At 43.6% G+C, this 72089-nt stretch overlaps 3 protein-coding genes across 7 annotated transcripts in view; 1 reads left to right on the top strand and 2 right to left on the bottom strand.

The window, feature by feature from the left end:
- The window catches only part of LOC106573242 (RING finger protein 141), a 15011-nt gene extending 396 nt beyond the window's left edge, over positions 1–14615 (top strand). The window contains exons 2-6 of the mRNA XM_014148130.2: positions 5189–5386; positions 5830–5938; positions 6159–6337; positions 6482–6589; positions 13989–14615. Of these exons, the coding sequence (XP_014003605.1) occupies positions 5250–5386; positions 5830–5938; positions 6159–6337; positions 6482–6589; positions 13989–14139 (684 nt within the window). The 5' untranslated portion in view covers positions 5189–5249 and the 3' untranslated portion in view covers positions 14140–14615. The remainder of the gene's footprint in view (positions 1–5188; positions 5387–5829; positions 5939–6158; positions 6338–6481; positions 6590–13988) is intronic.
- A 9137-nt stretch (positions 14616–23752) lies between these two features.
- Positions 23753–47991, bottom strand: ampd3 (adenosine monophosphate deaminase 3). 5 transcript variants are annotated; one of them, XM_045696657.1, is made up of 15 exons: positions 47736–47991; positions 40011–40233; positions 39593–39785; positions 39229–39394; positions 38795–39014; positions 38564–38693; positions 38219–38413; positions 37758–37889; positions 37504–37667; positions 35259–35385; positions 30278–30441; positions 27940–28060; positions 25600–25773; positions 25220–25330; positions 23753–24949 (listed from the first exon to the last, which is right to left on the bottom strand). In XM_045696657.1, exons 2-15 carry the CDS (start codon positions 40229–40231, stop codon positions 24773–24775), a joined length of 2295 nt encoding a protein of 764 aa, XP_045552613.1. In that variant the 5' UTR covers positions 40232–40233; positions 47736–47991; the 3' UTR covers positions 23753–24772. The 5 variants fall into 5 exon arrangements, with proteins under 5 accessions (XP_045552613.1, XP_045552614.1, XP_045552611.1 ...); XM_045696658.1 differs by having other exon boundaries at positions 40011–40236; positions 47736–47987; XM_045696655.1 differs by lacking the exon at positions 47736–47991 and adding an exon at positions 46371–46825 and having other exon boundaries at positions 40011–40236.
- A 3839-nt stretch (positions 47992–51830) lies between these two features.
- Positions 51831–53915, bottom strand: LOC106573271 (uncharacterized). The gene is made up of 2 exons (XM_014148180.2): positions 53828–53915; positions 51831–53623 (listed from the first exon to the last, which is right to left on the bottom strand). Exon 2 carries the CDS (start codon positions 53619–53621, stop codon positions 51846–51848), a length of 1776 nt encoding a protein of 591 aa, XP_014003655.2. The 5' UTR covers positions 53622–53623; positions 53828–53915; the 3' UTR covers positions 51831–51845.
- Between the last annotated feature and the right edge of the window lie 18174 nt (positions 53916–72089).

Below are 72089 nucleotides of genomic sequence, written 5' to 3'. Positions count from 1 at the left end.
GACTAACAGTTTTTCATGTCAAGGCAAGCAATCTTAGCTGGTTAGCTCGCTGAGTTGATTACGTAACATTTCTGATATCACTAGTATCGTATTCGTAACAGCGTGTAACGTTGGTTAGCGTTCAAATTGTTGACGCGATTCATCTGGGAACTTCGACATTAGCGTAAGCTAACGTTTGATGGATAAACATATCAATGCCATGATGGGTAACAGTCCTGACTGTAACATAATGAACTAAAGTACTGTAACGACCCTGGGTTTATAACCGCGGATATCGACTCTGGCGCGTCAGCGTGCTTTTGCTGCACAGTCGATAGTCCAACGACCTTATGTATGTTTTAAAGGGCAATTGGCTCTAGGAAGCAAATAAACAGCCAAGTACGCCATCTAAACGTGAATTGATTCTCAATTGGCGGTACGATTCTAGAAACATAAATCCCTTGATTTTCATTTCACAAATGCAATATACACACGTTACTGTGCACTGTTTTAACACAATTGCAGCCGACAGTATTTTTCAATGACCAATATCCCGTTATTATTCGGGATACTCTTTTGTCACAACTTGTTGCCCCAGAAGACTAAATAAAGTAGAGATCACCAGAATGTCTTACATCTAGAATGAATGCATTAGTAATCTAGTTAGCACCTGTAAAGTTGTCTGTTTCGTTTTAGGGACGGGTAAAAAACGCACTACAGAAAGGTTGGTCCTGTGCAAAATGTTCAAATGTCATCAGTTCGAAAGGTTTTAAGGAAATTAAATGGGGGGGGGGAAAGAGAACGACAAACGTTTCTGATAAGACTAAAGTGTGTCTTGGGTGCATATTTTATGTGGTTGAAATACTGTCTGGTTGCGTAAGTGTAAAAGATAACACATTATACAGGCATTCACATTTTCTCAAGAGATGCTGAATTAATAAATAACTTCTCCAGTGTCCATATTTCAATTGCTATTCGATTTAACCCATATGAACTTAAATTAGGACTATTCTGTTTATTCATGGATACTAATGAGCGGGATATTAAAGGTGCATGTAAATAGATTATCCTGAAATAAGACCTTGAGTGGGATGTGAGCTACTAGCTGGAATACTGTGCACATGTAAGCGTTTGTGGTGTACACAGGTGTTCGGAGACGCATATAGCTAATTAGCACAGGTAGTCCACTCTGTAGGCGGCGCCAATCTCGCAGAAAATTTTGCGTTTACATCTCGCTTTGCTTGAGAAATTAGAATTTTCCTTACGGCAGCAAGTACAGGATGACCGAATTAAATGACATCTAAACTTTCGATCTTATGTATCAATGTAAATAGTCGGTTAGAAAATACATTCCACATGAGGAGCGAGCATGGAGAGGCCCGACATAGCCCAATTTATAAGTCTGGCTAAGGAAGAGAAGTTGGATTTTGGAGAAATGCCATCAGTGCATGCTCCTCAAGCAATACAGCCAGGTTCGGCTCCAGGATGACATGGGGGGGGGTCACAACTTGTCTTGCTTTAGAGCCTAAATAAATCCACATGAGGACTGGTGGCCCAAGAGCGCTTATTAAAACGGCACACGCCGTAACATCGATTCAGTACTATGGACAGAAGGCTACCGCGCGGTGACCTCGCACTCAACGTCAACATAGCAAAGGAGATGATCGTGGACTTCAGGAAACAGCAGAGGGAGCACTCCACATCGACGGGACAGTAGTGGAGAAAGTGGAAAGTTTTAAGTTCCTCGGCGTACACATCGACAAACTGAAATGGTCCACCCACACAGACAGTGTGGTGAAGAAGGCTCAACAACACAATCGAGAGCATCCTGTCGGGCCGTATCACCGCCTGGTACGGCAACTGCTCTGCCCACAACCGTAAGGCTCTCCAGAGTGTAGTGCGGTCTGCACAACGCATCACCGGGGGCAAACTACCTGCCTTCCGGGACACCTACACCACCCGATGTCACAGGAAGGCCAAAAAGATCATCAAGGACAACAACCACCCGAGCCACTGCCTGTTCACCCCGCTGTCAACCAGAAGGCGAGGAGGTCAGTACAGGTGCATCAAAGCTGGGGCCGAGAGACTGAAAAACAGCTTCTATCTCAAGGCCATCAGACTGTTAAACAGCCATCACTAACATTGAGTGGCTGCTGCCAACATACTGACTCAAATCTCTAGCCACTTTAATAATAACAAATTGGATGTAATAAATGTATCACTAGTCACTTTAAACAGTGCCACTTTATATAATGTTTACTCTACATTACTCATCTCATATGTGTATATACTGTACTCTATACCATCTACTGCATCTTGCCTATGCCGTTCGGCCATTGCTCATCCATATATTTATATGTACATATTCTTATTAATTCCTTTACACTTGTGTGTAAAAGGTAGTTTTTGTGAAATTGTTATATATTACTGCATTGGTCGGAACTAGAAGCACAAGCATTTCGCTACACTCGCGTTAACATCTGCTAACCATGTGTATGACCAATAAGATTTGATTTGAAAGGGTGCACTACCAATTTCAGCCTCACTGAAGTGGACAGCCAGGACAATCGGAGAACTGCGCCAGGGCTCACCTCAGAGCACAACCAGTAGGCTACATTGGTCATAGGGCGGCGCGCAATTGGCCCAGAGTCGTCCGGGTTAGGGGATGGTTTGGCCAGGGGGGCTTTACTTGGCTCATCGTGCTCTAGTGGCTCCTTGTGGTGGGTCGGGCGCCTGCAGGCTGACTTCAGTCGTGTTTCCTCCAACACATTGGTGCAGCTGGCTTCCAGGTTAAGCGAGCGGGTGTTAAGAAGCGTTTTGGTGGGTCATGTTCCGGGGGGACACATGAATCAACCTTCGCCTCTCCCGAGCCTGGGGGGAGTTGCCGCGATGAGGCAAGATCGTAATCACGAAATTGGGGGGGTAAAAATTATTTGATATCTAAATAATACCCTTTGGCTGGTAGAAGTCTGAAAACACTCAGATAGTAGGCTACAAAGCTGTGATAACAGGCCTTCACTGAGTTCCCTCTTAAGCAGCGTTTCACAAACTAGGGGTTGTGACCCCATGTGGGGTTGCTTGATTTGAAAATGGAGTTGCGAGAGAAACTACGCTGTGTGCACAATTATTAGGCAAGTGAGTATTCTGATCTTATTGTTTCTATTCACATTTTCGAACTCTAAACCATATAAACTTGAATGCTTATTGGATTTAATCATTTTCAGGTGATATGTATTTGTGTAATGAGGGAGGGTGTGGCGAAAGTGAATAACACCTTATATCAAGGTGTGCATAATTATTAGGCAGCCTCATTACCTCAGGTAAAATGGGCCAAAAAAGAAATTTAACTGACACTGAAAAGCCAAAAATGTAAAATGCCTTTCAGACTGATGCGACACTCTTTAAATAGCTAAACTATTGAGGTGTGACCACCGGACATTCAAACGTTTTGTTGCGAATAGTCAACTGGGGCGCAAAAAACGCATGGGGAAGAAAAGGCGCAAATTAACTGCAAAAGACTTGAGAAGAATTAAACGTCAAACTACCAGGAACCCATTATCCTCCAGTGCCACTGTATTCCAGAACTGCAACCTACCTGGAGTGTTCAGAAGTACAAGGTGTCAAGTGCTCAGAGACATGGCCATGGTCAAGAAGACTGAAACAAGACCACCACTGAATAAGATTCACAAGTTGAAGCGTCAAGATTGGGCAAAGAAATACCTGAAGACAGATTTTTCAAAGGTTTTATGGACAGATGAAATGAAAGTGACCTCTTGATGGACCAAAAGGATGGGCCCATGGCTGGATCAGTAATGGACACAGGGCACCACTGAGTCAGGTGCCAGCAAGGTGAAGGAGGGGTACTGGTATGGGCTGCTGTCATTGAGGATGAGGTAGTTGGACCTTTTCGGGTTGAAGATGGACTGAAACTCAACTCCCAAACCTACTGCCAGTTTCTTGAAGATTCTTTCGTCAAACAGTGGTACAGGAAGAAGTCCTCAGCATTCTAGAAGGCGATGATCTTTATGCAGGACAATGCTCCATCACATGCATCCAAGTACTCCACTGCTTGGCTAGCCAGCAAGGGCCTCAAAGATGCCTGAATAATGATGGTCCCCTTCCTCACCTGACTTAAATCCTTTTGAGAACTTGTGAGCCCTTCTCAAACATGAGATTTACAGTGATGGAAGACAATACACCTTTTTGAACAGCATTTGGGAGGCTGTGGTTGCTGCTTCAGCGAAAATTGATCGTGAACAGATCAAGAAACGGACAGACTCCGTGGATGGAAGGCTCATGGCAGTTATTGAAAATAAGGGTGGCTATATTGGTCACTGAATATTTTTGAAAGGCCAAAAATTATATAATTGTCATTTTGTGTTACTTATCTGTTACACTTACTCTAAAAATTGAGAATAAACAAGTGAGTTGAGAGAAATTATTTTTAATTTAGTTGCCTAATAATTCTGCACACTAATAGTTGCCTAATAATTGTGCACACTTTATATATTTCCCTGAGAAAGACAACTCACTTTGTTAAACATTCAGGTTTGAGGTTCAATAACATTTTGGATTGACTGAGAGCATTGTTTGTTCAACAAAATTAATCCAGAGGAATACAATTTGCCTAATAATTGTGCACGCAGTGTAGGTGTGGTTGTAATAAACAGTGGTTTCTGTTTTCTTCCTACAAATGTGGCTTGATCTTTTGAATGGTTTAAGATACAAAAGATTATGACCCCATCACTGAAAGATAAAGACTCTCTGAAACACGTAACTGTCTTCTGTTTCACTCTACAATGCCCACAAGCCTCATTAGAACAGACTGGACAAGACCAGGCACTAAATCAGACTGGGGGGGAATAACATAATCAATGGTGATCTTTTCTACATAGGAGATCATACAAAATGATTACCTGATGTTCTTCTGAATTTAACAATACCTTTCTGATGCATTTCTGTCTCGTCAAACCATACTTTCTTCAGATTGAAATACTATCAGACTGATTTTGTAATAGACTGTCACAGCCCCAATTAAAAAAAAAGTTACCATTGCTGGTTGATTACATCACTTTTTTTTTAAAAATATTTTTTTAACATGGTGGGGTCATGAACTTTTAATATCAAAATGGGGTCGTGGGCCAAAAGTTTGGGAACCCTTGCTCTAGGTAAATGACTTGGTGACTTTGCTTTTGTTTCCCTCGGTCAGGCCACCCTGCGCTGAATGAGGCACGGTCTTTCCATAGTGCTGTTCTTTGAGCGCGTTTGGGATGGGCCAGCAGATCTCAGGCCAAGCGGTGATGACCCGTCTACCTGAGAAGCTGGTGAAACATGCTGGGCTGGTACGCGACAGCGGATACCTCAACTACGAGGAGTTCCTGGCCAGGGTGGCAGAGCTCAATGACGTGTAAGGCCGGCCATGTTGTGACTGTCAGTGTAGTCCTTGTTTGCTCTGCGTTTTGTACTTAGTCATTAGACAAAGATGATGATGATAATAATATCCAGCTCTACAAAGAGAATAGCAGTATTTCCCTTTTCATTTACAGGTGGGGAGCTAATTCCCCAAAGTAACATCCAGCTCCTACGCTGGCACTTCTTGAACATTATCCACTTATAACACTAGTTATTAACGGACATAATCCAGGTTATGAACCTTAATCAAGAGCTAGAGCACGGTCTCCCTGCTGGGATTTAACCTAGTCCTTCCCCAATCGGTAGGCCATGCTGGTGTGAATGTGGCTTTCACAGGCAGTGAGTGATAACACTGTCACCTAACCATCCTCTGTTTCTAAGTTGTCATTGGATCATTTGTTGAGTAACAATGTTTCTCCATGACTGTCAACTGGACAGGACGGCTAAACTAGCAGCTGGACAGCAAAAACACCTGATCTTTGAAGTCCAGACTGGCTCGGACACCTCTGCTCTGTGGAAAGTGGCTGTGAGGATAGTTTGTACCAAGGTGAGAAAGGGACAAACTAAAGTTGATCTCTGGAGACATGTCATTGTGAATCAGTCTCATCTCTGACTATTTTTTTATTGAATTTTTTTTAAGGGGAAATGTGTATTTTTAAAACAGTGATGTGTGTTACTGTGTCTGTAAGCACATTGTGTGTGTTCATGGCATGTGTGTTTTTGAGACTGAAACATGTTTGTTATCGCGCTGTGCTGTGCTCTGGCAGATCAACAAAGAGAATGGGATGGTGGAGGCATCTCGCATCATGAACCTGTATCAGTTCATCCAGCTGTACCATGACATCACCAGTCAGGCAGTAGAGGTGCTGTCAGCAGAGGGCGCCAGCCTCCCGTCTGGAACTCTCTCGTCAGGGGACTCCTGCCAGGCCAGCATGTGGATGGGCAGGTTAGGAGTTCTGTGTGTGTGTTTATTTCATGTGTCTGTGGGAAGTCTTGCATTGCCATCCTTCCAAGTCTTGCTCCTTAATGTGAGGAAGTCTGGAAGTTGAGGCAAGTCTGACTGGCTGCCATTGTGTGTATTCCCATACAGGGTGAAGCAGTTAACTGATGAGGAGGAGTGCTGTATCTGCATGGATGGTAAATCTGACCTCATTCTGCCCTGTGCTCACAGCTTCTGTCAAAAGTGCATTGACAAGTGGTAAGAGACAGATGCTTTCCACAGTAGTCCCACTGATAAATCTGTTGTCACAACGTCTGTTGTCATTGAGCATGTTAGATTAAAATGCCTAGATTTATTTGAACGATTGCAAAGAATTAGGACATGTAAACACCTTAATCAGAGTTCCAGCTGTTTGCGCATGTGCTTGCAGGAGCAGCATGAGCCTTATGCGTGAGTGAAGTGAGCTTGTAAAACCTAAGTGTGAATATTATAAATGGTTTTCATATACCAACTTTGTCCGAACTTGGGTACCATGGCAGTCAGCTTTGATGCTACATCCTATGCATAAGATTTTGCGTTTAAGGAGCAAAACAAATGGGTAATTGTTTTTACTGTACATTTGTTATAAACCTCTTCCTCTTGACACTTTGTGATAAGATGCCTTCCAGGATAAATGTTTTAGTTGGGATCGTGTGCAGTCTAATATTCAACACTCCTCTCTGAATCCTGATCACCAACATCCATTGTAATTTTTACACAGGACCTACAGTGGGGGAAAAGTATTTGATCCCCTGCTGATTTTGTACGTTTGCCCACTTACAAAGAAATTATCAGTCTATCATTTTAATGGTAGGTTTATTTCAACACTGAGAGACAGAATAACAACAACAAAATCCAGAAAAACGCATGTCAAATGTTATAAAATGATTTGCATTTTAATGAGGGAAATAAGTATTTGACCCCTCTGTAAAACATGACTTAGTACTTGGTGGCAAAACCCTTGTTGGCAATCAGAGAGGTCAGACGTTTCTTGTAGTTGGCCACCAGGTTTGCACACATCTCAAGAGGGATTATAACCAGGCGGCGAATCGCATCTCTGCATGTCTGTCAGACATATCAGTGTGGATGACGGATCACCAGCTCAAGCTGAACCTCGGCAAGACGGAGCTGCTCTTCCTCCCGGGGAAGGACTGCCCGTTCCATGATCTCGCCATCACGGTTGACAACTCCCTTGTGTCCTCCTCCCAGAGTGCTAAGAACCTTGGCGTGATCCTGGACAACACCCTGTCGTTCTCCACTAACATCAAGGCGGTGACCCGATCCTGTAGGTTCATGCTCTACAACATTCGCAGAGTACGACCCTGCCTCACACAGGAAGCGGCGCAGGTCCTAATCCAGGCACTTGTCATCTCCCGTCTGGATTATTGCAACTCGCTGTTGGCTGGGCTCCCTGCCTGTGCCATTAAACCCCTACAACTCATCCAGAACGCCGCAGCCCGTCTGGTGTTCAACCTTCCCAAGTTCTCTCACGTCACCCCGCTCCTCCGCTCTCTCCACTGGCTTCCAGTTGAAGCTCGCATCCGCTACAAGACCATGGTGATTGCCTACGGAGCTGTGAAGGGAACGGCACCTCCATACCTTCAGGCTCTGATCAGGCCCTACACCCAAACAAGGGCACTGCGTTCATCCACCACTGGCCTGCTGGCCCCCCTACCTCTGAGGAAGCACAGTTCCCGCTCAGCCCAGTCAAAACTGTTCGCTGCTCTGGCACCCCAATGGTGGAACAAGCTCCCTCACGACGCCAGGACAGCGGAGTCAATCACCACCTTCCGGAGACACCTGAAACCCCACCTCTTTAAGGAATACCTAGGATAGGATAAAGTAATCCTTCTAACCCCCCCCTTAAAAGATTTAGATGCACTATTGTAAAGTGGTTGTTCCACTGGATATCATAAGGTGAATGCACCATTTTGTAAGTAGCTCTGGATAAGAGCGTCTGCTAAATGACTTAAATGTAAATGTAATGGATTTTGTCCCACTCCTCTTTGCAGATCTTCTCCAAGTCATTAAGGTTTTCGAGGCTGACGTTTGGCATCTCAAACCTTCAGCTCCCTCCACAGATTTTCTATGGGATTAAGGTCTGGAGACTGGCTAGGCCACTCCAGGACCTTAATGTGCTTCTTCTTGAGCCACTCCTTTGTTGCCTTGGCCGTGTGTTTTGGGTCATTGTCATGCTGGAATACCCATCCACTACCCATTTTCAATGCCCTGGCTGAGGGAAGGTTCTCACCCAAGATTTGACGGTACATGGCCCCGTCCATCGTCCCTTTGATGCAGTGAAGTTGTTCCGTCCCCTTAGCAGAAAAACACCCCCTTAGCATAATGTTTCCACCTCCATGTTTGACGGTGGGGATGGTATTCTTGGGGTCATAGGCAGCATTCCTCCTCCTCCAAACACGTTGAGTTGATGTCAAAGAGCTCCATTTTGGTCTCGTCTGACCACAACACTTTCACCAGTTGTCCTCTGAGTCATTCAGATGTTCATTGGCAGACTTCAGACGGGCCTGTATATTTATTCTTGAGCAGGGGGACCTTGCGGGCGCTGCAGGATTTCAGTCCTTCACGGCGTAGTGTGTTACCAATTGTTTCTTGGTGACTATGGTCCCAGCTGCCTTGAGATCATTGACAAGATCCTCCCATGTAGTTCTGGGCTGATTCCTCACCCTTCTCATGATCATTGCAACTCCACAAGGTGAGATCTTGCATGGAGCCCCAGGCCGAGGGAGATTGACAGTTCTTTTGTGTTTCTTCATTTGGTGCGATTATTCGCAAATGGTTGTCACCTTCTCACCAAGCTGCTTGGCGATGGTCATGTAGCCCATTCCAGCCTTGTGTAGGTCTACAATCTTGTCCCTGACATCCTTGGAGAGCTCTTTGGTCTTGGCCATGGTGGAGAGTTTGGAATCTGATTTGATTGCTTCTGTGGACAGGTGTCTTTTTTACAGGTAACAAGCTGCAGTTAGGAGCACTCCCTTTAAAAGTGTGCTCCTAATCTCAGCTCGTTACCTGTATCAAAGACACCTGGGAGCCAGAAATCTTTCTGATTAGGGGGGTCAAATACTTATTTCCCTCATTAAAATGCAAATCAATTTATAACATTTTTAACATGCGTCGTTCTGGATATTTTTGTTATTCTGTCTCTCACTGTTCAAATAAACCTACTATTAAAATTATAGACTGATCATTTCTTTGTCAGTGGGCAAACGTACAAAATCAGCAGGGGATCAAATACTTTTTTCCCCCACTGTATGTAACTCCTCATAAGCTGTTTCATAAGAACATTTTGAATTATGCTTCCTGTACATTGTTCCCTCTTAAGGAACCTGGTAGCTTTTATACACTTGGTTTGGGAATGCCCTCTATCTATTTTCTGGGATGACGTAGCATCGAACCTGTCAACTCTGGCCTAACAGCCGCTAAGAAATGATTGCAGTACGATGGAAGCTTCCACACTCACACTATCAATGGCTCCTCACTTTTCTGAATATCATTTATATGGAGCTGTCTACCACTCGCTTTCATGGCACTAAAGAAGACATTTTGAACCAGGGTTTGGAACCTGTTCAGGGAACAGATCTGAGTAACGGATAAAAGATGCCCAGGGCTTGACGCAAACCCTCCTCTCCACCGTTTCTCACTATTCCCCACCTGCAAAATGTCAGTCGCATCTTGCACCCGACACTTGTCTGTCCAATGCATGTAAATAACTTGCTCGCGCCATAGCAAGCTACTCTATCTGCGCTGACTGGTGAAGTAATTTAACGTTGCGCTAAATGTAAACAAATTTGAATGATTTCAGAGGTTTAAAAAGGAACAATATAAACCATTACTTTTTGGGGGGTTCGAACCGTTTCAGAACTTTATTTTGCTGGTCTGAACAGTGGAATGGAACGAGAAATGATGCTTCTGCTCAGATTGAAACGATTGGAAAATAATTTGTTCCAACTCCTTCTTTGAACCAATGCCGCCTTGCCGCTGAAACACTTGTGTTGCTTTAGTTTGTCATTTTTTTTCATGCATGTTTATTTAATTTTATCCCTTAGGTCCTGGGGGGGGTTGTAATTTAATTTTTTTATTCAGATATGATACCAAAATATCACAAAAGCTGCCATTATACCGAAACTGTATCTAAATACAAACTGGTTTTCCAGTAGGCTACTAAGAGAAGCACATCAAATATTTAAAATGGGTCTCTTTGCTCTTACCCTCCTTCTTAAATGAAGCGGTACCAAGTTGGCTACAATTCCAATTTTATCCTCAGAGAGATCTATCTCTGCAAATAATATGGATAAACCAATTTTCTTGGAGAGAATGTATAAGGAAGGTATCATGTTCATGAATGACATTTGTAAACAACGACGGTAAAATTGTCACACAAGCAATTAATCAAGGTGTATGGAGATGAATGCACAATAAGGGATAATCAACAAGGGGCTATGTGTTCTTTGGAAAATAATGAACAATGTGGAAGGTGTGTTCCACGACGTATTAGGGGAGTTGAACTGACCTTCCATGGAGTTGCATTATTTGCCAGAGAAAGCATAGAGCACCAAGTTGGTTATCCCTTCTATACAATGGCTATAATTTAAAACATTTACCGCTAGAAATGTGTTAATTTGCCAGTAGAAATGTGTTCAACATCCACTGAAGTAGCTAGCAAGTATACCAGATAGTGACAGTTGCCTTGGTAACCGAACAGATGTGCTAGTTTAGCTAACCAAACCGTCAGTCCTAGCTTGCTATTATAAAATCTAATTCAACAATGCCAATAATGTTCTCAATTCCTGCTTTTGCTTTCAAAAGCAGCTCAAACCTAGAACATGTAAGAATGAACTATAGGCATTGAATTCTTTTTTGAATTCTTTTATTTTTCACTTTGCTTTTTGAATAAAAAACTTTTTATACATACGAATGATAACTTATAGACACATACAATGACTACATCTCATCGGCCCAGACCCGCCTGCTCACACTCCCATCCCTAGTGCCTGCATTATTGTTTGCCACTTGGTCTTTTAAAAAAAAAAAAACAGTAGCCCATGCTATTTAAATAATGAATGATTAGATTGTGTTAATTATGGCTAATTAATTGACTTCCAAGGTTTTAGTATTCGTTTTTTCAAAAGAAAAGAATTGTCCAGCCCATTGGGTATCACACTACATCACCATATGTCATGTCTTGAAATATGCAGACGGGTGGATTAAAAGTACGTTTTTATATTTTAATACTTCTGACAGACAACTTTCTAGCTCCGCCCACATCTTCTAAACGTTATAGCATTCCTAGAAAGCATAGCTTATTGAGTCATTATTAGTTTTACACTTGAGATATGACTCTGACGTTGTGCTGTGGAATTTATGAATGTTGTCTCTTGTATAATCAATTCTATACATTTTTACTGGATTAAGCAAAATGTTAACTGTAATTTCGTTAGTTTTTGGTGGGGTAATTGGTATTACCAAAAATATATACAAAATTTTGCCAGCTATGCCATTCTAAAGAGGTTTATTATACCTGTGAGATTTATGGGAAGATTATTCCATTTAATTACATCTGCTTTCATATTAATGACTGATGGAATAAAGTTATTTTTATATATTTGTTTGTCACTTATTAAGCATCCTAAATCTTACTTTTTCGTGGTCCACTTAAAGGATTGCTGTGAATTGGGAGTTTTTCTTTGTCCTATTGCCATTATTTCATATTTTTCCACTTATTTTATAACTTGAGATTTGAGTCTTCTGAAAATATTTTAAGCAAAGGTGGTATTGAGTTTTCAATATTGGTCTGGTATAGCAGGAGATCATCGGCAAATATGTTTATTTTAAATGAATGTTTACCAATGCTGATACCTGGTTACATTTGAGCCCTGTCTAGTTCTTTCTGCAACCTGTTCAATTGCCAGTGCAAACAGGAGGGGGGGAGAGAGGGGACATCCCTGTCTTGTGCCCCTTTCTAAAGCAATTTAATTGGATAATGTATTATTTATGTATATTATTGCTTTAGGATATTTATACAATAATTTATTAAATGTATTGTTTCAGCTGGAAATTTGAAAGCTTCCAAAGTTTTGAATAGGAACGGCCATTCAAGACAATCAACAGCCATTATTATAGCCATTGAATTCTACTGTGCAAATATACTGTGTTATAGGGAAATAATACCCGCTCTAAAATGCCCTTCAAGCCAATCAGAAACGAGTATTCAACAATGCCATGGTATAAAAAATTATAAACTGGGTGGTTCAAGCACTGAATGCTGATTTGGCTGGCAGCTGTGGTATATCAGACCTTATACCATGGGTATGACAACCATATTTTTACTGCTCTAATTACAGTGGCAACCAGTTTATAATAGCAGTATGGCACCTCGGGATTTTTAGGGTGTATATGGCCAATAAACCACTGCTAAGGGCTGTATACGTTGCGTCTTGCATAGGAACAGCCCTTAGCCGTGGTATTTTGGCCATATAGCACACCCCCTCGAGCCGTATTGCTTAAATAACCAACTCATCACAGCTCTGCCACATGGAAGAAGCAATTACGTGAAAGAGAAAGGAATTAGTTTGTCTGCCACCAATTAAAAAGTACAATAGCATAAAATGACCAATATAAATCGTAAAATCTATCAGTTTCACTTACGATCAAGAGGTTTGACAACTACGCTTCATAAATTCAAGATAGTTGCAAACAAATTTTCAAAGTCCCAATACCATGACATCGGTTTTATGAACTGATATACAGAACTTAGATTTAAGCTATTATATCAAATTCTCACTACAAAAGAATGCTCAGTATATGGGGCATTGAACAGTCAGACCGGTGCAGGCTGACACAAGGAAAGAATCAATAGAGCATCTCTTTTGGTACTGTTCATCTGTGGTGTATTTTTGGAGCATTTTCGGTAGAAATGTTGCAGATGGGGAGGTTCAAGTCCTTTGTAAGACACCATGGTAGAATGGAGGTATGTATTGCAAAAGGAAGTGGTACAATAATGATTTACTGGGAGAGATGGGTGGATCTGTGGCTGTTTTGAAGGTTGGAATGAATGAGTGTTGGAATACATACATACACACTTGCACATTTATTAAAGTTTGAGATCCTCTAATCAGGGGTGAGTGTGGGGATGTGATTGTATGTTTTGTTATGCATGTTTTTTTTTGTTTTTTTGGTTTCACGCTGTGTGTCTGGTGGTTATGGGTACGCTCGCTTCCATGCCCGCCTGGGCATCGGGTGGGGCTTGGTGCTTCCCACCCTTGGAAAATCCCTTTGGGCCAGGGGCTTTGCACTGCTGGCATCTCGGGGCGGGTGGGGGTAAGCGCATCCACTGCCCAGAGAACCCACTGATAGGAGTGGCCATTTTGTATTGTCTTTGTATTATATTGTTTTAATAAAATTATAGATTTGATAGCACATTTATTTTGATTTTCTGCATTCACTAAAGTCCCTTCAGGTAGCCTAATTTAAGCCTGATGTCCATTTTTAAACAGGATTATTAGGGAAATGGTTATTCTTGCAAAGCATACAGAGGTTTTAATCAAACTACATTAATCAGTGTCCATGTAAATGTACCCAATTATTTGGTTTGTTTTCATAGGAGTGGGCAGAGCAGGAATTGTCCGATATGCCGCTTGCAAGTGACCGCTGCCAATGAGTCGTGGGTGATGCCTGATGCCCCTACAGAGGACGACGTAGCTGGCTATATCCTCAACCTGGCTGACGAGGCAGGCCATCCGCACAGACCTTAAGCTACTCAACACTAAGACACTTTGATTAACCACTGACAACCAAACTGACAAGAATAGTTTGGGGAAGGGTCTGGAGTTTTTCGCCAGGAAAAACACCTTGCCCTGGTTTTGGGGGTATGTAGAGAAGATGGGTTGCTTTATAGGAATTTGCCTGTTGTGATTATTTCTTATGTTCTTTTTTACTTTTCCATATTTCAAGATTACTTTTACATGATTGCTCTTAAACTTGTGTGTGTCTACAGTGCCTTTGAAAGGTATTCAGCCCCCTTAACTTTTCCCACATTTTTTGTTACGTTACAGCCTTATTCTAAAATTGATTATTTATATATATTTTTAAGTCCTCAGCAATCTGCACACAATACTCCATAAGGAAAACAGGTTTTTAGAAATTTGAGGTGCCTATTTTCTTTATTTTACTGAAATATCACATTTACGTAAGTATTCAGAACCTTTGCAATGAGACTTGAAATTGAGCTCAGGTGCATCTTGTTTCCATTGATCATCCTTAATGTTTCTACAACTTGATTGGAGTCCACCTGGTGATACATTCGATTGATTGGACATGATTTGGAAAGGCACATATCGGTCTCTATGCATGTCAGAGCAAAAAACCAAGCCATGAGGTCAAAGGAATTGTCTGTAGAGCTCCGAGACAGGATGGTGTTGAGGCACAGATCTGGGGAAGGGTACCAAAAAATGTATGCAGCATTGAAGGTCCCCAAGAACACAGTGGCCTCCATCATTCTTAAAGGGAAGAAGTTTTGAACCACCAAAACTCCTCCTAAAGCTGGCCACCCGGCCAAACTGAACAGTCGGGTGAGAATGGCCTTGGTCAGGGAGGTGACCAAGAACTCGATGGTCACTGACAGTGTCCTAGAGTTCCTCTTTGGAGATGGGAGAACCTTCCAGAAGGACAACCATCTCTGCAGCGCTCCACCAATCAGGCCTTTATGATAGTGGCCAGATGAAGCCACTACGCAGTAAAAGTCACATGACAGCCCACTTGGAGTTTGCCAAATGACACCTAAATGACTCCAGACCATGAAAAACAAAATTCTCCGGTCTGATGAAACCAAGATTGAACTATTCGGCCTGAATGCCAATCGTTACGTCTGGAGGAAAGCTGGCACCATCCTTATGGTGGTGGCAGCATCATGCTGTGGGGATGTTTTTCAGCGGCAGGGACTGGGAAACTAGACCGGATCGAGGGAAAGATGAACGGAGCAAAATGTAAAGATCCATATGCAAACCTGCTCCAGAGTGCTCAGGACCTCAGACTGGAGAGAAGGTTCACCTTCCAACAGGACAATGACCCTAAACGCACAGCAAGACAATGCCGGAGTGGCTTCGGGACAAGTCCCAATGTCCTTGAGTGGGCCAGCCAGAGCCTGGACTTGAACCTGATTGGACATCTCTGGCGAGAGCTGAAAATAGCTGTGCAGCATTGCTCCCCATCCAACCTGATAGCTTGAGAGGGTCTGTAGAGAATGGGAGAAACTCCCCAAATACAGGTGTGCTTAGCTTGTAGCTTCATTCCCAATACGACTCAGGGCTGTAATTGCTGCCAACAAAGTACTGAGTAAAGGGTCTGACAACCTATGTAAATGTGACATTTCATTATTTTTTAGGAATTAACAAAAATGTCAGCTGTTTTTTTTCTTTGTCGTTATGGGGTATGATTTGGAAAGGCACACGGGGAGGGGACAATTTAATCAGTTTTAGAACAAAGCTGTAACCTAACAAAATGTGAAATGTCTGAGTACTTCTGAAGGCACTGTATATACAGTACCACTCAAGTTTGGACACACCTAGTCATTCAAGGGTTTTCCTTTATTCTACAATGTAAAAACAATGGCGAAGACATCAACTATATGACAAAACACATATGGAATCATGTAGTAACCAAAAAGTGGCAAACAAATCAAAATGGACTTTAGATTCTTTAAAGTAGCCACCCTTTGCCTTGGACAGCTTGCACACTCTTGGTGTTCTCTCAACCAGCTTCATCTGGAATTCTTTTCTAACAGTCTTGAAGGAGTTTCCACATATGCTGAACACTTGTTGGCTGCTTTTCCTTCACTCTGCAGTCCAACTCATCCCAAACCATCTCAATTGGGTTGAGGCCAGGTCATTGATGAGGCATTCCATCCTGGAGCCTGGAGGTGTGTTGGGTCATTGTCCTGTTGAAAAACAAATGATAGTCCCACTAAGCGCAAACCAGATGGGATGGCGTAATGCTGTGGTAGCATGCCAGTTAAGTGTGCCTTGAATTCTAAATAAATCGGTGTCACCAGAAAAGCACCATCACAATACCTCCTCCATGCTTCACGGTGGGAACCACACATGTGGAGATCATCCGTTTACAGATTTCCACTGGTCTCATGTCCATTGCTCGTGTTTCTTGGTCCAAGCAAGTCTCTTCTTCATATTGGTGTCTTTAGGAGTGGTTTCTTTGCAGCAATTTGACCATGAAGGCCTGAGTCGCGCAGTCTCCTCTGAACAGTTGATGTTGAGATGTGTCTGTTACTGGAACTCTGAAGCATTTATTTGGGCTGCAATTTCTTAGGTACAGTTAACGCTAATGAATTTATCCTCTGCAGCAGAGGTAACTGCGTCTTCCTTTCCTGTGGCGGTCCTCATGAGAGACAGTTTCATCATAGCGCGTGATGGTGTTTGCGGCTGCACTTGAAGAAATGTTCCAAGTTCTTAAACTTTTCCGGATTGACTGACCTTCATGGCTTAAAGTAATGATGGCCTGTTTCTCTCTTTTTATTTGAGCTGTTCTTGCCATAATATGGACTTGGTCTTTTACCAAATAGTGTGATCTTCTGTATACCAACCGCAACTTGTCACAACACAACTGATTGGCTCAAACGCATTAAGAAGGAAAGAAATTCCACAAATGAACTTTTAACAAGGCACACCTGTTAATTGAAATGCATTCCAGGTGACTACCTCATGAAGCTGGTTGAGAGAATGCAAAGCTGTCAAAGGCAAATGGTGGCTACTTTTGAAGAATCTGAAATATAAAATATATTTTGATTTAACACTGTTGGTTACTACATGATTCCATATGTGTTATTTAATGTCTTCACTATTATTCTGCGATGTAGAAAATAGTACAAATAAAGAAAAACCCTGGAATGAGTCGGTGTGTCAACTATTGACTGGGGGGGTGCGCACATCTCTCCACAATAATATATAAACCAACCACATTGTTTCCGTTTGGTTATACCTACTCTTATAATTGCACTTTGAAAAGTAGATGTTTTTATAGGCACCTAACTGCTGTGGAAATGTCCATAAATCACTAATCACACAACTTCTATACTTTTTTGAAATCCTATAACGCCCTCAATGTGAATGGTTTGCTATTTGATGAAATGTGAAATAAAGTACAATAATCTCATGGATGCTTCAGCCACGATAATCTTTCTATTTTCTCCTCAGTGTTAGTTAGATGAGGTGATTTATCTCCCCAAAAATGTAGCTTTTAGTTTAAATATGAATCAGTAAAACAAAATGTGATTGTTTATCAAAATAATTTCTATATCATGGGTACTTAAGCAAGGCCAGTGCACTGGCTGTTTTAAATATTTAACTTGTGTGAGGCTGAGTGAATGTTAAAATAGTACTACAAATAATATATTTGGAATGTGTTATTCCCATTAGGGAACTGAAGATTTGAGCTGTATGTACTTTACTCATGACTGGCTGGTACTATACTGAACAAAAATGTAAACGCAACATGTAAAGTGTTGGTTTCATGAGCTGAAATAAAAGATCCCCAGAAATTGTCCATATGCAAAAAACGCTTAATTGTCTTATTTTGTGCACACATTTGTTTACATCCCTTTAGTGAGCATTTCTCTACCAAGATAATCCATCCACCTGACAGGTGAGGCATATCAATAAGCTGATTAAAGCATGATCCTTACACAGGTGCACCTTGTGCTGGGGACAAAAGGCTGCTCTAAAACGTGCAGTTTTGTCTCCGGTTTTGAGGGTGCATGCAATTTGCATGCTGACTGCAGGAATGTCCACCAGAGAGTTTAATGTGCAATTCTCTAACATAAACTGCCTCAGTCATTTTTGATAATTTGGCAGTACTTCCACAACCACAGATCACCTGTAACCACGCCCAGGACCTCCACATCCAGCTACTTCACCTGCAGGATTGTCTGAGACCAGCCACCAGGACAGCTGATGAAACTGTTGGCGAAAGTGCCGGCATAAACTACAGACAACGAACACAACTGCATTTTATTGATGGCAATTTGAATGCATAGATACCGAGATGAGATCCCAAGGCCAATTGTCGTGCCATTCATCTGCCGCCATCACCCAATGTTTCAGCATGATAATGCACAGCAAGGATATGTGCACAATTCCTGGAAGCTGAAAATGTCCCAGTTCCTCCATGGCCAGCATATTCACCAGACATGTCACCAAATGTTCCGCTGCCGCGCCTTTCCCTCAGGACTGCCATGCGGAAGAAATGTCATGCTGCACAGAGACGCAAACGATTGAACTTCATTAAGTTCGCCCCATTCATTTGCACTATATAGATCAACGTTTTCTCTGTGATCGAATCAACATAACGACTTTTCAATGCAACAAACCAAAACAAATCTAACTTTGCAAGTTTGAGTCTTTGATTTAGTTGTAGGCAGAGCCAGAGTGCAACGGAGTAGAATTCTATTGGCCTGGGTAGACCTCTTGCGGTCTTTCAATCACTCGCGAGGGAATGCACTTGTCAGATCAAAGCGCAAGCCGCGCGTGTGCACATTTGTTGCTATTCTTTGCTAGTTATCGAGTTGTTATCCCAGTTATAGATACGTGTATAGGTCAGCTATGGGGAGTTACTGCTTCATACAAGAGCACAAAACGTGTAGGCTACATTTCAAGCTGTATTTGAGAATCCGGTCAGCCAAAAAGCTTATGTCTTAATTAAAGGAGCAGTGTTGTATTTTGAGACAGGCTTGAATATGCAATTAAGGTAATAGTCAGAGGAGTAGCCTACATTGTCAAATTTCTGTATGGTGATAATACATTTTATTTTGTAAAGCCACTTCTTGCATTGTACAATGAATGCAATTTACAGTCAGCTATTTGGCCCATGGTGTTACAGACCAATTAAAACACCTAATGTAAAAGCGTTTTAAAAAGTCTCATGCAGTATAGGCCTGCACTGAACATGACATATAGGCTACTAATAGGCTATATCCTATCAATCAAAAGCTTATTCCGTGTGAAAATGTTATGGGATTCGTTCCATTGGTTTTGTTGGTAGGCCTACATTATGCTCAAAACCACAATGGCCTATTGGCTACTGTCTTCTCACAATGTTCAAGTTTCTGCTCGCAAGAGCAAAAATGTGCTCAGTGCCCCTAGAAATTCGAGGGAATGTTTTGTCATCATTGAGCATGTTTGGGATGCTCTGGATCGACGTGTACGACAGTGTCTTCCAGTTCCCACCAACATGCAGCCATTGAAAAGGATTGGAACAACATTCCACAGGCAACAGCCTGATCAAGTTTATGTGAAGGAGATGTGTCGCGCTGCATGAGTCAAACGGTGGTCACACCAGATACTGACTGGTTTTCTGATCCACACCCCTACTTTTTTTTAAGGTATCTGTGACCAACAGATGCATATCTGTATTCCCAGTCATGTGAAACCCATAGATTAGGGCCCAATGAATTTATTTAAATTGACTGATTTCCCTATATGAATTGTAACACTGTACTTAAACATGTTTTTATTTTTTTTTAATCCACAGAAAATACGTAATTCAAATCTGACCAAATTATTTAGTGTTTGTAATGTTGACCAATTGCACTTTTGAATATTTTTGTAGTTTATTGTGAATATTTTGTAGTTTACTGTGAATATCTTTGTAGTTTACTGTGAATATCTTTGTAGTTTACTGTGATTATTAGTGCATCTTTGAGTAAAGGGTTGTTCCATATGATTGATCAATTTCTGACTGCACCCCTTTTGATTTAAACAATACCTTCCATACATGTTTGCCGATGGTGAAAGGGACCTTTTGGACCTGAATGCCAATCAAAGTCTATGTTGAGCCCGAAGGGTGCAAGGGTCTTTAAGTTAAAGATCCAGGCAGCCTCTCGTTTTAACAATAAATTATCAAGGTCACCCCCTCTCCTAGGGAGGGTGACATGTTCGATGCCAATATAACGCAGAGACGAAATCGAGTGGTTTGCTTCCAAAAAGTGGGCCGCAACTGGGTAAGTCAAGTTTTTGCACCTAATGGTGCTACGATGCTCTGAGATACTGGCACGAAAATGTTCATCCCAATGTTATTAACTCAAAACTCACTATATGCTTTGACCAATTCCCCGGGAGTTGTAAGGCCCCGGTTAATAGAAGAATTCAACCAAGTCCCAGAAGTCTGGAAAAGGTTAGTTCTTTCTTCAGAGAGCTCTGAATATCATACAATGTAAACAGCCTTTTATACCTAACATTTGGTCATACCATATGTCATACTCCTTACAAATGCCCCTCCTCTTCTTTAAAAGAGGTTAACACTGTCAATGCTTATTTACAAGTCTTCTCCATCACATACATTGCTTATCATATCCTGCCCCATGTTACATAATCTACTGCAAGCCCAATGGTTTCTCCTCTCCCTGGGTGGGGAGACCTCTTTCCTGTTATTAGTTTCACAGTGGTCATAAGTTGTCTGCTGTCTGTTAACAGTTCCCCTTTTCTTTGAATGTCTTACTTACATTGCTAAATCATTAAGCTTAAACTTTTCCTACACACACACACATTAGTACATTCATCTTATAATCACTCAGTTATACATTTTCAAGGTGAAATCTTTTAGTCAAACCTTTAATCATATAATTTCCATTACAGATACGTACTTTTAATTCACGCTTTGTTTTACCCACATAATTTTTACCACAAGGACAAGTTATAAGATAAATAACTGCCTTAGTGGAGCACGTAATAACACCTTTGATTGGGATCGATTTCCCTGTTTGTGGGTGTTTGAAGGATCTACATTTGTAAGTGCCATTGCATTGAGCACAGCCATTACACTTGTAATTTCCATCCAGTAGGGGCGCAAATAGATGTTGTTCAGGAATATCTTGGGGTGGTAAATCAGAGTGTACCAATTGGTGTCTGAGATTTCTGCCCCGCGAGAATACGGCCAAGGGAAGGTCCGAAAACACATTACCGAGACTGTCATCGTATTTTAGAATGTGCCAATGTTTGTGAACGATTCCCTTAATTTGTTCAGAGCGCTTTGAATAGCGGGTAGTTAGAACGCAAGAACGCGTCTTTTTGCGAGACTGACCTTGGAAAAAGGTCATGTCTCGTTTTGTTTTGAATTTTATCAATGGCAATATTAATCTGATCATTTTTGTACCCCCTCTCCTTGAACTTTCTTTGCGTCTCAGCCATATTTCTGTCAATCTGACTGTTTTTTGCAAATTCTTTTGATTCGACAGAATTGGCTGTAGGGCAAACTATTTTTCAAGGGAAGTGGGTGACAACTGTCAGCCCTCAACAAACTGTTACGATCAGTAGGTTTCCTGTAAAGATCAGTGTATAGAACATTAATTTTCACACAAGATCAGAAGATCAAGAAAACTGATTTGACGTGTATCAGATTGCATAGTAAATCTCAAATGTTCAGAACAGTTAAGAAAAGCATAAAACGCCTGGAGCTGTTTTGCATCACCCCTCCATAGAACAAAAATATCATCAATATACCGTTTCCATATACAGTACCTCTCAAAAGTTTGGACACCTACTCATTTCAGGGTTTTTCTTTATTTTTTCTATTTTCTACATTGTAGAATAATAGTGAAGGCATCTCAACTATGAAATTACATATTCTCTTAACCAGCTTAATCTGGAATGCTTTTCTAGCAGTCTTGAAGGAGTTCCCACGTATGCTGAGCACCTGTTGACTGCTTTTCCTTTTTATATTCATTTGTCCCAGCACCTGTGTAATGAGCATGCTGTTTAATCAGCTTCTTGATATGCCACACCTGTCAGATGGATGGATTATCTTGGTGAAGGAGAAATGGCATATTACATCATTATGCAGCAGCATACAGTACATTTTTGGACTCACCTTGTTGTGCTTACTTGAACAGGTGGGTGGCGTGGCGGTCCTTTTGTGGGCAAATTTTGTCATAAAAGTCTGGCATTCTCTGGATTTATGGTGCTATCAAGACAACTGGGAACTCTGGGGGAGGTTAAATCATGATGACATCAGTGATCTTCAGGTTGTAGCTCTAGAAAGAGGCCTGAGTTCCCGACTTACAATTCCCAGATGGATGAGCATTTAAAACGTATTTTCCCAGTCAGAGCTAGTTTTTTTCCCCGAGTTCCCAGTTGTCAGACTTCCCAGTTCCGAGTTAAGTTGTTTTGAGCGTGGGCCAAATCATGCTTCTTTGACAGCATGGCCAATGTTGAATGTTTATCATTTTAAGCTTGGAAAAGAGACCCTTAAACCCAGACTTGGGACCACACAGCCAGTCCACTGAACAGCAGGCTAGTGATTGCTTTGCAATGCTTGCAGTTAGCCAGTGATTCCTTCCAAATCACTGAATTTGCGAGTTCCAACTTGTTGTGTAATGTTTTTATGTCCAATGGCCGATGAGCACCGATACGTTTTATCTATAATTTATCTTCATTATTTCTCTTCATATGACAAGGATTAAAAAGGATTTGCCAGTAGATTGTCGACTTGATTCATGATGTTGACTGCTAGCTAAGATTTTGAAAGTATGATGTTGACATGATCAGTCCAATCAAAGCTACTGTAGATATGTGATTTGACATCAAATTATCTGTGGCCAATAACCTTGAGACTTCTTGGATGGGCACTTCTAATATAACTATATGGCAGCACCCAAGGGGCTTGAATTTTCTAGCTCTACCCTTAGACTTGGCTATGACGCAGTGTCCCCACTGAGCCAATCATGGCGCAAAGCTCCGTATTTTCTGCTGTCTTGCCCCATCAGCACAGAAAGCACTGAGCTAGGCTGAAACACCTGCATTTTGGAGCTGCCTTACTCAATAAATCAAAAAAGAGACCATGTTTGTATTCCTTATATTAAGCAAGCCAGACTGCACAATATGTACGTATTGCCAGGGGCACACTCCAACACTCAGACATAATTTACAAACAAAGCATTTGTGTTTAGTGAGTCCGCCAGATCAGAGGCAGTAGGGATGACCAGGGATGTTCTCTTAATAAGTGTGTGAATTGAACCAAAATGTAACTTTTGGATGTCAGGGAGAATGTATGGAGTGAAAAGAAAATGATTTTCTTTAGGAATGTAGTGGAGTAAAAATAGTCAAAAATATCTATAGTAAAGTACAGTATACCCCAAAAACCGACGTAAGTAGTACTTTAAAGTATTTTTACTTAAGTACTTTACAACACTGATTAAATAAACCAATACCATTGGCTAATAAAAAAGTTCACATTTTGCACATATATGTATTTTGTGTATTTTGTCTTCTATTATATTAAAAGACAACTTATTGTGATTGCCAGTCTCATATTTGACCAACTGTGTTTCAGGTGCATGTGTTACAGTTTGCTTCTGTTTGTGTGAAATATTGTAAGTAACTCTTTATTGTCATATAAAAACATACATTTCCTCTATCGCATCATGCACAGTACAGTTGAGTGACATTTATGCTGCATTGAGACAAGGGTGAAAGTTTCCCAATTTTGTAATATTCGGCACATGATATTAGTTTACCTTTTGAAGTGCTTTTTGTGGACCATCTCTACAGCAGTGATATAATGACCACATCAGAGGAGCATTCAAAATGGTGGAAGGGGCTCCGTAGCAAACCTCTCTTCACAAACTTGTATAATAAAAAACACCACACCCTCAGAGACAGTTACAACAGAGATACAGACCTCGAAAACAATGCATCAAAATGTATGGCTATCCTTTACATGCGAGTCCCTTTACCTGACATAATAATATCCCTCCTACCACTAGGTACTGTATTTCAAATAGAAAGGCCAGAATAACACAACGACCGGTGTGCTCTCGGATTGGCTTTCAATCTGGTGTGAGAGCTCCTGTATTGGCACAGTTGGTAGTACTTATTGAACAGGACATGGGAACTATGGCAGTGTATAAGCAGTGTCCCTCTGGATCTCATGTTCAACTACAAACAGGGTTTTCGTGGTAGGGATGAAGTTCTACTTTATCAAACACCATATGGAAAAAGGCATGCAGACAAAAGAAAACAAGAATCAATAGGGTAATGTTGATTTGCCTAGTGTGGTGCTGTTAGCGTGGCTTGATTTGGTGTGGCTTACACGGTACAGTCTCATTCATTTAGCATGGTGTCTTATTCTCTCAGTATTACCGTAGCGCAGTAACAGTACAGTATTTGGCTGTGGTCTAGAGCTGAAGTGGAGAGAGACCAGAGGTCACTCTAACCCTTTTCAACACTACTGTCCCAACTCAAACCATACTGTGCTGCCACAGATACTTTTAACATTGACCTTTCCAACACTGTCCCAGCAGCTACTGTGTGGTAAATGTGTAACCAGGCAAGCGCAGTACAGCTCCGCCTGGCTCGGTAGTGTGAAAAGGGTCTCTTTGTGCGGTGGTCACTCGACCTGTGTGCTGCTGGCCTCTGTCTTCACAGCCTCCACCAGGAAGCTGAGCTCATTGCACAGGGTCTCGTGGCGGTAGGCCATGCGGATCTGAGCCACATTGGTCCGTCTAATGTCATTCCCGTCAGGCCCGTCCTGCAGGTAGTTGGCCCCCAGGAAGTGCTTCTTTTCCTGGCAGGATTAAAGGGGGATACAGGATACGTGTCACTAAATACGTGTCACTTCGGTGACACAGCACTGGGACACGCTCAGGAGCTACATGAGGAGGTGGTCGGGGATGGCTACAGAAATCACTTGTGAGGTGACGTCCTGGTGAGTTCTCCTAAGCTGTCGGCATGAGCTTATAGAGGCTGAAAGCATCTGTCACTGTCAGCAGGCACTACTAGTGTAACGCTACAATTTACCAAGCAGTTCTATTTACCAAGTATTGATTTACTGTACCTGATGAGACAGACCACTCTGCAGCACACTGTTCCTGGCGATTTCACATGTGTCACAGGTGCTTAGCTTCCACAGCTGGGCCGCAATGGCATACTCCTCCATCAAGGCCTCCTGCAGCATGGACAAACAGACAGGGGAGAGGGGAGTTTCCCCAAAGCTTCTTTGCTAACATGCTACTTTATTTCACGCACAGAAGATTAACCATCAAACATTGATTTTGCAATTGTTACTCTCTGGTAGGTGTGCGGCTGGGTTGTGTAGATATAATTATTATGGGGATAGTTTCATCTTGCCTTCTGGTAGGCTAGTTGTCATTTCTGCCACGTTGCTTACACCAATCCAATCCTTACAGATCTACAGAAGTTCCCAGTGGCTCTGACCTTGGTGTAGTGGAACTGCATGGGGTCGTCGGTAGACAGGGACACACACAGGCCCTTCTGGAGGAACTCCTTGAGAGGGTTCTTGGAGTACTCCAGGAACAGGCTGTTGTTGCTTAGAGGAGACATGGCGATGGGGACCTGGGCCAGGTAGTACAGGTACTGCAACACAGGACTCTGAGAAGGGAGAGATGGAAAGATGTCAACACTCCTTTTGGCCTGGCCGTGAGCCATGGGTAGTGGGGAGGGTGGGGTTGTTGGGGCGAGTGTGACAGCTAGGAGGGGACTCAGGTGGGATCTGGGGAAAGGATGGATGGGATGGGATGGGAGGGTCAGCTGTATGGGGACCTGGGATCATGGGAGGAGGGAGAGAAAGAGGTTCTTATGGTCTTCCACAACTTTTTACATTTATCACAGATTGCCATGTTTAAATTGTACCATTTGCAACTTTAGAAAATGTACCAAACTGTGTCATTGTATATTCTACTGCTGTTTCTCATGATTGGTATACAAAAAAAATGTAACACCAAGTTCCAGGGAAGCTTTCCCAATCTTCAGTCATTGATTGTGCAATTCTAGGTCTTCTTTGTCTGATCCACCCTTAACATAACAGTATGATAAAGACTTCAATAGATGTAACATGTCCAAGTTGCAAATATTCAATGTAGTCTATTCAAAGTTAGCAAAAACACGAAGATCTGTTTACAAAGGTAGACAGGTGGTTTTTACTGTATTCGTTCCCACTTAGCTAAAAATAAGCTGCTGATTTGTCATGTATGTCATCCCAGTGCCTTTGAAGTGAACATGGTGGAGCTGTGTTGGCAAATGAAAAGTGTCCATTTGACACAAAGAAGCTGATGAAATGTGGAATGATTCAGTTCTCAGTAAGTGGGTGCTCTTGACTTTTCTGGTAAAAAAAAAAAGTTTCTGTGGAAAACAACCAATGAGAGGAAATTTGGCAGTTTTGGAGATTTCAAATACACTATATATACAAAAGTATGTGGACACCCCTTCAAATTTGTGGATTCGGCTATTTCAGCCACACCCGTTGTTGACAGGTGTATAAAATCGAGCACACAACCATGCAATCTCCATAGACAAACATTGGCAGTAGAATGGCCTTACGGAAGAGCTCCGTGACATTCAAAGTGGCACCGTCATAGGATGCCACCTTTCCAACAAGTCAATTCCTCAAATTTCTGCCCTGCTAGAGCTGCCCCGGTCAACTGTAAGTGCTGTTATTTTGAAGTGGAAATGTCTAGGAGCGACAACGGCTCAGCCACGAAGTGGTATGCCACACAAGCTCTCAGAATGGGACAGCTGAAGTGTGTACTCGTAAAAATCATCTGTCTTCGGTTGCAACACTCACTACCGAGTTCCAAACTGCCTCTGGAAGCAACGTCAGCACAAGAACTGTTTGTCGGGAGCTTCATGAAATGGGTTTCCATGGCCGAGCAGCCGAACACAAGCCTAAGATTACCATGCGCAATGCCAAGCGTCGACTGGAGTGGTGTAAAGCTCGCTGCCATTGGACTCTGGAGCAGTGGAAATTAGTTCTCTGGAGTGATGAATCACGCTTCACCATCTGGCAGTCCCAGAGACAAATCTGGGTTTGCCAGGAGAACACTACCTACCCCAATGCATAGTGCCAACTGTAAAGTTTGGTGGAGGAGGAATAATGGTCTGGGGCTGTTTATCATGGTTCAGGCTCCTTAGTTCCAGTGAAGGGAAATCTTAACGCTATAGCATATAGTGACATTAAGACGATTCTTTGCTTCCAACTTTGTGGCAACAGTTTGGGGAAGGCCCTTTCCTGTTTCAGCATGACAATGACACCGTGTACAAAGCGAGGTCCATACAGAAATGGTTTGTCAAGATCGGCGTGGAAGAATTTGACTGGCCTGCACAGCGCCTTGACCTCAACCCCATTGGACACCTTTGGAACACCGACTGCGAGCCAGGCTTAATCACCCAAAATCAGTGCTCGACCTCACTAACGCTCTTGTGGATGAATGGAAGCAAGTCCCTGCAGCAAAGTTCCAACATCTAGTGGAAAGCCTTCCCAGAAGAGTGGAGGCCGTTATAGCAGCGAAGGGGGGACCAACTCCATATTAATGCCCATGATTTTGGAATGAGATATTCGACGAGCAGGTGTCCACATACTTTCGGTCGTGTAGATTAGACAGTAGGGAAAAACTTCCATTCCCACTGAAAGGTGATTTACGAGCTGTGTGGCTCAGTACAGCTTTCAAAGATTATAATTCCTGTTACATGTAATCCGTTACTACCCAACCCAGGGCATGTCATAGGTAATGATTAGGTGTCAGAGTTGAGGTTTTGGACCTTCTTCAGGTTGAGACCGTGGGAGATGTTGTCGGCCGTGAGGAAGGCAGAGACCAGGTGGGTGATAGAGCCAGCCTCGCCACAGTGGGGCCGGAACTGGAAGGTGTTGAGGCCTCGTTCCCTGAGGGAAAACAAAGAATGACGCATTACATAAATACACATTTCTGTAGCAGTTGGACAAATAAAGTACAGTGGCAAGAAAAAGTATGTGAACCCTTTGGAATTACCTAGATTTCTGCACAAATTGGTCAAAACATTTGATCTGATCTTCATCTAAGTCACAACAATAGACAAACACAGTCTTCTTAATCTAATAACTCAAACAATTATACGTTTTCATGTCTTTATTGAACACACTGTGTAAACATTCACAATGGAAGGTGGGAAAAGTGTGATCTCTTGGATTTAATAACTGGTTGACCCTGCCTTTGGCAACAATAACTTCAACCAAACATTTTCTGTAGTTGCGGATCAGACCTGCACTTTCCTCTTTCCAAAACTGTTTCAGTACAGCAATATTCTTGGGATGTCTGGTGTGAAGCGCTCTCTTGAGGTCATACCACAGCATCTCAATCAGGTTGAGGTCAGGACTCGGACTCCAGAAGGTGTATTTTCTTCTGTTGAAGCCATTCTGTTGTTGATTTACTTCTGTGTTTTGGGTCGTTGTCCTATTGCATCACCCAACTTCTGCTGTGCTTCAATTGGCGGACAGATAGCCTAACATTCTCCTGCAAAATGTCTTGATAAACTTGGGGATTAATATTTCCATCAGTGATAGCAAGCTGTCCATGCCCTGAGGCAGGAAAGCAGCCCCAAACCATGATGCTCCCTTCACCATACTTTATAGTTGGGATGAGGTTTTGATGTTGATGTACTGCACCTTTTTTTTTCTCCACACATAGTGTTGTGTTCCTTCCAAACAACTCAACTTTAGTTTAATTTGTCTACAGAATATTTTGCCAGTAGCGCTATGGAACATCCAGGTGCTCTTTTGCGAACTTCAGACGTGCAGCAATGTTTTTTTTGGACAGAAGTGTCCTTTTGTGGTGTCATCCCATGAACACAATTATTGTTTAGTGTTTTACGATATCGTAGACTCGTCAACAGAGATGTTAGCATGTTCCAGAGATTTCTGAAAGTCCTTAGCTGACACTAGGATCCTTCTTAACTGTCACGCCCTGATCTGTTTCACCTGTCCTTGTGCTTGTCTCCACCCCCTCCAGGTGTCGCTGTTCTTCCCAATTATCCCCATACCTGTGTTCTCTGTCTGTTTGTTGTCAGTTCGTCTTATTATTTCAAGCTATCCAGCGTTTTTCCTGTCAGCTCCTATTGTTTCCCAGCCTCTCTTTCCTCATCCTCCTGGTTGTTGACCTTTGCATGTCCTGAGCCTGTACCCACCCGCCTGACCTCTCTGCCTGACCCTGCGCCTGTCTGCCGTCCTGTACCGTTGCGCCACCTCTGGATTACTGAACTCTGCCTGTCCCTGACCCTGAGTCCACCTGCCGTCCTGTACCTTTGCCTTACCCTGGATCTTCAACCCCTACCTGCCTTGACCTGTCTTTGCCTGCCCCTGTTGCTACAATAAACATTGTTACTTCGACAGTCTGCATCTGGGTCTTACCTTGATTCCTGATATTAACCTCATTGAGCATTCTGCGCTGTGTTCTTGCAGTCATCTTTGCAGGACGGCCACTCCTAAGGAGAGTAGCAACAGTGCTGAACTTTCTCAATTTATTGACAATTTGTCTTACCGTGGACTGATGAACATCAAGGCTTTTAGAGATACTTTTGTAACCCTTTCAGCTTTATGCAAGTCAACAATTCTTAATCTTAGGTCTTCTGAGATCTCTTTTGTTCGAGGCATGGTTCGCATCAGGTAAAGCTTCTTGTGAATAGCAAACCCAAATTTTGTGAGAGTTTTATATAGGGCAAGGCAGCTCTAACCAACATCTCCAATCTTGTCTCATTGATTGGACTCCAGGTTAGCTGATTCCTGACTCCAATTAGCTTTTGGAGAAGTCATAAGCCTAGGAGTTCAAATACTTTTTCCAACCTACACTGTGAATGTTTACATTATCTATTCAATATAGACAAGAAAAATACAATAATTTGTGTATTATTAGTTTAAGCACACTGTGTTTGTCTATTGTTGTGACTTAGATGAAGATCAGATCAAGTTGTATGACCAATTTATGCAGAAATCCAGGTCATACTTTTTCTTGCCACTGTATGTATTGTATATTGCGAGTCTACCTTTAATCATAGCAGTAGGCTACACATAGGAATAACATGAGTACAGTACATGTTCCTGACAACCTGGTCAAGAGCAGTGACTTACTTCCTCAGGTTGTTGAGGACCATGATGTTGGCGTACATGTGGAAGAGGTAGTAACTGTAGGGGGGGTTTTCGCATGAGGTCCACTCCTCAGGTTTGGGGCTCTTGTAAGAGAACATGTGGTCACTGTGCTTGGACTCATCATCCACGCTGTCGAACCCGGTCACCTACAGGACAGGAGGTGTGGATCTGAGCAGGTGCCATAGCTGATGCACTGTAACCATTTTGGCACTAAATTGCTGCAATACATGATGCTTAACCCAGGAGTGTGCTACACGTTGGTGGTGGTAGAAGTCGTGAGTTACTCTCATACAATGTAAAATGCTTTGAGACCCAGAGGGAAGTACTACTGTATGAATGCAATACAATACCAACATTTTATTATTAGGAGGAATATATATATATACATGTATATGTGTGAATGTATACATATACAGTGAGGGAAAAAAGTATTTGATCCCCTGCTGATTTAGTACGTTTGCCCACTGACAAAGAAATGATCAGTCTATAATTTTAATGGTAGGTTTATTTGAACAGTGAGAGACAGAATAATAACAAAAAATCCAGAAATACCCATGTCAAAAATGTTATAAAATGATTTGCATTTTAATGAGGGAAATAAGTATTTGACCCCTCTGCAAAACATGACTTAGTACTTGGTGGCAAAACCCTTGTTGGCAATCACAGAGGTCAGACGTTTCTTGTAGTTGGCCACCAGGTTTGCACACATCTCAGGAGGGATTTTGTCCCACTCCTCTTTGCAGATCTTCTCCAAGTCATTAAGGTTTCGAGGCTGACGTTTGGCAACTCGAACCTTCAGCTCCCTCCACAGATTTTCTATGGGATTAAGGTCTGGAGACTGGCTAGGTCACTCCAGGACCTTAATGTGCTTCTTCTCGAGCCACTCCTTTGTTGCCTTGGCCGTGTGTTTTGGGTCATTGTCATGCTGGAATACCCATCCACGACCCATTTTCAATGCCCTGGCTGAGGGAAGGATGTTCTCACCCAAGATTTGACGGTACATGGCCACGTCCATCATCCCTTTGATGCGGTGAAGTTGTCCTGTCCCCTTAGCAGAAAAACATCCCCAAAGCATAATGTTTCCACCTCCATGTTTGACGGTGGGGATGGTGTTCTTGGGGTCATAGGCAGCATTCCTCCTCCTCCAAACACGGCGAGTTGAGTTGATGCCAAAGAGCTCCATTTTGGTCTCATCTGACCACAACACTTTCACCCAGTTGTCCTCTGAATCATTCAGATGTTCATTGGCAAACTTCAGACGGGCATGTATATGTGCTTTCTTGAGCAGGGGGACCTTGCAGGCGCTGCAGGATTTCAGTCCTTCACGGCGTAGTGTGTTACCAATTGTTTTCTTGGTGACTATGGTCCCAGCTGCCTTGAGATCATTGACAAGATCCTCCCGTGTAGTTCTGGGCTGATTCCTCACCATTCTCATGATCATTGCAACTCCATGAAGTGAGATCTTGCATGGAGCCCCAGGCCGAGGGAGATTGACAGTTCTTTTGTGTTTCTTCCATTTGCGAATAATCGCACCAACTGTTGTCACCTTCTCACCAAGCTGCTTGGCGATGGTCTTGTAGCCCATTCCAGCCTTGTGTAGGTCTACAATCTTGTCCCTGACATCCTTGGAGAGCTCTTTGGTCTTGGCCATGGTGGAGAGTTTGGAATCTGATTGATTGCTTCTGTGGACAGGTGTCTTTTATACAGGTAACAAACTGAGATTAGGAGCACTCCCTTTAAGAGTGTGCTCCTAATCTCAGCTCGTTACCTGTATAAAAGACACCTGGGAGCCAGAAATCTTTCTGATTTGAGAGGGGGTCAAATACTTATTTCCTCATTAAAATGCAAATCAATTTATAACATTTTTGACATGTGTTTTTCTGGATTTTTTGGTTGTTATTCTGTCTCTCACTGTTCAAATAAACCTACCATTAAAATTATAGACTGATCATTTCGTTGTCAGTGGGCAAACGTACAAAATCAGCAGGGGATCAAATACTTTTTTTCCCTCACTGTATGTCGCTAATGAGCTAAACTGTAGCATTAGCAATGTCTTTCAAAAGGAGACAACTCAGAAATGCAGAAATTCTGGAGATTTAAAAAAATATATGATGCGCTGTGTGTGTGTATATATATATATAAATAGACACACAGTGAAGTCGGAATTTTACATACACTTAGGTTGGAGTTGCTAAAACTAGTTTTTCAACGACTCCACAAATTTCTTATTAACAAACTATAGTTTTGGCAAGTCAGTTAGGACATCTACTTTGTGCATGACACAAGCCATTTTTCCAACAATTGTTTACAGACAGATTATTTCACTTATAATTCACTGTATCACAATTCCAGTGGGTCAGAAGCTTACATACACTAACTTGACTGTGCCTTTAAACAGCTTGGAAAATTCCAGAAAATGATGTCATGGCTTTAGAAGCTTCTTATAGGCTAATTGACATCATTTGCCCATCTAGGCCCTCTCCTATTCTCGCTATACACCAAGTCACTTGGCTCTGTCATATCCTCACATGGTCTCTCCTATCATTGCTATGCAGACGACACACAATTAATCTTCTCCTTTCCCCCTCCTGATAACCAGGCGGCGAATCGCATCTCTGCATGTCTGTCAGACATATCATTGTGGATGACGGATCACCAGCTCAAGCTGAACCTCGGCAAGACGGAGCTGCTCTTCCTCCTGGGGAAGGACTGCCCGTTCCATGATCTCGCCATCACGGTTGACAACTCCCTTGTGTCCTCCTCCCAGAGTGCTAAGAACCTTGGCGTGATCCTGGACAACACCCTGTCGTTCTCCACTAACATCAAGGGGCGGTGACCCGATCCTGTAGGTTCATGCTCTACAACATTCGCAGAGTACGACCCTGCCTCACACAGGAAGCGGCGCAGGTCCTAATCCAGGCACTTGTCATCTCCCGCCTGGATTACTGCAACTCGCTGTTGGCTGGGCTCCCTGCCTGTGCCATTAAACCCCTACAACTCATCCAGAACGCCGCAGCCCGTCTGGTGTTCAACCTTCCCAAGTTCTCTCACGTCACCCCGCTCCTCCGCTCTCTCCACTGGCTTCCAGTTGAAGCTCGCATCCGCTACAAGACCATGGTGATTGCCTACGGAGCTGTGAAGGGAACGGCACCTCCATACCTTCAGGCTCTGATCAGGCCCTACACCCAAACAAGGGCACTGCGTTCATCCACCACTGGCCTGCTGGCCCCCCTACCTCTGAGGAAGCACAGTTCCCGCTCAGCCCAGTCAAAACTGTTCGCTGCTCTGGCACCCCAATGGTGGAACAAGCTCCCTCACGACGCCAGGACAGCGGAGTCAATCACCACCTTCCGGAGACACCTGAAACCCCACCTCTTTAAGGAATACCTAGGATAGGATAAAGTAATCCTTCTAACCCCCCCCCTTAAAAGATTTAGATGCACTATTGTAAAGTGGTTGTTCCACTGGATATCATAAGGTGAATGCACCATTTTGTAAGTCGCTCTGGATAAGAGCGTCTGCTAAATGACTTAAATGTAAATGTAAATGTAAATTTGAGTCAATTGGAGGTGTACCTGTGGATGTATATCAAGGCCTACCTTCCAACTCAGTGTCTCTTTGCTTGACATCATGGGAAAATCAAAAGAAATCAGCCAAGACCTCAGAAAAAAATTGTAGACATCCACAAGTCTGGTTGATCCACGGGAGCAATTTCCAAATGCCTGAAGGTACCACGTTCATTTGTACAAATAATTGTACGCAAGTATAAACACCATGGGACCACGCAGCCGTCATGCCGCTCAGGAAGGAGACACGTTCTGTCTCCTAGAGATGAACGTACTTTTGTGCAAAAAGTGCAAATCAATCCCAGAACAACAGCAAAGGACCTTGTGAAGATGCTGGAGGAAACAGGTACAACATTATCTATATCCACAGTAAAACGAGTCCTATATCGACATAACCTGAAATGCCGCTCAGCAAGGAAGAAGCCACTGCTCCAAAGCTGCAATAAAAAAGCCAGACCGGTTTGCAATGGCACATGGGGACAAAGATCGCACTTTTTGGAGAAATGTCCTTTGGTCTGATGAAACAAAAATAGAACTGTTTAGCCATAATGGCCATCGTTATGTTTGGAGGAAAAAGAGGGATGCTTGCAAGCTGAAGAACACCATCCCAACCGTGAAGCACGGGGGTGGCAGCATCATGTTGTGGAGGTGCTTTGCTGCAGGAGGGACTGGTGTACTTCACATAATAGATGGCATCATGAGGAGGAAAATTATGTGGATATATTGAAGCAACATCTCAAGACATCAGTCAAGAAGTTAAAGCTTGGTTGCAAATGGGTCTTTCAAATGGACAATGACCCCAAGCATACTTCCAAAGTTGTGGCAATGGCTTAAGGGCAACAATGTCAAGGTATTGGAGTGGCCATCACAAAGCCCTGATCTCAATCCTATAGAAACTTTGTGGGCAGAACTGAAAAAGTGTGTGAGCAAGGAGGCCTATAAACCTGACTAAGTTACACCAGCTCTGTCAGGAGGAATGGGCCAAAATTCACCCAACTTATTGTGGGAAGCTTGTGGAAGGCTACCCAAAACATTTGACCCAAGTTAAACTATTTAAAGGCAATGCTACCAAATACTAATTGAGTGTATGGAAACTTCTGACCCACTGGGAATATGAGGAAAGAAATAAAAGCTGAAATAAATCATTCTCTCTACTATTATTCTGACATTTCACATTCTTAAAATAAAGTGGTGATCCTAACTGACCTAAGACAGTGAATTTTTACTAGGATTAAATGTCAGGAATTGTGAAACTGAGTTTAAATGTATTTGGCTAAGGTGTATGTAAACTTCCGACTTCAACTGTATGTATGTGTGTGTAGTTATTTCACAATTTCTGACTTGGAAAATCAGTCTGATAAAGTTGAGCTATTCCACTGTGTGTTGTAAATACTCACGTATTTCAAGAAAACGTGTATCTCCTTGTTCTTTTGTGGATTGACTGTAGCCTCGAACAGTGGGAGGAAAATATTCTCCAGCAGCTTGGCGAAGTTCTGTACTATCTTCTTCGACCTGAAAATGTCACTGCAAGACAAAATGTTACATTTGTGAAACATATCTTTAGATGGACTGATGTGATTTGCTTGATCACTATAAGACTGATGGTGGATTCAGTTCAATTATTTGTTGATTAATAATAATGCTGACAACAGCCTTTCTTTGTTAAAGTTGCAGCACCATTCCTACTACCCTTTGTGTGACTTATACACTCATAGAAAAAATGGTTATTCGGCTGTCCCCATAGGAGCACCCTTTTTGGATCCAGGTAGAACCCTTTTTGGATCCAGGTAGAACCCTTTTGGGTTCAATATAGAACCCTCTGTGGAAAGGGTTCTTCATAGAACTCAAAACGTTTCTACCTGGAACCAAACGGGTTCTACCTGGAACCAAAAATGGTTCTTCAAAGGGTTCTACTATGGGTACAGCCCAAGAACCCTTTTAGGTTCTGGGAATCAATTGCTTCTAAATTAAATAACAACCAGTAAAAGGGACCATAACCTTGGTTGACAATGTAACGTCCTAAACTCAACAAAAAATGAAACGTCCATTTTTCAGGACCCTGTCTTTCAAAGATAATTCGTAAAAATCCAAATAACTTCACAGATCTTCATTGTAAAGGGTTTAAACACTGTTTCCCGTGCTTGTTCAATGAACCATAAACAATTAATGAACATGCACCTGTGGAACGGTCGTTAAGACACTAACAACTTACAGACGGTAGGCAATTAAGGTCACAGTTAGGATAACTTAGTACACTAAAGAGGCCTTTCTATTGACTCTGAAAAACACCAAAAGAAAGATCCCCAGGGTCCCTGCTCATCTGTGTGAACGTGCCTGAGGCATGAGGACTGCAGATGTGGCCAGGGCAATAAATTGCAATGTCCGTACTGTGAGATGCCTAAGACAGTGCTATAGGAAGACAGGAAGGACAGCTGATTGTCCTCACAGTGGCAGACCACGTGTAACAACACCTGCACAGGATCGGTACATCTGAACATCACACCTGCGGGACAGGTACAGGATGGCAACAACAACTGCCCGAGTTACACCAGGAACACACAATCCCTCCATCAGTGTTCAGACTGTCCGCAATAGGCTGAGAGAGGCTGGACTGAGGGCTTGTAGGCCTGTTGTAAGGCAGGTCCTCACCAGACATCACCGGCAATGACGTCGCCTATGGCCAAAAACCCACCGTCGCTGGACCAGACAGGACTGGCAAAAAATGCTCCTCACTGACAAGTAGCGGTTTTGTTTCACCAGGGGTGATGGTAGGATTCTCGTTTATCGTCAAAGGAATGAGCGTTACACTGAGGCCTGTACTCTGGAGCGGGATTGATTTGGAGGTAGAGGATCCGTCATGGTCTGAGCTTGTTGTCTTAGCAGGCAATCTCAAAGCTGTGCGTTACAGGGAAGACATCCTCCTCCCTCATGTGGTACCCTTTCTGCAGGCTCATCCTGACATGACCCTCCAGCATGAACACTGACATTCCTGTCTTGCAGGAAATCACGCACAGCCATACCACTCGTTCTGTGCGTGATTTTCTGCAAGACAGGAATGTCAGTGTTCTGCCATGGCCAGCAAAGAGCCCGGATCTCAATCCCATTGAGCACGTATGGGACCTGTTGGATCGGAGGGTGAGGGCTAGGGCCATTCCCCCCCAGAAATGTCCGGGAACTTGCAAGTGACTTGGTGGAAGAGTGGGGTAACATTTCACAGCAAGAACTGGCAAATCTGGTGCAGTCCACGAGGGGGAGATGTATTGCAGTACTTAATGCAGCTGGTGGCCTCACCAGATACTGACTGTTACTTTTGATTTTGACCCCCCGTTTGTTCAGGGACACATTATTCCATTTCTGTTAGTCACATGTCTGTGGTACTTGTTAAGTTTGTGTCTCAGTTGTTGAATCTTGTTATGTTCATACACATATCTACACATGTTAAGTTTGCTGAAAATAAACACAGTTGACAGTGAGAGGACGTTTCTTTATTTGCTGAGTTTATTTCCATTGCCATGGAACACTTACAACTAGTGTAGTTTTACAAAGACCGTTATGGTTGAAGCATTTTTGTACCACTAGCCTAGAGATCAGCATTGAGAGCAGCATTCCCTTATCTTCCCCTCTTCTACCTGTGGCACTTACTAGATCCTGGGCACCTGGATGATCCAGCGCATGTTGGGGGAGTGAACCTTGTGCTGGATGAACCATGAGGCCAGGCTCTCCCACTCATCAGGGGAGCGGCCGTAGATGGACATACGGGGCTCTGCATGCTGGTATTTACTCTCCTCCAGCTCATGAGCCACTTCCTGTTATAGAGGAAGAGGAAAGGAATTACAGTATGTTAGAGATTCCCATGATAGTGGAGTTGTGATATTGAGCTTAAGTTGATGCTATACCTTGATGATGCGTGCAAAGTATTCCCCTTTTATGTAGTTGTCTGTTTTTAGGTAAATCTCTCGGAGTTCGCTTGCTCCCACAGGGTTGTACTTGGAGTTGAACTTATCAAAGCGGTGGAATGTTTGCCTTCCCTAAGAGAGTACACATTTATAATTTATTACATGTTTTTGTCAATAACAGCAGTTTAGCACCACTATCATTGTGATCCTCAAACACACTATTGGCAAGTTACATGGAACCTACAGCAGAACTGCAATTGTTTAAAGACATACTTCTGAATATTCATGATGCATTATAATGGTGTTATGAACTGCTTATGAACAGTTTAATCGTCATGCAGAATAGGTTATTAAATGTATTAAAAATCTTGATGTAACCTATAAACTGTAATAACCTAAATACTATCCAACAATATTATTTCAAGCATTGGAGCATCTAAGAGTTTCTGGAACATTCTTACAGCGTGTACATCCAGCGAGTCCACAGTGAGGTCATAGGGGTCCATGGCCAGGGTGTCAAACACCTGTTTCAAGGTGATCATCTGGCCCCCCTTCTCCAGCACCACGCGATCTGCCTCGGTCTTGTAGGTGGTCTGGATGAACTTCAGCAGGTGCTTCTGGTTCATGCAAGCGGCTGCGTGGATGTGAGTGTCTACCTGTATTCGTGAGGAGGCATAAGCCGACATATTTTGTCAGCTTGTTCTAAAGCACAGCTTGAGTCAGTGAGATGTCATTTATGACCATGTAATCATGGGAGTTTCAACCCTTGTATTTGCAATCCATCTTATACTTTATGCGTCACCAACCTTCCTGACGTTATAGAAGTCTCTGTGAGGTACACCTTTCAGCTCCTTCAGCTCAGCCATCTCATTCAGCATCTCGTGCAGATAGAACTTGGAGGCCACGAAGTTCAGTCGTCTGTGGCAGTAGGTTTTCCTGGAATGACAATTAGATGATATTAGAAACACCATAATAGAGGGGGTCATTGGGAATTGGGCAACAGTGTGAGGTGGTGATGTCGGTGGTGGGGTGCTCACGTGGGCCCGTCTACGATCATGGCGAGGACATGGCTCAGGTCTATGGCGAAGGTCTCCAAGTCGGGGTAGGGCAGGCTGTGGGGCTGCTGCTGCTTCAGGGCCTCTGCATCGTCATACACGTACACGATGCCGTCCTTCATCTGCAGCGAGTAGTTCAGGTCGTCAGGGATGCCCTCCGTAGTGTACGGGTCCTCCCCCTCGCGAGGGCAGGGGCACATATCTGCAGAGGACAGGATTAAATAAGTGACCAGAGGGAAGAGAGGAGAGAGGTGAAAGGAAACGACCAAAGAAGAGGCTGAGAACGAGTGTCTCAAAGTGGAGTTACTTTTATAAAGCTTGAGCTCAGAAATAATCAAAGAAAAGCTGTTTCTAAGACTCTTAGCCCCAAAGCTGGTATGTGGTTGATGCTGAATGTGTATAGTGTGATTCTCTACCTGGCAAGATCTCGTCCTCCACGTTCCACTTCTGGTTCTCAGCACTGCGAAGGAACTGGGCGGTGGTTCTGGGGAAGCGGTGGTAGGCCAGCCTGGAGTACTTCTCCCTGATGAACAGGGCCTTCATCAATGTCTTGGCTGCCTGCTCATAGTCCTCCACTGTGATCTGGGAAAAATGCATGTTGACAGGCCATTATAGGCAGTACACTGTCATTAGAAATGGCAACTCCTAGAAGTATTGTTTCCAAACTAGCTCTTGCCTTGGTATAATTTTTTGGGGGGGTCATTGTATGAAGGATATGACATGATTTGTGATGTGATTCAATGAGATTATATAAATATATTATTTTATGATGACGCTTACCCCTGCACAATAATCTCCGCTGATGGTGACCCTCTGGAACTCTGGGGAGTTCTCTGGGATACTGGGGCAAACAGGGGCGCCAGGGAAGAGCAGAGGGGTGACTACAGACATAGCCCACTCTGGATTGATGTTGAGGGAACTGGGGAACTGCTGAGATACCAACTGGGAACGCTTCATCTTAAAATTCTTCTTCCTGGAGAGACCAACATCATACAAGTGGATAAGTAGACATTCCGGACCCTAGTCTCCTTTTTAAATCAATGTCATTTAAGTCACTTTGGGAAAATAATCCTCCCTGAAAATGTCTACATTTGAAGTTCAGTTCATTTCAGTGACTTGACATGAACTGAAATACTTTGAAATTGACTCCCAAAGTCCCTGACCTATTAGACCCATTAGTTTATATGTGCCCTCTGACCTCTTGGTGCTTTCCTCAGAGTACTGCTCGGCGATCTCCTTGAGCATTTCCATCTCCCGGTCCTGGTGCAGGCCAATGGGGCAGTCCTCAGGCACGGTGTACATGGACAGGGCATCCTTGGTGTCCTCCTCCTTCAGCACCGAGGCGTACACCTTCTCTGCCAGCAGACGCACCGACTCATCCACCTCGCTCAGCGAGATCTTGGGGAACTGACGCGGCATCTCTACTGAAACAGAGGAACACAGGTTTAAAGCACATAGTGAAATTGTCCTTAGAATTGAGTTATAAAATGACTTATAGAGTACCAGTCAAAAGTTTGGACACACCTACTCATTCCAGAGTTTTTTTCTTTATTTTTACTATTTTCTACATTGTAGAATAATAGTGAAGACATCAAAACTATGAAATAACACATATGGAATCATGTAGTAACCAAAAAAGTGTTAAACATATTCTTCAAAGTAGAAACCCTTTGCCTTGATGACAACTTTGCACACTCTTGGCTTTCTCTCAACCAGCTTCATGAGGTAGTCACCTGGAATGCAATTCAATGAACAGGTGTGCCTTGTTAATTTGTGGAATATATTTCCTTCTTAATGCATTTGAGTCAATCAGTTGTGTTGTGACAAGGTAGGGGTGGTATACAAAAGATAACCTTATTTGGTAAAAGACCAATCCATATATGCAAAGAGAAATGACAGTCCATCATTACTTTAAGACATTAAGGTCAGTCATTCCTGAAGATGTCAAGAACTTTGAAAGTTTCTTCAAGTGCAGCCGCAAAAACCATCAAGCGCTATGATGATGAGGACCACCACAGGAAGGAATACCCAGAGGTATAAGTTCATTAGAGTTAACGGCACCTCAGAAATTGCATCCCGAACAAATGCTTCACAGAGTTCAAGTACCAGACACATCTCAACATCAACTGTTCAGAGGAGACTGCGTGAATCAGGCCTTCATCGTCAAATTACTGCAAAGAAACCATTACAAAAGGACACCAATAGGAAGAGACTTGCTTGGGCCAAGAAATGGACATTAGACTGGTGGAAATCTGTCCTTTGGTCTGATGAGTCCAAATTTGAGATTTTTTGTTCCAACTGCTGTGTTTTTGTGAGACGCAGAGTATGTGAACGGATGATCTCCACATGTGTGGGTCCCCCCTTGAAGGATGGAGGAGGTGTGATGATGTGGGGGAGCTTTGCTGGTGACACTGTCGGTGATTTATTTAGAATTCAAGGCACACTTAACCAGCATGGCTACCACAGCATTCTGCAGCAATACAACATCCCATCTGGTTTGCGCTTAGTAGGACTATCATTGGTTTTCAACAGGACAATGACCCAACATACCTCCAGGCTGTGTAAGGGCTATTTGACCAAGAAGGAGAGTGATGGACAGCTGCATCAGATGACCTGGCTTCCACAATCACCCGACCTCAACCCAATTGAGATGGTTTGGGATGAGTTGGACCGTAGAGTGAAGGAAAAGCAGCCAACAAGTGCTCAGCATATGTGGGAACTCCTTCAAGACTGTTGGAAAAGCATTCCAGGTGAAGCTGGTTGAGAGAATGCCAAGAGTGTGCAAAGCTGTCATCAAGGCAAAGGGTGGCTACTTTGAAGAATCTAAAATCTATTTTGATTTGTTTAACCCTTTTTTGGTTACTACATGATTCCATATGTGTTATGTCATACAGTTTTGATGTCTTCACCATTATTCTACAATGTAGAAAATAGTAAAAAAATAAAGAAAGAAAAACCCTTGAATAAGTAGGTGTGTCCAAACTTTTGACTGGTTCTGTAAATGACTTATAAATGAAGGCTGTTGGTATGATTAGTATATTGTCTATGATGAAATACTACTGCTGTTAGGGAAAATAAAATATTATCTTGACAGAGGCAGTAAATACAAGCACAACAGGTTGAATCTGAGAGCATGGTGTAATGGGAACACGTGTTTGCAACACCTCAGCTTAAATCACTGCAGTAAACATGTCCTTGAGTGTCCTTGTCTCCTGTTTCTACGTGCCTTCATTTGCTGTCAAAGTCATAATCATGTTACAGTAAACAGAACTGTTCACCAAAAAGGGCACGTTACAGAGACTGCATCACTTTTGACCTCCTGGATCAGAGGTCAGTCACTGAGCATGAAAAGGAAAATCGTTCACCCACCCAGCCTCTCTGTCTCTAATTATCTGTCTCAGTGACTCTGTACATTTTGTTTGTAAAGCATTTTCGACTGTGATCCAGACAAAATGGCCTTGATAATGTGTTGAGTATGCATATCAAATCAAATACAAGTGTAAAGAGACGTGTAATACATACTGTAGTAGGATATGTCACAGTTCATGGGATAGCATGAGCTCATGGCTGATCATGTAAATATTGTTACTGCACAGGATGCAAAAAAAAAAAGTTTTTTAAAATTTGTGACCATATCAGGCGACTGCCTCCCCCCTCCTCCCCCCCCAAAAGTTTATAAATTATTCCTTTCTTCTACAGAATTGCCCATAGGCTTGGTTCAGGGTAGATCTGGTTACTGTGGTGTTTGTTTCTGCCTGGCAGTTTCACAAAACCACTGTTATGCAACAAACACGGTTTCGTTCACGTCTTTCAGTTCCATTGTCTGTTTCTGTGTTGTAGCACAAAACCAACTCTATTCACATTAAATGAGACAGAATATTTCCAGTCAGACCAAGCGGACAGAGATAATGAGGGGTTAACAATCTTGAGGTCCATTTCTACTGTAAAAGGCAAAGACAACCCAGAGTGTTTGTTGTTTTAGTATTCAGTTATTTGCAGACTATATTACTCTTGGTTCCCAGGACCTTTTTTGTAATGTTTATTTGTGTAGCCCTCAAGCCTTACAATAATAACTGATTCTGCTGATTCACGTAGCTCAGCCATTTTGGAGTGACACAGACCTTTGGTTGCTATCCACCTCCCAGTCTATGATGTTTGCTGTGTTCTTATTGTATTGACCATGTCTCCACGTGTGACTATTAATACTAGTGCCACTATTAGGGTAGCATCTGTGGCTGAGTGGGTCAGTTGGCCAGTTCACCAGTCAGACATCACGGATACTGTGTAGAACAACAAGCCACCCTATCAAATGAGTGCTTCGCTGTTGACTCTCTTTCACCAAATGTTGACGTGGAACTCAAGCCATCTAAGATCTTTCAACAACCCCAGTGCCTTAAAATAGGCCTACAATGCGTTGGAACATTTCCAGCCTGTTCCTCGTCCAGCGTCTCACGGAAGGCCGCATTTCCGACGAGTCTTCCCAACACATGCGTACTGTTCCAACAGCTGGGCCGTCTCATCAACAGCTGGGCCGTCTCATCAAATGAAATGTTATTTATCTCATGCACTGAATCCAACTGGTGTAGACTTTACAGTTAAATACGTGTTTACGAACCTTTCCCAACGATGCAGAGTACAAGTACCAGATCAATGTGCAGAGATACTTGAGGTAGAGTGCATTTGGAAACTATTCAGACCCCTTGACTTATTCCACATCTTGTTACATTACAGCCTTATTATAAAATATATAAAATTGTTTTTTACATCGTCAATCTACACACAATACACCATAATGACAAAGCAAAAATAGGTTTCTAGAAATGTTTGCACATTTATTACAAATAAAAAACAGAAAATTCACATTTACATAAGTATTCAGACCCTTTACTCAGTACTTTGTTGAAGCACCTTTGGCAGCAATTACAGTCTCGAGTCTTCTTGGGTATGAATCTACAAGCTTAGCACACCTGTATTTGGGGAGTTTCTCCCATTCTTCTCGGCAGATCCTCTCAAGCTCTGTCAGGTTGGATGGGGAGCATCTCTGCACAGCTATTTTCAGGTCTCTCCGGAGATGTTTGATCGGGTTCAAGTCTGGGCTCTGGCTCGGCCGCTCCTGGACATTCAGAGACTTGTCCCGAAGCCACTCCTGCGTTGTCTTGGTTGTGCACTTAGGATCATTATCCTGTTGGAACGTGAACCTTCCCCCAGTCTGATGTCCTGAGCGCTCTGGAGCAGGTTTTCGTAAAGGATCTCTCTGTACTTTCCTCTGTTCATCTTTCCCTCGTTCCTGACTAGTCTCCCAGTCCCTGCCGCTGAAAAAAATCCCCACAGCATGATGCTGCCACCACCATGCTTCACAGTAGGGATGGTGCTAGGTTTCCTCCAGACGTGACTCTTGGCATTCAGGCCAAAGAGTTCAATGTTGGTTTCATCAGACCAGAGATTCTTGTGTCCTTTAGGTGCCTTCCAAGCTGTCTGTCTTGTGCCTTTTGCTGAGTAGTGGCTTCTGTCTGGCCACTCTACCATAAAGGCCTGATTGGTGGTGTGCTGCAGAGATGTGTTCTCCCATCTCCACCGAGGAACTCTGGAGCCCTGTCAGAGTGACCATCTGGTTCTTGGTCACCTCCCTGACCAAGGCCCTTCTTCCCTGATTGCTCAGTTTGGCTGAGTTTGACTGGGCGGCCAAGTCTTGGTGGTTCCAAAATTCTTCAATTTAAGAATGATGGAGGCCACTGTGTTCTTGTAGAAACATCTCAAGGATGATCAATGGAAGCAGGATGCACCTGAGCTCAATTTTGAGTCTCATAGCAAAGGGTCTGAATACTTATGTAAATAAGGTATTTCTGTTTTTTGTTTGTTTTTACATTTACAAAAAAGTCTATAAACCTGTTTTGCTTCGTCATTATGGGGTATTGTGTGTAGATTGATGAGGGGATTTAAAAAAAAATCAATTTTAGAATAAGCTGTAATGTAACAAAATGTGAAATAAAGTCAAGGGGTCTGAATACTTTCCTGTATGTACATGAAGGCAGGGTAAAGTGACTAGGCATCAGGTTAGATAATAATAAGGTATTTGAGGTAGATATGTACATGAAGGCAGGGTAAAGTGACTAGACATCAGGTTAGATAATAATAAGGTATTTGAGGTAGATATGTACATGAAGGCAGGGTAAAGTGACTAGACATCAGGATAGATAATAATAAGGTATTTGAGGTAGATATGTACATGAAGGCAGGGTAAAGTGACTAGGTATCAGGATAGATAATATAATAAGGTATTTGAGGTAGATATGTACATGAAGGCAGGGTAAAGTGACTAGGCATCAGGATAGATAATAATAAGGTATTTGAGGTAGATATGTACATGAAGGCAGGGTAAAGTGACTAGACATCAGGATAGATAATATAATAAGGTATTTGAGGTAGATATGTACATGAAGGCAGGGTAAAGTGACTAGGCATCAGGATAGATAATAATAAGGTATTTGAGGTAGATATGTACATGAAGGCAGGGTAAAGTGACTAGGCATCAGGATAGATAATAATAAGGTATTTGAGGTAGATATGTACATGAAGGCAGGGTAAAGTGACTAGGCATCAGGATAGATAATAATAAGAGTAAAATGAAGAACAGAGTAGCAGCAGCAAATGCGTGCGTGCGTGCGTATATAGTGTTTGAATGTGTGAGGGATTTGTGTAGGAGTGACTGTGTGAGTGAGTGTGTGTATATAAAGTCTAGTGAGTGTGCATAGAGTCAGTGCAGCTAATTGACTATTTAGCAGTCTGGCTGTTTAGCAGCCTTATGGCTTGGGGATAGAAGCTGTCTCGGAGCCTGTTGGTCCGAGAGCCGACGCTCCGTTACCGTTTGCCCTACGATAGCAGAGTGAAAAGTCTATGACTTGGGTGGCTGGAGTCTTTGGCCATTTCTGACACCGCTCTCGACCCGCTCCACAACAGCCCCGTCGATGTGGATGGGGGCGTGCTCTTCCCTCTTTTTCCTATAGTCCACGATCAGCTCATTGGTCTCCTTGACGATGAGGGAGAGGTTGTTGTCCCGGCACCACACTGCTATGTTTCTGACCTCCTCCTTAGAGTCAAATTCAGCAGCGTCGGTGATCATGGAACCCCACCCGACCCATACGCTGTCTATGGCAGCCTGACGCATATACATACAACACAGTCAACAACAGTGTATATGGGGACAATATCATTTACTGAGTGATTTAGTTGTTGACTTTGTGTCCGTGTGGCAGGTGAGTGCCTCTATACACCATCACACACAATCCAAACACATGACATCATCAAACTGGCGACTCATCCTAACTTATTGTAATTTCCTCTGAAAATGCCCCTTTTTTCAGCATTTGCCTATTGTCAACTAGCTGTGCTTCATCACAGTATTTCCTTGCACACAGGAAGTGCTCTATCCAGTAGATCCTGACCCTCAGAGTGCCCCAAGCCATAGAAATTCAATGACCCCTGCCATTCACACCACGCCCATTGTCATCATCACAACACAACGGGATGGTCAGTAGCTAGCTTTATCTCTCACTCTTACCTTCTGCAGTGATCCGGGCCATGCCTGGCTCTCTGGCTCTGAGTGATGAGTCTCTATTCCCCAATAGTGACTCTCTCTGTCTCTCTTGTGAATCTCTTTGTATCACTCTGTTGATCACTACTGTGACGCAGGAGGGGCTTCCTGTGGTGACTCTCTCAGTCTCTCTTGTGAATCTCTTTGTATCACTCTGTTGGTCACTACTGTGATGCAGGAGGGGTTCCCTGTTGTGTCTCTCTCTGTCTCTGTTTTGACAGCCTCTCTGTCTCTTCGGTGTGATTCGGTTGCTTTATCTCTTTCTGTGTGTCTTTCTCAGGATTCGCTCAGTTGTTTATCAGCCCTGGTCTCTGTATGAGGCAGCAGCTGGTTGTTTCTGAGTATCCTTTCCCTCTCTATTTTTGGAGGCTGGGAGTGTCATGGCGACCCGACCCGCTAATCCAAGTTGTGTATGTCACAACTGGTTCTCAGCGAGGCAGTGACTCAGCATTCACTGAGAGATGGGGGAACCTAATGTCCTCCTGATCCCTCCACCCACCATACACTGTAACAGTTGTAAGGAGAACAGGAGAGCAGAGTACTTCATTCTTGCTTAAATAGATCATTAGTGGCAGGAGGCAACCTCTTTGCCTTTGATTTTCTAGTCATGTCTTTGAGGGAGGCAAGCAAGACGCTCTGCTAAACAGCAAAGGTAAAAAAATCTGCTTGTCTGCACCAGCTGGCTCTTCTTAAAGCCAGGCCTGGAACTGGGCCATTGCAGCCTGCCAGGAGCATAGCAACCACGCCCTGCACTGTGGTGAACAGACAACTGAGCTTTACCAGGTTTCCATAATCCATAACAGGACCAAGAATACAAGTACCTGATAGAACAGAATGTGCTGTGGGCACTAGAGCTTATGGTAATTTATGGAACACTCTGTCCCTGAAACATTGTGTCACACTGAATGAAACACAGTGAAGGACACACAATGTTGTAGTAAAATGCACACATTCCCAATCCCATGCTTTGATAGACCTTGACGTAGGACACCAGGCATAGAGTACTGAATCCGATTTGCAGTGAGTGGCCTCCTTTACCCTTACTATACGCTGGGTGTCAACAGTCACATGTGCCCCTAAGCATTTACAGAAACAACAAACATAATGTAATTCAATAGTAGTATGCTGACACACCAGGGTGAGAAATGCCTGGAGCTATTTGTGCGGTGTAGTAAATCCCAATCACTGGTCCAGTGACAGGGAATGGAAAGTGTCAGGAACAAGTCAGATTATAAACACAGTTAGAGGGTAGTAAAAAAAGATGTCATTTGTCTCCAATGAAAACGTGCAACCCCCCCCCAAAGTACGTACAGACACAGGCCTGCTACTTACCCCAAAGTGTAACAAAGCTGAGAAGGTGGTAGATATATTGTCTTGGTGCGTTGTTTATTTGTTCAGTGTTGTGTCCTGACGCTACAGAACGAGACGAGTGGAGTGAGTGTGTGGTGCTCTCAGCAGACTACTTGTATTTATTTAACTTTTGAATGGCTGAGCTGCGTCTCCCTGGCCTCTCCTATATTCGCATGGAAACAATTGGAGGAAACCTGACTCCGCCTCGGAAAGCGTTGCTGCTGTACCTGCCCATCCCGCAGAGACTTGTGTGTGTGCCAGTCCTATCCTATCCTGTCCCAGTCCCAAAACCTCCACTTCCCCATCTCTCACTCCCACTCAGAGCCACACACAACCACATCCGCTCTCCAGACTATTGCTTGACTAATTATGGCATTGGAATTGTATTACATAACATCTCTTATGAAGGATTGTGACATTTTTGCAATATATTCAGTACTCTGGTAATACGATACTCCAATTCTTAACTCATACGAGAAGAAATCACACTTTTTGACAGTGACGCATAGAAACACACATAGGAACATGGATTCGCATAGATTTATTTAGGCTTAGCGTAGAAGTGAGCTCTGTAGTCTTGAACTCACTTGACAAATCAGCTCCAGCGTGCCAGCACTGTGCCAACGAGGCCTACATTTAGGAAGGAATAAAAGATAAGACAACCAGCTCCCTTATCCCTCATAGCAGTTTCGTTTTAGAGGAAGTGAACCTACATACTTCATACACTTCCACATGGAGTGTTGGTAGGCCAGGCTCTTATGTAATAATTGCTCACTTAGTGGTGAAAAAAGCCACATTTAGATGTAGTAGTAGTAGTAGCACATCCAACCTGGGATTGGTCTCCACACTCTCCTGCTCTTTAACATGTAGTAATATCATTGAATAAGATTAAATAAGACACTCATGCTCTTTAACATGTAGTAATATCATTGAATAAGATGAAATAAGACACCCATGCTCTTTAACATGTAGTATTATCATTGAATAAGATTAAATAAGACACTCATGCTCTTTAACATGTAGTAATATCATTGAATAAGATTAAATAAGACACCCATGCTCTTTAACATGTAGTAATATCATTGAATAAGATTAAATAAGACACTCATGCTCTTTAACATGTAGTAATATCATTGAATAAGATTAAATAAGACACTCATGCTCTTTAACATGTAGAAATATTATTGAATAAGATTAAATAAGACACTCATGCTCTTTAACATGTAGTAATATCATTGAATAAGATTAAATAAGACACACATGCTTGCAGCGCTGCACACAATTAGTGTATGAACTCTGTCAGTGTAAATTAGTGGTTTTTGTTATTGCACTGACCCTGCTGAATGGCCAGTGCACATGCTCATACCTTGAACAGTACTTAACTCTTAAATGCTGGTAGAGAACAATGGAATGCCCCGGGCTGCGTTCTCACCTCGGCATTCAGACATTGCTGGTTTTCTTTCATACTGTATGTGCCTGCAAGTGCATCTAAATATTAATTAGCATACTGTGTGTGTGTGTGTGTGTGTGTGTGTGTGTGTGTGTGTGTGTGTGTGTGTGTGTGTGTGTGTGTGTGTGTGTGTGTGTGTGTGTGTGTGTGTGTGTGTGTGTGTGTGTGTGTGTTTACGTGCGTACATGGTTAGGTTTGAAGCTTCTCTAACCTGCTCTGTGTTGTTGGCCTCTGGAAACACCTCTGGTTGTCAGCGCTCTCTGTGATAGAAGATTGGCCTTAGCGCAGCAGCTGTGGCAGACAGATTCTGCTAGTGAGCGTAAACTGAGAGCACACAGCTGATTAACCCCTTCACTGCCAGCCAGGGAAATTGAAATGTATGCAAATACTTGCAAATACTTGCACCATGACGTGAAAGAAAGAAGGCCATGTTTCAGTTATGGTGACGCAGGATCACATGTAGCCTAACTAACCTAACCTTCCTGAGAGTATGATGGAAAGTGTTCATATGTAACCCAACATCCTTCTGTGCTTTGCTCTCTCTCTCTCGCTCTTCTTTCTTGAACCAGTTCAAGAACAACTGATACAGACATACTTCTCTGCTTAGTCACAGCTTTCTCATGCATGTTTCTAGAGAGAAACTGGGTACGATGCATGACTGATCTTACAGTGCAATGTAAGATCTTTGCACTGGCCCCAATATAAATCTCTACAAAAATGTGGTAACACCTCTTCAACTTGAGTGATATCTTTATAATGCTAGTAAGCTTTGGGCTTTGGTGGAGAAAATGTGTTTCGGAATGAACCTTAGACAACAATACATAAGTTGCCAAAAAGTATTTATTATGATGGACTGTGAAAAACCCAAGGGATCATCATCTATTAATGTATTGTGTGAGAGCAGATATGGCATTTTCTGTCATTTAAATAGTTGAGACTGTGTGTAAGTTCAGATGGTGTTCAAGGTACAAAGTGTTCAACCTCCTTTAGTTACAGACCTTTAGTGCCCCCCTTGTGGAATATCACGTGTCGTTACATGGGGATCAACATTTGTTTTTGAGGGTTGCAAAAAAAACATGGAAGATGTTAGAATAAAATCATGCAGAGGAAGCTTTATTCAAAAGAAGGAGGATGAGACATGACGTGTCATACAGTGTCAGGCTTCAGAACAAAAGAAAAACGATACAGTCACTGCCTCGCAGTCCAACCAACGGTATTTTAAACGAAGCACAGTTTGAAGGCTAAGCAAATGTCATTCACATTTCACAAATGTAAGGCAACACTACATCTATTCCAGATAAAGGGGTCATTTTTATTTGTATAAAAGGAAGAATTTACATAGCGTTATGTGGCACTATCCAGGTCTTTCTTTCAAAAGTGGGTTCTTTTGGCAAGAGAGACCTGGTTACCGCGTAACCCATCAGTTATATTAAATCTGCAGCTGTCTGCTTCCCTTACATGTGCAAGTTGAGAAAGGACCTCTTGACTCAAGCGAAGAAAATTTTGGCCAAATATTACGACAAACAAGCTTATTGGTCAGAAAATGTTGTTCAGCAGCATTTCATAAACACTGTGTTTGGATAGATCCACATTTCCAATGCTGTAGTACAAATAGTTCCACCTGAGAATTTGTCAGTGTTGCTATACATTGAAAATGTGAAGAATTATGGCACTAAGGTGTGAGTCAGATGTGCCTCCTTCAGATTAATACAAATTTGAATCGGACTTTCACTTATATTAGTCCGGTCAGCACTTACCTCTTCTCCTTGGTCAACAAATCAACAAATCCAATGAAGAAATAAACATTCTACTAAAATTGTATACTTCATAGCTCACAAGAAACCAACACACACCACTGATCATTTTCAACTGCAATAAAACTTTATAGAAACAGATTTGCTTTGGAACATGCTGATAAATGAACATTTGCCTAACTAGAATAACAAGTGGATTAATATTAATCTCTAGTTAATACTGATGGACATATTCTATCATCACACCAGCGTACTAAATACTCTGGATACTCCCAAGGGGTTGAAGCAGTCCATCTTCAGGAAGAGAACACTCTTCGAGAAGCTACACACCCCAGGGATGAAAGTACTTTGACAGCTTGTGGCTCCTGTTGGGTCTCATAGGAAAAGTCTGTTCCAACAGTACTTCCGACAGTAGCTGCTGCTGCTCATGCACAACAGCCTGGATTGGTGGGCGCTGGATCATTTCTGTCACCTGCCCTTTGTGCTTTGGGGTTGAAAGGGCAGTGGAGGAACAAGGATGGCAGGCAGGGCAGACGGTGGGATGATGCTGGCTGATCCTCTCTGGTCCATGGGAGGCCATGAGGTCTCAATAGGGCTCCCGATTGGCACAGCGGTCTAAGGCAGTGGTCCCATAGGGCAGCGCACAATTGGCCCAGTGTCATCCGGGTTAGGGTTTGGCCAGAGGTAGGTCGTCATTGTAAATAAGAATTTGTTTTAACTAACTTGCCTATTTAAATAAAGGTAAATAAAAATTAAGTTCTGTGTGTGTGTGTGTGTGTGTGTGTGTGTGTGTGTGTGTGTGTGTGTGTGTGTGTGTGTGTGTGTGTGTGTGTGTGTGTGTGTGTGTGTGTGTGTGTGTGTGTGTGTGTGTGTGTGTGTGCGACCCCTCTACAACTGGCTTTGCTCCATCTCTTCAGAAAGAGACGACCCACGGGACAGCAGGGGGGTAGTGGGAGGGGAGAAGAGGGGAGAGGTGGGTGTGCTTTCTCTTGTAGACGGGCGCGGAAGCATAATCCTGTGAAAGTGGATAGGGGCACGTGTCTTCAACACAAAGCTTGAAAATGGCTTGCCCATGGTGATTATGTCATGGCTGAAGTCAATCTTGACTGTGGTCTCCAAGGACATCCAGTACCGGAGCATCTCTTCATCCTCCTCCTTTTCATCCACCTCCAGGATCGAGGGCAGTGATGGAGCGACACACACTGGGAAGAAAGGCCCAGACTTAAAGTTAACGTCCCAGTGAATGGGCTTCGCTCTCTTCCTGCGCCCTCTTTGGCTATTCTCCCATTCCCGCTTGGCCTTGGCACGGGAGGCGGGCATGTGCCATCGCTTGATAGGAGGCTGTTCTGCCAGTGGGACCAAGGGGGTCAAGAGGATGTCAAAGGGGCACTTCTCGCACACCTGTACTACTCTCCTACTGGTCAGTAAAGCGGAGTGGTCGGTGTGACCTGTGTGGCTGGGCGTAGGTCTGGGCAGGGGGTGACAGCCATCATCTCCACCTACGTTAGCTGGGTGGCAGACTAAAGGTGGACCACAGAGGAACATCCTCTCAGTGCTACTGAAGGACAGGGGCTCAGAGGGTAATATGATTTGTTTGTCACCCAGTTGTTCTGGTAGCTGCTGGTCCAGCATAGCAGACTGGATCTGTAAGCGCTGGATCCTCTCCGACACCTGCCTACGTGATCTGGTGTTGGCAGGCCGGGCTGGCACTGGGGATGCAGGTGGGGCAGGCACTCGGCTGGACGGAATCGGTGAAGCAGATGGAGTAGGCACCAGAAGGTCAGGCACATGGCTGACTATTGGGGTAGGCAATGGGATGGCCATCTGGGCAGGTGAGGCAGACACTGCAATGGTTGGCAGCACAGGGAAAGAATTTGTGATCTCCCTCCTACCCATGGAGTTTATAAGCTCTAAGGTCTGGTTAGGGAACCTCAGAGTGCTGCCATCAGTATGTCTTGTTATCCTAGCTATCCCGGTCTTGGGTCGAGCCAGGCTTCTGCTGGCCTGGACCTCCGGCTGGAGGACATCGACAGGAGAACATGGCGGCTGCAAGAGGCTGCCGTCGGACAGAGACCGTCTGGCCTGAGCAGGAGGAGAGCGGGGCCTTTGGTCCTGGATGTTAGACCTCTGGAGAGGATTGGCCTGGATCCTGACCTCAGACTGGCTGCATGGAGTCCCAGATAAAGGAGCTACTGCCTTGGCTGCAGTGGAGCATACATTGGGCCTTCTAGGGATGCTTCCTGGTGTCTGTGGTCTGCAGGATTTAACCTCTGGCTCCTGCTTGTGGCTGGAGGTCAATGTGCTCCCTCCGGTTTTGGTTTTGACCGGACACAGACGCTTGCTACCCATCTGTCCCTCCAGCTGCAGACGAGGCATGCGAGGCACCTTGAGGGAGTTTTTGATCCTTTGGACAGTGAGAGAGGTCACAGTGAGCATTGGGAGCCTGATGGGTGGAGTGGCCATTGGAAGCCTTCCCATGTCAGCCCTCTCTTTAGTCACATCCATGTTGTGGAAGTGAGATCGGCTATTCTTTCTCCCTGGTGGCATTGGCTGTAGGACAATATCACTGGCACTCCGGACACTGAGGATATCTGTCAGGCTGTTCTCAGAACTGTTCTGACTGGTCTCTTGTGTCTTAGTCCTGGACATCACTCTGTCTTTCATGGCTGTGAGAGTCACAGTGGAGGAGCAAACAACAACACAAAGCATGTTTGAGAAAAATAATATAGAATAAATTACATATATTACAATAGAATTTGATCAAAGTTGTTATTATAAACTAGTGTTTTTCCACTTTCAAAAGACATTCCAATTCCTGCCAAAATGTTCATAAATTCATAAAAATGAAAGATTCACAGACTAAGGCCTACCTTCAATTTGGACTTCCAGATAATTTGCACACGTAGGATTTGACTATAAAGTTTCAACAATATATCATTGAAAACAGAAACACAAGACCACAAGACCTAGTTTTAAATCACAAAATATACGTTTTTGACAGTTATTGATCAAATAAAGTTCTCATAATATAAAAGTAATGTATTTGAGATTATTTCATTAAATTATAGGTCCTACCTCAGTTCAGGAAGAGCGTCAATGACCTGCCTATGGATTGTCTTAGTTTAACAAAAGAATGCTTCATTATGACATCATGTACATTATGACATAGCAGCCGTCCACATCCTAAAGGTTTGTCAAAACCACTTGAGTAGGCATGAAATGTAAAATTAAATACAATAGGCCTATTTCAACAATTGAATAAAAAGAATAGTTTGACAGTAATTATTCAGTTTATTGGCTTTTATTTTCATTACAGTAGTGGTTTTGAATTTATTAAAATGAGAGTAGGCCTGGTGAGTTTCGTAGAACTCGATCGCTCATTGAACATCTGTGTGGAACATTCCCAGCTGACGCCACACAGACGCCTTTGAAAAAAAATCACGATTTTAGTTTCATATTCAACTTATCAGCATATATGCACGGCAAATAAATTCCCAGTAATCAAATAAATCTGAAAATCGCAATTTTCTATTCATTATAGTATCCTCTTAGAACGAGAATCACTGTGGTGTCAATGTTTTTGATTATGTCCAAGTAGGAACATAGCTATAGGTATTTTGACTTCTATACTACAATAGTGGTAGTTGTGTGTGTTTTCTTGTCGTTCATTCGTTTTGAGTCAGCGCTAAACCCAACTCAACCAAAAATAAAAGTTAAAGAATGGAATTAAGCCAGTGTCTTAGATTGAACTATCCAAGCAGTAAATATATCCTTTAAATGTTGATATTTGGTTGCGTTGTCAACTAAACACAATTCAATATTACTTTTGTAATACAGTAAATAGCCTAAAGTTAAGGCTCTTACAAACTAATGTAACAGTTTTTATTCAACCGTAAAATAAGTAACAGATCCATGGCCACATTTTGAGGTTACTGTAACTATACATTTATTTGTATGTAATCATATAAAGCGTGCATGTTCAAGATAGCATGCATACTGTAGGTTGTGGCGGATCTGTGGAGATATTCACAATAGCTGTAGTCTGTAGAATCTCGAACGGCATTGATCACTTGCAGCATGTACTTTTAATGTAATCTCAACTTCAAATCAGGTAATTTGGTTCTGCTATTTGACGAAGCACACTGTGGTTTAGTCGCCAGGGTTGTGGGTGCGATTCCCATGGGTGACCAGTGTGCTAAATGTATAAAATGTAATTAACCAGTGGTGGAAAAATAAGTAAATTGTCATACTTGAGTAAAAGTAAAGTTACCTTAGTAGAAAATGACTCCAATAAAAGTCAGCCAATAAAATACTACTTGAGTAAAAGTCTAAAAGTGATCGACTGGCTGGCTGGCTAGATGGCTAGCGTGATAATGACTAGCGAGGTAAAGTTGGATCATAGCTAATGTTGGCTGTGCTATTTAGCCAGCTCGCTAAGTTTCCAAGGGTGTAGCTATAGCTACTATACATCCACACTAAGCCAGGTAGTTACATTTTTGCTGTATACTTTTATTTTACGCAGAGAGGTCCAGTCAGGTTTGGTTAAATAGTTATGTGGCTTTTGACTGGGTTTCAAGCCTAACTATGTTGTTTATATTACTTCAGGGAACTTTAGCTACTATTACGTTTGCTGGCTTGTTTATTGTTAGAGATAAATACTAGCATTACTGATACCGAGACAGGGATAAACTACTCGCTGGCCGCCTAATTGCCAGCTAGATGATAGCTTTACACTTGTATATATATATATATATATATATATAATATTTTGAGGGGGACGGGGAACTCAGGAGGATGGTGATTGTTTAACTATTTGTCCCTATTTTATATTTGAGAGATGATTGTTATCCTCTGGTAAAGGTTTTCATTTATACATCATAGCTTGATGTCTTTTTTCCTGACCTGCTGGGGTGCGTTTGTGGTCATCACTTTTGTCGCCGCGCGGCACAGGTTTCAGGGCGCATTGGGGAATGCCGATTGGTTGACATTTGGGTGTGCGGGTAGGCTCTGTTGTTGACTATGAACGCACCCAAGGTTTTTGTTGTTGTTGTTGAGACATGCTCAAGTGGGGCTAAATAGTCCGGTCATTATTGTTGTAATCAAATTGTATTTTGTTACTTGACTAACAATATTTTCATGCTACAAGGAACAGTCAATGTACTCCATATACATATCATTTAAAATTAACCTAATTCGAGTGATGCTATGCATAGCAGGTACATCTAGCTTAAAGACTAGTGTCTAAGGATATGGGTTCTTTAACTCCCTCAGTTGGGGAGGGGGTTGGGTGGGTTTGTGGTAGGGTCAGGGTATTAGCTCACGAGATGTTTACTACTTTTAACTTTCATAATTTCATTTTGTACAAGTTGTATACACTCAACGCAATTTTGATTCTTTCCTTTTCCCTATTTCTAATTTTCTTTAAAGATGTCGGCACCTAATAACTATACTTTTATGACACTTAACATTAGGGGTACTAAATGCCCTGTCAAGCGCAAATGCATTCTGTATTATCTAAAGCAGCATAAGGTTGATATAGCTCTTCTTCAGGAGACACACCTGACTGACTCTGAGCCTGATAAACTGAAGAGAGAGTGGGTGGGCCAAGTGTACTATTCATCTTTCACCTCTCGGGCAAGAGGGGTGGCCATACTCATTAATAAGATTTGCCCCTTTCAGATACAATCTCAGATTAAAGACAAAGGGGGTAGGTTTGTGATCATTCAAGGTTTCTTTAGCACTGAGCCCATTACCAATGTGAATGTGTATGGGTCTAACCATGATGATCCTAAATCTTACCAAGAGATCTTTTTGAAGTTAATGTGCCCATCATCAGAGATAATAATGGCAGGGGATTTTAACTTGGTACTGGACCCTTCCAGTGATAGATCTTCCTCTAATAGTATCAACCTCACACAGGCAGCTAAAATGTTAAAAGCAGAAATGAAACACTATGGACTCGTAGACTTATGGAGATTTCACAACCAAAAGGTTAAAGAATACTCATTTTACTCCCCTGTCCATGACAGTTACTCTAGAATTGACTTATTTCTTATTCCTGCAGCCAAGGGAAGTTTAACTACTGGGTGTAAGTACTTACCAAGATGTATATCAGATCATTCTGCCCTGCTGGCTTCAGTACCAGTCAGTAGAGAAGAAGATGGAGGTTTGGCACATACTTGCTAAATAATCCCACATTTGTAACATTTCTGAACACTCATATAAACATATTTTTTAGCACCAATATCAACTCTGCCTCCCCCCTAATTTTATGGGAAGCTCTCCTTGCATATCTGAGGGGGCAAATCATATCCTTTAGTTCAGGTGCTCGTAAGATGTATAAGTGTAACAGGGTTGGTTATGTTTCCACTTGCCTCTAAAGAAATGTGTACTTAATGTTCAAGCATTCGTATTGGTTGGTTCAACTGATGACAATAAGGTGTGTTGTGATTGGCCCCGCTTGCAGATAGGGGGAGATCGCGAACGTCAGGTCTTCCCAGTATGAAAATGTGATGCAAGGGGTAGGTCATGTTCTGAATACTGTTTTATATTTTATATTTTACAATGTGTTCAAGTATGCTGTACGTTACGGATTTATACATGTGTGAGTATATGGTACCTGTTAGGGATTGAGGGGCTTTCTGGAATGTGCTTTGGCATATGATTGCTGTAGATAAGTGTTAGCTAGCATACACCGTTGTAATGGTCACATAAGCCCACTGCTAACACAGATGTCTTCATGCTACAGCTTTTGCCATCGACAGCCATCAGTATCATTAAGCCCTGCACAACTACTGTGCTGTTTCTCATTTAACAACAGGAATAAATGATGCTCAACTGGGACCACTGGCTGATGTGATTTATTAGGGAAAAAAACAACGCAAGGAGAGTACGCTATACATCTGTTACACTGGTGCCGTGACTCGTCTTCTTGTCTTCGCCGGACGTCACGTGGAGGGATCCGAGACCCGGCTTCAAGAAGTACTGCGGTTGCTGATGCACGCCAGAGGCCTAGGTTTCGCAGTCTGCACAAGTGGAATTCTCAGGGAGCTCCTGGTAGCATGAGTGAGTGGGGGGAAATATAATGTACTGGTTATTACTTGTATGTGGTGATGCTATGATTATTTAGTGATGTAATTGTGCTGTTATGCTAGTAACCTTCCGAAGCCAATTAACGTGAGGGCAACGCCATTTTCTACCACACGGTGGTGACAACTATTTATGATGGCGTTTCTTGTTACTTTTCTGTGTTGATTCTTGGTCTTGTTAGACATCTACTACTGAACGTTTGTTTTGAGTGGATTATGTTCATTTTGATTTGATAGAATTGTTCATATTGATTGTGATTTTTAAATTTTTTTTGTCTAAATATTTACATTAAAAAAAAACAATATATTTTATTTTATTTAAAAAATGGAAGGTTTTGGGAGAGGTAGGGGAGTTTTCATGTTTAACCCTTCACCGCCAGTGGGTAGGGGGGCAGCTATTTCTCCAGTTACTTCCACACCTCTGGCCAGGCCAACTGCACAGGCAAGTGTGCGCTTTCCACATGATTTAGAGCTACCTCAACTCAATGCATTCGAGCCAGTTTCACCTAGTCCTAGGAAGGGGGATGTGTCTATGGATTTCCTGGCAGACATTGTTAAGCAGAAAGGTCACTGCATAGGTGAAAATATTGCCTCTTGTTTGGAATCAAAGGCTATGGGAGATGGGGTAGGACGGAAGGTCGATTATGTTGGTGGTACCATGGCTGGGGCCAGCTCTAGTCTAAATGTAGTGGTGAAAAATGATGTCAGGGAACCAGTGTGTTTCAGGGGGGATGGTTCAGAGAAATGCACAGTGCATGAGTGGGAGGAGACCATGTTAGCGTACATGCATAGGAAGGGCTATGATGGGCAGGAGAGGTCAGATGAAGTTTTGGGTAAACTGTCAGGGCGGGCACGTGACGTGGTAAGAGTAAGCCTACGCAGTAACCCAGTTGACTTAAGCCAGGGCCCTAGACCAGTTTTTGACATTCTGAAGCGTCACTTTAGCGACACAGTCAACTCCGACATGCCCCTAGCTGATGTTTATTCTACGTTGCCAATGGAAGGGGAGACTCCATTTGACTAGTGGATCAGACTGAACAGGGCTATAGAGGTGGCAGAGGACTGTTTGAAGAGGCAGAACAAGGAGCTAGACAATCCATCACGTGTTCTGACTGTCATGTTCATCAAGCACTGTCCGAACCCAGAGCTGTCATTGATATTCATGTGCAAACCATTGCATGAGTGGACGGTTGCGGAGGTCCATGGCAGGCTGGAGGAGTACCAGAGGAAGTGCAAGGCTCCACGTCCCTTGCGGCTGGCCCCACTGGTCACCACACTGACGCAGGAAGTAAGTAGGCCAGTGTCAGCTGTTGCAAACTGTCCGGACCCCTTGCAGCAGCCCACAACTGGCTCATCCGAGGCATTGGATCGGGTGATTGGCATGCTTGAATGGGTCTTGGAGCAGAGGCCACAGCAACCTGTAGGCGGCTATGATAACCGTTTCCAGGGGAGGCCCAGGAGAAGGGTGAACCCGTCTTTGCAATGCAAAGTGTGTGGTGATGCGAATCACAGCACAATGGATCATTGTTATTCTAACCACCTATGCTTCCTCTGTTATACAGCTGGGCACACTCGTCAAGAATGCCCTCGCACTTCATCGGTAACTCCCGTCGCTCCATCAAACAGCGACACGACACAGCGGCAGGAAAACTAGCTGGCCCGCACGGGATGGGGGGAAGTGCTGGGCCTTGTGAGGTGCCCCAATCAGTTAGTGGTGTAGATCTAGAGTCAGTATATTCAAATGTTTGTGATGAAGTCAAGTCGAACGAAAAAGTCGTTATGCAAAATACACAGAGAGTGCTCCACAACGACGAACTCTTCTATACTAGTGTGTTACTGGGGGATGTTATAGAGGTGAGCGCTATGATTGACAGCGGTTCTATGGCATGCACATTGAGCTCAACAGTGGTGCCACGCCTTGAGAAAGCAGGTGTGCTCAAGAGTGGCTCCCTCAGTCCAACTGAAGTGGTGTTGGTTGGCTGCGGGGGGTTGAAGACCAAGCCTGTAGGTGTGTGTGAATTGAATCTGTCTGTGTATGGCAGCAGTGTCTCTGTCCCTGTTCTAGTAGTGGATGGCCAACGTGATGAGCTTATTCTAGGCAGCAACGTGATTAAACACCTCATCAGGGAGCTGAAGACGACTGGTGACTTCTGGGAGAAGATGTCATCATCTGAACACAATGGAGATGACAAACTGTTCCGTCTGCTGGCTAATGTAGAGAGATGGAAAGGGACCGAAGTGCCAGAAAGAGTGGGCACAGTAAGGCTGAAGCGGGCGGTCACATTGGAGCCTATGCAGGAACATTTAGTCTGGGGCCGGCTGTGTACGCCTCAAAATGTATCCGCGGGCAGTGCTGTCGTTATTGAGCCTACGAGGGCACGCTCAAGACCAAAAAACCTAGTGGGGAGAACAGTAGCGACATTGTGGAGCGATGGCTGGGTCCCTGTCAAAGTGATCAATCCCTCACCAAAGCCAGTAACGGTGAGACGGAATGCCAAGATAGCGGATGTTTTTCCTTGCATGGCATTAGAGGACTTTGACACTGACTATATGGATGGGCCCACTGTCAAACCGGTCCCCCTGGTGCAGCAGGTACACAAAATGGATGACAATCCAGACTTTGACAATGGTAGTGGAGATAGCTTGACTGTTGACAGTACCGTCAACCCGCACAGAGTGACAAGTGAGGTGTTGCACGAGTTAGGGTTAGGTGACATTGACATTGAGTCCACTCAGTTGTCGCAACAGTGTAAGGCCAGGCTAGTTCAGCTTATAGCCCGCTACGAGTCTATCTTCTCCCGGCACAAACTAGATTGCGGGAAGGCTACGGGATATGTCCATCGCATCAGACTCAGTGACACTAAGCCTTTTAGGCTACCTTACCGTAGGCTCTCCCCTAACCATTATGACAAGCTCAGGCAGGCCTTGGATGAGATGGAAGAGCGAGAGATAATCAGGAAATCCAGCAGTGAGTATGCCTCCCCACTCGTCCTGGTCTGGAAGAAGTCTGGTGATCTGAGACTGTGTACAGACTTCCGATGGCTCAATGCTCGCACCGTAAAGGATGCTCACCCTCTACCTCACCAAGCTGATGCTCTGGCGGCCCTGGGTGGCAATGCTTTCTTCTCTACAATGGATTTGACCTCCGGCTACTACAATGTGGAGGTGCATGAAGACGACAAGAAGTTTACAGCCTTCACTTCTCCTTTTGGGTAATATGAATATAACCGTCTTCCACAAGGACTATGTAACAGCCCAGCTACATTCATGAGGATGATGTTGAGCATTTTTGGGGATCAACATTTTTCTAGCCTCCTATGCTACCTGGACGATGTGCTGGTTTTTGCCCGACTGAAGAACTTGGATTGCAACGCTTGGAGTCAGTTTTTGAGCGTCTCAAAGCCCATAATCTGAAATTGTCTCCAAAGAAATGCCATTTCATGAAGAGGTCAGTGCGGTTCTTGGGGCATGTCATCAGTGAAGGAGGTGTGGCCACAGACCCAGAAAAAGTGATGGCTATTACAGGGATGACAGAGAAGGATCTCATGGAGGATAACACGGACGTGCCTTCCCAGGGGAAGATTCGGTCCTTTCTCGGAATGATAGTCTATTACCAGCAGTTCATTGAGGGGTGCTCCACCATCGCTAAGCCGCTGCATGGGCTGACAACGGGGACGAAGGCACCACGCCACGGGAAAGGCAAGAGGAAAAGAGGAATACATAGGAAACTCACAGCCGCAGACTGGACTGGTGAGTGCAAACAGGCCTTTAGTCAGTTGAAACAAGCTCTCCTCGATCAGGTCATGCTAGCCCACCCTGATTTTACTAGACCTTTCTTGCTGTCTGTAGACGCATCTAGTAATGGATTAGGTGCTGTCCTTTCCCAGGTGCCAGAGGATGGGTCTGCAGCCAGACCGGTAGCATTCGCTAGCAAATCACTTACTTATGCACAGTCAAAGTATCCTGCCCATAGGTTAGAGTTTTTTGCTTTACGGTGGGCTATCTGTGAGAAATTTAGTCATTGGCTAAGGGGCAAGCCTTTTACTGTATGGACAGAGAACAACCCATTAACGTACATCCTGTCCAAGCCCAAATTGGACGCCTGTGAACAGAGATGGGTTGCTAAACTTGCTCCATTCGAGTTTGACATCAAGTACATTCCCGGTCCCAAAAATGTCATTGCTGATGCACTCAGTAGACAGCCATTTGTGCAGCCGAGCGCTCTCCACCGCATCACAAGGGTTCCATACAAGGCCTTGCTGGAAGAAGCTGCGGGAGTACGTGCTGAGAAGGTGCAAGATGTGTTCCGCTGGTCGACCCACCCATTCGACCTTGAAAGCTGCTCACCGTCAATTGAGGCAGATGCCTGTGAAATTGTCATGGACTGCCAGACTACCTCCTATCCTTCTCCTGGTTCTCTGTCAAAGGAAGCGGTGTCAGCAGTCCTGAGGTCGCAAGGGGAGGCTGGTTTACAGAACTGTGCGCTGCTACTGCCTCAGCTCACTCAGTCCCTGGTGCCGTCTGAGATGTCAGATGTGAGAGTGCTATCCCGTGACGACCTGATATCAAAGCAGCGCCAGGATGACGCTCTCGCCAGAGTTGTCTTCTACGTGGACAGGGGCCGTAGACCTTCTAGGAGGGAACGTGGCCATGAACCACTCGAGGCTCTGCGGATTCTGAAGACCTGGGAGAAGCTCACTCTGAAAATGGGTGTACTGTATCGCGTTACCAAAAGTTTGCTGTCAAAGAAGAAGACGTACCAGTATGTAGTACCCACCTCAATGAGGGCGACAGTTTTGAAGGGTGTCCACGATGAAGCCGGTCATCAGGGGCAACAGCGGACGTTGTACTTGACGAGACAGAGGTTCTTCTGGCATGGTCTGGAGTCGGATGTCAGAGAGTATGTCAAGACCTGCAAGAGGTGTGTGTTCAGTAAGGCCCCCGAGCCAGAGGCCAGAGCTCCACTGAAGAACATCATCACGACTGAGCCCCTCGAGTTGGTGTGCGTGGACTTCTGGTCTGCTGAAGACTCCAACAACAAGTCCTTGGATGTCCTGGTCGTCACTGATCAGTTTACTAAGATGGCCCATGCCTTCTTGTGTCCGAACCAATCAGCTAAAGCAGTGGCCCTTCAGCTATGGAACAACATCTTCTGTGTGTATGGTTTTCCTCGTCGTATCCACTCTGACCAAGGGGCCAACTTTGAAAGTAAATTGATTGCTGAGTTGTTGAGTGCTGCAGGAGTCCAGAAGTCGCACCCAACTCCCTACCATCCGATGGGGAACGGGGGAGTCGAAAGGTTCAATAGAACGCTGGGAAACATGATCAGGGCTTTACCTACAAGAGCGAAGCACAGGTGGCCCCAGAAGCTGAAGTCGTTGACCTTCGCCTACAACTGTACGGTCCATGAAACCACGGGCTACGCCCCTTTCCAGTTGATGTTTGGGAGAACCCCACGTCTGCCTGTCGACATGATGTTTGGTACGGTGCTGCGAGACTCAGAGGTTGTAGACTATGACGAGTACATAAAGTCCCTGACGAGAGACCTGAGGGAGGCCATGGAGACGGTACAGGTGTCGGCAACCAAACAGCTGAAGAGGCCTCTACAACAGGAAGATCAGAGGGGCTCCAGTGGAGGTCGGTGATCGGGTGCTGCTGGCGAATAAGGGTGAACGTGGAAAGAGGAAGCTGGCGGATCGTTGGGAGAACAACCTCTATTTTGTTACGGAAAAGAATAGCGACATCCACATCTTCAATATACAGAACATTTCGATTGGCCAGGAGAAAACGGTCCACCGTAATCTGATAATGCCTGTAAACTTCTTGCCTCTACCTGACACTGCCTTGGAGACACCTAATATGGGAGACCGTGAGGATCCGAGTGAGGAAATGGAGGACTCATCTGTGAACGATATACCAGAAATGGACATTGGTGAGAGGACTAGTGTGTGGGTATCAGAACAGACCTCGGGGGAAGCACAGCCGGAGCACTCTGAAAAAGAAACCCCAGGTGTGCTGGAAGATGGGCCACTGGCGAGGGACCCTCAGAACTCACCACATTCTGAGGGTGCCGCTGGTGGCACAAGCATGTCAGAGCTAACCTTTGGAGAAGAAATGTCCGAACCCTCTGAAGAAGAAAGGCATTCTGAAGATGCCGCTGGTAGCACAAGCTCCAGCAACAGTCACAGAACCCTTGACCTTGACTATCCACCGACTGTGGAAAGTGACCCACCAGTGGTGGTTGTAGGTGAACAGGTTAAACGTAATATCTCTGTTAGGCCTGTCAGGTCAGCGGCTGATCGGGTTAAGAAACGCCCGGTGAGACTCATAGAGACTATGCAGACACAGAGGGTTTTTCATACAGAATTCATTAGAATACCTGTGTGGGTGTAGGATTAGAATCCAAGTCTGTAGACCATTTTTTATTTTTTTATTAAAAAAAAATAAAATCTCATTCAAGAGACCCCATGGAGGTCATGGGTCAGAGGTCAAGTAGACCAAGGTTTTTCTGTGAGGTTCTTATGTCACTGAGTGTGCTGAACATGTAACAGGCATGTTTTCCTACGGGGTCTTTGAATTCCCCTAATTCTCTTTGGAGAATAGTCTTTGCACTGGAATATTTGGTGACATATGTATTGCAAGGTATTGCATACCTCATTTTGTTTCTTTATAGTGTGCAAGTGTAATTCAGCAGGGGAGAATGTAACAGGGTTGGTTATGTTTCCACTTGCCTCTAAAGAAATGTGTACTTAATGTTCAAGCATTCGTATTGGTTGGTTCAACTGATGACAATAAGGTGTGTTGTGATTGGCCCCGCTTGCAGATAGGGGGAGATCGCGAACGTCAGGTCTTCCCAGTATGAAAATGTGATGCAAGGGGTAGGTCACGTTCTGAATACTGTTTTATATTTTATATTTTACAATGTGTTCAAGTATGCCGTACGTTACGGATTTATACATGTGTGAGTATATGGTACCTGTTAGGGATTGAGGGGCTTTCTGGAATGTGCTTTGGCATATGATTGCTGTAGATAAGTGTTAGCTAGCATACACCGTTGTAATGGTCACATAAGCCCACTGCTAACACAGATGTCTTCATGCTACAGCTTTTGCCATCGACAGCCATCAGTATCATTAAGCCCTGCACAACTACTGTGCTGTTTCTCATTTAACAACAGGAATAAATGATGCTCAACTGGGACCACTGGCTGATGTGATTTATTAGGAAAAAAAACACAACGCAAGGAGAGTACGCTATACATCTGTTACATAAGGCTCAAGTAGATTCGTTGGAGAATGAAATTAGAGATCTGGAAAATGAACATAGTGTAACATTTGACGACTCAATTCTACAAAAATTTGACTCCAAGCGATTGGAATATAACACCCTGACAACCCATAAAGCGGAAAATGCTCTTAGGAGAACAAAACAAAACCACTACGAACATGGAGATAAAGCAGGAAAGTTGCTTGCTTGGCAGATAAGACGAGAGGATGCTAGTAGAGTTATTAGCTCTATTAAGCTACCCAATAACACAGTTGTTCACAGTCCTGAGGAAATGAATCTAGTCTTCAGGGAGTTTTATGAAACATTGTACAAGTCTGAAGGGGATGCCCCTACCACAATGCATGAGTTTTTGAACAAACTCAATTTACAAACTTTAACTGATGAGGATAGAGAGCACTTGGAGAAAGAGATTACATCAGAGGAAATTAGGGAATCCATTTTCAACACTGCTGGGGGAAAGTCACCAGGGTTAGACAGATTCCCTATTGAATTCTATCGGTCCTTTTTACCCAAACTATTTGAGCCTCTTTGCAGTATAGAGACAGAAAAGCTCCCAGACACACTTGAACAGGCACTGATCACAGTTTTGTTAAAAACTGGGAAAGATCCTATGCTTTGTGGGTCATATAGACCAATATCTCTATTGAACACTTCATATAAGATTCTTGCGAAACTCATAGTTCTTAGACTGGATAAGGTTCTACTGGACTTGGTTGATATGGACCAAACAAGCTTTGTAAGAAACCGCTCATCTGCTGATAATATCAGAAGATTATTTAATATTATGCATTATGTAGAGAATGACCAAGAATCTGTAGTGGCGGCTCCATTAGATGCGGAAAAAGCTTTTGACCGCATTGAATGGAACTACCTGTTTGAAGTTTTACAGAGGATGAATATTGGACCTAAGTATGTAGGTCTGATTAGATTACTGTAGAAATGTCCGGTAGCTCAGATCCTGACTAATGGAAACATTTCCTCACAGTTCTCCCTATCACGTGGCACAAGACAGGGTTGTCCCGCTAGTCCGCTCCTTTTGTCTTTGGCTATAGACCCACTGGCAGAAGCCTTTAGATGTCATCCATCCATCCATGGTGTTCATATAGGTGGGCATGAACATCTGGTCTCGCTATATGCCGATGACATTTTCTTTACCTCACCAAAACAGAAATTTCACTCCGAACATTAGTTGAGATCCAGAAAGAATATGGGACCTTTTCAGGATATAAAATAAACCTATCGAAGAGTATAATTATGCTCTTTTAACAGGGCAGCTATGCAGAACCCAATCTTAGACCAACCGTTTTCTTGGAAACCACAGAAAATGACATATCTTGGATTGCAAATTCCTTCTGAAATTATTAAGACATATCAACTGAACTATATATACTCCACTTCTCAAAAAGGTTGGGGAAAAATTGGATAGATGACGGGATTTACCAATTTCTCTTATCGGGCGGGTCAATTGTATAAAGATGAATATATTACCAAAATACTTGTACCTTTTTCAAACCTTGGCCTTTCCTATTCCCAAAGTTTTTTTCAAACAACTTAATAGGAATATTTCTTAATTTCTGTGGAAAGGGAAACCCTCCAGAGTGAAACTCACAACTTTATGCAAACCATACTCAGAAGATGGACTCACTCTACCTGACTTCCAGTTGTATTACTGGGCATCTCAGTTAAAGGCTGTGTGGGTATGGCAAGATACAACAACAAGTTCACCCTCTTGGAGGCAGATAGAGGAAGAGTGTCTGACCCCGGCTACATTGGCATCTATACCTTATATTAGCCCACCTAAAGCTTTGCTAGCTCTCATAAACAACCCTTTCATTAAAAACACTTTAAATATATGGATTGAAGTCTGTAAACAAACAGAAGGGCTTAGTTCTATATATGAACAAACGGCTTTCTATAATAACCCCATCTTATTACATTTTCTTGGTTCAACAAAGGAATTAAAACATTTGGTAATCTCTATAGAGAAGGTGAACTACTGTCCTTTCAACAACTGGCATCTCATTTTCAGTTACCTCAAACTCTTTTCTTCAAGTACCTACAGGTTAGGCATTATATTGCCACTCAGCAGGGAGGTAGGATTCAGCCCATGAGTAAACCTAAAACTGATCAATTGTGGCTGGAGAGGAAAGGGGTAAAAGGTTTCATTTCCTACATGTACTTTAGGCTTCAAGCTCTGTTGAGGAATGATGAACCTCTGAAAGCTTGCATGAAGTGGCATGATGACCTTGGTCTCATTTTTGAGGATGAGAAATGGGGAAAGCTCTTTTTAGATGCTCAGCGTCTTTCATTTAACACAAGGCACAAGTTGATGCAATTCAATATTTTACATAGGGTCTACTTTACACCAGAGAGACTACTCTAAATATTCAACATTTTGCCCAAGGTGTAAAATGGGAGTGGGCTGTCACGACTTCCACCAAAGTCGGTTCCTCTCCTTGTTCGGGTGGCGTTCGGCGGTCGGCATCACCGGTGTTCTAGCCATCGTCAATCCACTTTTCATTTTCCATTTGTTTTGTCTTGTTTTCCTACACACCTGGTTCTCATTTCCCTCATTAAGTGTTGTGTATTTAACCCTCTGTTCCCCCCATGTCTTTGTGTGGAATTGTTTGTTGTAAGTGCTTGTGCACATGTTTACTGGTGCGCATCGGGTTCTGTACCCAAGTTGGTTATTTCTTTATGCCGTTGGTTTTCAAATTAAACTGCTTACCTAGTTCTGCTCTTCACTGCCACCAGTTACGCACCCCTTACAGAATTCCACACCTCACCATGGAGTCAGTAGGAGCAGGTACCCCGGTTATAGGAGTCGAGGAGCGCGTCAGAGAACACACGGCGATTCTACAACATCTCGGCGTCGTGATGGACGGCGTCATCCAGCCCATGGACCGCTGGGAGAGACAGGGAGTCCCTCCAGTGCCTCCACCAGCATAACAGGGGTTCCCACTACTCGTCCCTCCTGTACCCGGTCCCAGTGGGATGCGTCTCGCCCTTCCCGGGGAGTATGATGGGACGGCGGCACGGTGCAAGGGTTTCCTGCTACAGCTGGACCTATACCTGGGCACCGTTTACCCGGCTCCCTCGGGAAGGGAGAGGGTGTCCGCCCTCGTCTCGTGCCTCTCAGGGAGAGCTCTGGAGTGGGCTAATGCCGTGTGGGGAGATGCGGCGTTGGACGACTTCACGGAGTTCACCCGCCCGAGGGTAGAGCGGCGGGTGAACGTCTTTTCCACCTGAGGCAGGGGATGAGGAGTGCCCAGGAGTTCGCCCTGGAATTTCGGACCTTGGCCGCAGGAGCGGGATGGAACGACAGGGCCTTTATCGACCACTACCGTTGCATCCAGCGCGAGGAAGTCCGTCGGGAGTTGGCCTGCAGGGATACCACCCTCACCTTCGACCAGCTGGTGGACCTGTCCATTCGGTTGGATAACCTGCTGGTCACCCCCGGACGTCCAGAGAGGGCTCAGTCGTTTCCCTCGCTCAGGGAGGCCGGAGGGGCTTTCACGTGTACCATCTGTAGCCGCAGTGGTCACGCTGCTGGTCGGTGCCGGGTTGGTTCCTCTAGGGGTCGAGGCAGCAGGCAGGGCACTCTGGCGTCACCCCAGGTGAGCATGCACCACTCTCATCCAGAGCCCTCTGTTGTACACCTGTTTGTGCATGTTTACTTTCCTGAGTTTTACCCGCATTCCCAGCATAAGGCGCTCGTAGATTCATGCGCGGCTAGGAATTTTATCGACAGAGCATTCGCCCATAGGTTAGGGATCCCTATTGTTCCAGTGGTTAGGCCTTTCCCAGTTCACGCTCTGGACAGTCGACCATTAGGGTCCAGGTTAATTAGGGGAGCTACCATCCCCCTTTGTATGGTGATGCAGGGGGTCACGAGGAGAGAATCAGTCTCTTCCTCATTGACTCTCCTACGTTTCCCGTGGTACTAGGCCTTCCCTGGTTAGCTCGTCATGACCCCACCATTTCATGGCAACAGAGGGCTCTCACGGGGTGGTTGCGAGAGTGCTCAGGGAGATGTTATGGGGTTTCCGTTGGTGCTACTACGGTCCAGACCAGGTCTCCACCGTGCGCATTCCCACCGAATATGCCGATTTGGCTCTCGCCTTCTCCAAAAAGACGGGGACTCAATTACCACCCCATCGACGGGGGGATTGTGCGATAAATCTCCTGGTAGACGCTGCACTTCCCAGGAGTCACGTGTATCCCGTCACGGGTGGAGATGGCGGCTATGGAAACATATGTCTCCGAATCCCTGCGTCAGTTTTACATTCGGTCCTCCACTTCACCCGCCTCCTCGACTTTCTTTTTTATGAGTACCTCGTCATGCCGTACGGGTTGATGAATGCTCCATCAGTCTTCCAAGCCTTTGTAGATGCGATTTTCAGGGACCTGCATGGGCAGGGTGTATATTGATGACTGTGGTGGCTAATTTCCGCATTACCAAATGAGGAGTTACAAACACACCAGTCCGAGTTAAACTACATCTTTAATACTTAAGATACTTTTGCAAAAGTTCTTGACCCCACTAATGCATTCTCTCGAATGAACCAGGAAGGTGATTACAGAATTGCTACAGGGATCTTTTATAGCAACGATACCCCCTTCAACGTACATTGACAAACCACAGATACTTAGTAACAGTTCACAAAGGTTAACCTCTATGGGGCAGGCGGGACGAATTCGTCCCACCTACGTAACAGCCAGTTGAATCCTGTGGCGCGATTTTCAAATACCTTAAAAATCCTATTACTTCAATTTCTCAAACATATGACTATTTTACAGCTATTTAAAGACAAGACTCTGGTTAATCTAACCACACTGTCCGATTTCAAAAAGGCTTTACAACGAAAGCAAAACATTAGATTATGTCAGCAGAGTACCAAGCCAGAAATAATCAGACACCCATTTTTCAAGCTAGCATATAATGTCACAAAAACCCAGAAGACAGCTAAATGCAGCACTAACCTTTGATGATCTTCATCAGATGACACACCTAGGACATTATGTTATACAATACATGCATGTTTTGTTCAATCAAGTTCATATTTATATCAAAAAACTGCTTTTTACATTAGCATGTGACGTTCAGAACTAGCATACCCCCCGCAAACTTCCGGCGAATTTACTAACAATTTACTAAATTACTCACGATAAACGTTCACAAAAAGCATAACAATTATTTTAAGAATTATAGATACATTACTCCTCTATGCACTCGATATGTCCGATTTTAAAATAGCTTTTCGGTGAAAGCACATTTTGCAATATTCTAAGTACATAGCCCGGCATCACAGGGCTAGCTATTTAGACACCCAGCAGGTTTAGCACTCACCAATATCAGATTTACTATAAGAAAAATGGTCTTACCTTTCCTGTTCTTCGTCAGAATGCACTCCCAGGACTTCTACTTCAATAACAAATGTAGGTTTGGTCCAAAATAATCCATAGTTATGTTCCAACAGCGATGCTTTGTTCGTGTGTTCTAGACACTATCCCAATGGTAAATAACGGTCGCACGCACGGCGCATTTCGTGACAAAAGATTTCTAAATATTTCATTACCGTACTTCGAAGCATGTCAACCGCTGTTTAAAATCAATTTTTATGCCATTTTTCTCGTAAAAAAGCGATAATATTCCGACCGGGAATCTGCAATTAGATAAACAGCCGAAGGAAAATATATCACTGGGTCGAATCGGGCACGCGCCTAATTCCATTGTCCTCTGATGGGCCACTTGGCAAAGGCGATTATGTGTTTCAGCCTGAGGCTGCCTCGTCATCGTTCAGGTTTTTCCCGGGCTCTGAGAGCCTATTGGAGCCGTAGGAAATGTCACGTTACAGCTAAGATCCTGACTCTTCAATAAACAGAAGCAAGAACAAGAACACCTTGTCAGACAGGCCACTTCCTGCATGAAACCTTCTCAGGTTTTTGCCTGCCAAATGAGTTCTGTTATACTCACAGACACCATTCAAACAGTTTTAGAAACTTTAGGGTGTTTTCTATCCATATGTAATAAGTATATGCATATTCTAGTTACTGGGTAGGAGTGGTAACCAGATTAAATCGGGTACGTTTTTTATCCGGCGGTGTAAATACTGCCCCCTATCCCTAACAGGTTAAGTTTTGTATGACAGATATCAATAAAACACATTAGACAGTAACTGCTATGTCAACAGGATTAATTGTATAGCCCAGTATCTGGTCCCCTTAGAACTGTCCCTCCCTGGTACGGTATTGAACAAAAACACCATTTCATCCAATGGCATATATCAATTGTATACTCTAGATACTCCCATCTCAAGTAAACCCCTCTTGACCCCACTCCTGGACAGGCTCACTGGAGGGAGTGAGCCTCTAGGCCATATATTATCACAGGATAAGTGTGAGATCTAAGAGAGGACATACAAGGGTTCATTTACTGCCGTAATCCTCCCCACAATAAAGAAAAGGAGGGAGTGACTTGCTCACAGACATTGTGGAGACAAGTCATTGGTTCCCCATTAATCACGCATCCCTTCACATGGTTTAAGAAATAGGTAAAGACACATTCCCATGACGACAAGTCTGACCTCTCCCCTCTCTGGGCCCCAAGTGTCTGAGGCCCAGTTAAGGTAGACGTGCAACTGAAAAGACACCAGAGTCAAATGGACACTTTCTAATGACAAGTACCTCAAATAAGCATATTATACTAATAAAACATCTTAATTATCTATGTTACCCAACTAATTCTGATTCGTCC

This window comes from Salmo salar, chromosome ssa16 (genome assembly GCF_905237065.1).
Source record: "Salmo salar chromosome ssa16, Ssal_v3.1, whole genome shotgun sequence".
NCBI classification, from domain to species: domain Eukaryota; kingdom Metazoa; phylum Chordata; class Actinopteri; order Salmoniformes; family Salmonidae; genus Salmo; species Salmo salar.
The sequence above is the reverse complement of the archived record's forward strand: the minus strand, read 5'-3'. Positions and strand labels throughout refer to the sequence as shown.

Excerpts from the sequence above, each read along its gene's own strand:
- LOC106573271 (XM_014148180.2), bottom strand. The coding sequence starts at position 53,621 with ATGAAAGACAGAGTGATGTCCAGGACTAAGACACAAGAGACCAGTCAG.
- ampd3 (XM_045696655.1), bottom strand. The coding sequence starts at position 46,392 with ATGGCCCGGATCACTGCAGAAG. Across the intron at positions 37,668-37,757 it reads ACTTTGCACGCATCATCAAG|GAAGTGGCTCATGAGCTGGA; the intron begins GTATAGCATCAA and ends CCTCTATAACAG. Across the intron at positions 25,774-27,939 it reads ACGGTCTCAACCTGAAGAAG|AGTCCTGTGTTGCAGTACCT; the intron begins GTCCAAAACCTC and ends CTCCCTTCTCAG.